The sequence below is a fragment of the Camellia sinensis genome, chromosome 8 (genome assembly GCF_055761805.1).
Source record: "Camellia sinensis isolate YWXY chromosome 8, ASM5576180v1, whole genome shotgun sequence".
NCBI lineage: Eukaryota > Viridiplantae > Streptophyta > Magnoliopsida > Ericales > Theaceae > Camellia > Camellia sinensis.
The window spans coordinates 35,099,944-35,172,032 of NC_138968.1; the positions used below are offsets into that span (position 1 = coordinate 35,099,944).

At 35.7% G+C, this 72,089-nt stretch overlaps 1 long non-coding RNA gene and 2 pseudogenes across 1 annotated transcript; all 3 read left to right on the forward strand.

The window, feature by feature from the left end:
* Positions 1-12,429: 12,429 nt before the first annotated feature.
* Positions 12,430-32,983, forward strand: LOC114303270 (pectinesterase 2-like; annotated as a pseudogene).
* A 2,015-nt stretch (positions 32,984-34,998) lies between these two features.
* LOC114273291 (uncharacterized) lies at positions 34,999-36,447 on the forward strand. Its single transcript, XR_014336974.1, has 4 exons — positions 34,999-35,198; positions 35,548-35,614; positions 35,718-35,767; positions 35,890-36,447. It is a non-coding gene; the product is annotated as an uncharacterized LOC114273291 (long non-coding RNA).
* An 18,271-nt stretch (positions 36,448-54,718) lies between these two features.
* LOC145797687 (pectinesterase 2-like) lies at positions 54,719-60,083 on the forward strand (annotated as a pseudogene).
* The last annotated feature ends 12,006 nt before the right edge of the window (positions 60,084-72,089 follow it).

The following is a 72,089-nucleotide window of genomic DNA, read 5'->3' on the forward strand; positions in this document are numbered from 1 at the left end:
TCCAACTTCGAAACCAGCAACTTCAGGTAATAAAACCTCACTTTCAGACCTCAAGAAGTCCTCCCAAGAACCTCAATCCAATGGTGGTGGTGTATCTCTATGTGTTGTAGTGTAGAAGTGCAAGGAAAATGGACTTCAAGGCACAAATATACAACAAAATATAGAGAGAGAGAGGGATATTTCTTCCCTAAAGAGCTGAACCTCTGCTAAGGAGAGAGGCCCTCTCCTTATATAGAAGAAAATCAATGCAAAGCTTCTTCAAGAAGCTTGGCAAGAGCTCCATCCCTCCGTACACGTGTATGGAGGGCAGATAAAAGGATTCCAGCTGGCTCAAAAGATCTGGGGTAAAACCAGCTGAGACAGGGGTTCTACCGGTCATCACTGTGACTCATTGATGGCCAGCAGGCTCAATCAATGGCCGACAGCAACAAAGAGGGGGGCCGGCAGGCCCAAAAAGGGGCCGGCAGTGCACCAAGAAGCACATTCTGAAAGGACGAAGTCATGGTCCAAGAATGGGATAGAAAGGATACAGGGTTTGGAAAGCTCGAACCTGTGACGTTCCGCCGCAAAAGTCGAATACCCAACGAGCAATCGAACTTGTGTCTGGATGTACCTACAAGCACAACCGAGTCTTGAGGACGGTCAAAAATGAGGTGTCTACACGGTGAAGATCGAGTTTCGACACCGTTGATTTTGGGGGTTTCATCTCATTTCTTCTTCAAAACTTGAGGTAAGGATTTTCTTAGAGTTATATATATGCTTTTGCAAGATCTAGATGATTTTCGAAATCATCCTTTGATTAGCTTTGAGAAATTGATTGTTGATTTCAAGAAGACGAGTGATTTTGAAAAAGCATTTAATTTCTTTTCCTTTTTAAAATAGAAATTGAAGGTTTTGAACCATATTAATTGAAGAAAGATGATTTTGGGGAAATTCTTCTAAATATCTTGGAGATAAATGGTTTTGGTGAGAAAACCTAGAAATTGGATCTTTTCTTTGAAAGACGTTGAAAATCCTTGGAAGATGTTGTCATATTTATTTTGTGTACCAAATAAATGGATGTTTTGAAATTTGTTTATTTATATATAAAGGACAAATTTTTTGAAAAAAAATGAGAAATGTTGTTTATTTTGGAAATTGTTGTCAAAATATTGATTTAGTCTTGAATTGACTAAATTGTTGAGATTGCTCGAAATATGGGAATTACTTTATTCTCTTAAATGAATTGGATATAAAAGTATATATATATATATATATATATATATATATATATATATATATATTCATCTTGTGGAATTGTGTTGAAAAGAGGATTGGGAATTTTGATCACAATGGTATAGTGTGTGAAACAATTGAATATGGAAGTAATGTTGCATTGCATTATTAAGCATACATTGGCATTTCAATTCATTGGACTATGTTAAACTTTGGAAATTTGCATTGAGAAAAGAATGTTGGGAAATGGGTTTTCATGAAATGATTTTAGGATAAATACGGTGGTAAGTCTTGATAGGTGGTGTAGATGAAATTGTTTAAGTTGGCCTGAGTGTCCTTGGTGAAAGACCAGAAAATCGCGCGGATAGGTGTTGAGCCTTCCGGTTAATACCAGTAAAAATGACAATTGGTAGTACTCGTATAGTCTACTTGCAGACACCGACCTAGGGATTACCAGAGTTGTATTTACCGCCCCTTTTAATTAAATTGATAAATTTTGAACAGTTGAAGTTACATAACATCATTGAGCATGATGGTTTTCAAAAGATGAAGATGTGTTTTATTTTAAAAAAGGCAAGGCATGGCATGGCATGTGCATTCATCTCTTAGGACTTGTATAAAATGTATATACTTTGTTAAGGATTTTCTACTGGGCTTTATGCTCACCCTACCAGATTTTTGTACAGGAAAAGATGTGGTGAATCCGCCTAATTGAGGGCGTGGAAATGTGTGTGTTGAGAGCACTAAAGTTCTCATTTTCTGTGATCCTATTTGTAAGCCAAGGGCTATGTATGTGTGGGTTTCAATAACCATTTTGTGTACCAGACTTAAGCCTTGGAAGATTGTAAACCCTTGGGGGTGCTTATATTGTTATTTACTTGTTGTTGAATCAATGTAATATCGCATGAAGAACTATTATTATTATGTAATGCAAGTAGGAGAAGTTATATTTGGTTTTCCTTTAAGAGAGCCACGATTGTTGCATTATCATTTGGGCTAGAAATTTGGGGCGTTACATTGCAATTTGTAAATTAGAATCTAGAAAAATGTAAATATAGTTGGAGTTGGATATTAATTTCAAAAGTGGCTTATAAGTTGGTTTTTTGGCTAATTATGAAAAAAACACAAAAAATAAATACGTGATATAACTCAAGTAAGTCAATTAACCAATAAGTTGACTTATAAGCTTGTTCCCAAAATAGCCCATAATATTTGGCCCTTCTTATCTTGAAATCCTTATTATGTCACTGCTCATTAATCTAAACTGTTCACCTTTTAGGATTTATTGAATTGAGTATTAATGCAAAAATTCAAGATGACTGAATATAGTTAACCATATGATCAATTCGATTTTGTATTAAAAAAAAAAATGAATGATCTATTCTCAAAATTATATTTGCCAACCATTTTTGTAAGATAAATATAATCCAAGCATATAGCTACCAATGTTTGATTAACTTAATTTTTTACATAAATGATCTTCTCAGTAGGCCCCAAAAGATGAACAATTTGGATCATTGAAGTAGGCTCACCAAGCTCAATAGCACCTCTCACGTTCAAATCCCAACATGAGAGAAATCATCTCCTTTTAAGTAATAATTAGTCAAGAAATTAGTTTCTTAAGGCTAATGAAGCAATATTTTCATATTTTATTTGTTATATTAGTTAAAATATAAATTCTTAGGTTTTTGTAATTGACAATCTTATTGAATAAAACTTTATTCAGTTATATTTTTATTCGCTCTATTGCATCTGTGGGTTATGAGAGCTTAGATGCGAATCCAACCCGAGTTGTGCTTATGTAGAGGAGTTTGTACTCACATTCCGTATTTGACTTGAGTATTCTTTGTTTGTCACTTCGCTAACTAAGTACGGGGATCTAGTGTCTTTTATGCACTCGAGCAGTGAAGTGGTTCATCTAATATCTCTGTCTGCATTATAAATTTTTGAGAAATATGTTTTACAACTTGAACGGCAGATGTTGCGCTTGAGCAGTTGGCCTATACGTAAGTACAACCTTTAGTCACACCGCTCAAGTGGTAAGGTGAGTGCTCGAGCAGTGTTCGTGGCTCTGTTTAGTGTAAAGTGTGTTGATTTTTATTTTTAAGGTTTAATCCATCTAGATTCTTGGAAAGGAAGAAAAAACAAAGTGTTTGATATTGGAGGGTGTTTATATATGAGTTTCCTTTATGTATAAAAGGTGATCTATTGATCAACGAATTGCATATTGGCAAACATCAAAGGTTGATTTTGTTATTTTATTTACAAAAAGAGAAATGTGTTCATCAGTGGATTTCGCAGAACTTGGGCTTGAGGTTTTGGTGGATTCCGGAGTGACTCATCATCATGGATTCGACATCGGCGTTATGGATTCAGCGTTGGGCAAAGCAATTTCGAGATACAGACAGTGGTGGAAGAGGCATATTGGGTTCGGTTCAATTTGGACTTGGATTTGCTAAGTGTAGCCCGACTTTCCGCACTCTTTTTGGAATGCGAATAGCCCTACAATTCGGACTCCACTTGTGGTTTTGAATCTGATTTCACAAGTACAATGTGAAATAGTTAAAATACAAAAAGAGTCCAAATCCGACAATTCTTTTTGAAAAATCAATGTTTGAATCAAATGCAAAAAATGGACTGCTTTTCCAAATTATAGAATCATCACCTAAATATTTTTGAAAAATTTAGAAAACCTGAGACTCATGCCAAAGGTCATTAGTTCGTCATCACCAAAGTGTCTCAGCTCGGGAACTTAGGTACAAGTGGGGAAGGTCATGAATTGAGCACCCCACTCGCCCGATCAAATATCGGCCTCTACTAATCATGATGTGTTTTTTATTTACATTTTATGCTATTGTTCTGATTTATTAGCTATTTTTACTATGTGATGCGCACACAATGTATAGACTAGTTTGCATGGAACACTTGATTTCATGTTTTGTTTCGAAATTGTTTTGTGGATTTGCCACTTGAAAAAGTGGGCTAAAATGGACATTAACCTAGCCATCCCAATTCAAGCAACTAGCCTTTATCCATAGGTATTCAAACAATTGTATCATTTAAACAATTAGCCTTATTGTATTCATGTTTTGACATGGCAACACAAACATTCGATGCAACATGCTAAAGCAATAAAAGCTCACCTAGTACTTCGAGCCAAAGCAGGTGAAAGAGTTGGAAAAAATATGCATGTTCCTAACTTATACAATATGACTAATGCAACGCACACATTATGTATTTTATAGGCTCGGCTATGAGCATGACATATGATTGCATTCAAGACATGCGAGAGAGCACCTATTCAAGTAATGAGTTTGAACATTTGATATTGGGTTAATATGATGAGCCGAGCCTTGGATGTATGCAAGACAAATGGATGCGAAACATGGAGTATGCTAAAAAAATGCGATGTTTCTAAACTATCATAAGCAAGTAAGTAAAAAGGAGAAAAACGTGGAGTTAGAAGATATACAACTCATTACAACATTGCCCTCGTGCAAGAGAGTGCGAATCAAAGTTCAAAAAGTCCAAATTAAACTAATTATTACAAAACCGAATGAATAAATAATCGAGGCTAATTAATTAGCTAACTATACTATTACAACAAGGATAACTACAATAAATAAACTCGCTATTTAAACTAATTAACTACAATAATTATAAAGGGACAATAATAATAATTACAACATTAATAATTAATGAGACTAATTACAATAAACAATATTGAATAAATTAATTACAATGATGATCATGATGTAAGCGAGGATGCGCAAGGGTTGGATGCATGCACATGAACAATGTTCAAGAACAGTTCTGTCTGCCCCAGGCTTGCTCTGTTTCACCTCAGCCACTACCCTCTGTTTTCTGCTAAAATACATTGCTGACAAAACATTAAGGACTGACCGGCCCTCAATGAAGCCCAGTCGGGCCTAAAGAAAGTCGGCCATGCCTCAAATTTGTGCAAAACTCTGTTTTGTGTATTAAAGTGAAAACAAAGCAGACAGAGTGTTTTGGATTCTGTTTGTCCCTCTCACATTTCTCTGTTATGGGAAAGCCTTGAGAGAAGGTTAGAATTGTTTCCAAAACCATCAATGAGCAAATTGATTGCTTGATGATTTCAATGCACAATTTTGGACAAAATCAATAAATGAAATGAATAACAACCTCCCATCCCTCTTATCATGGAGTGAACTCAAAGATGGAGGTGGGCACGCTTCAAGATCCATCAAAACATCATGAATTGATGTTAGACAACTCTTGACACAACGGATTCAGCATAACGTTCGGCCGAACTCCAAGCAAGAAAACTCATTTTTTTTATGTGAGTTGGTTCACTTTAAGCCAAATTCATTAGTCTTTACCATCCTTTAATCCATTGAGTCTAAGGTGATTGTTACACCCACTAAAGGTTACGTCCACTAAGTGAGAAATATGTCAAACAGGAGGTGATTCTCAACATGAAAAAGAGACTACACTGTTGGCAATGAACCTCTGCAGAGGTTAAGCCATTAAGCGTAAATCGCTAGTTCACGCTTTGAACATCCATCAACCGATTAAAACAACTCTCAAATGAAAGAGATGAATGACAAGTTGATTATTAAAAAGAGGTTCTTACACATGGAAACGAATTGAAAAAAAGTTAAGAACAATATACTACAAGCTATGTATGCAAACTTATGAGACAACAAACAAGCTAATCAAAGCATGAACTATTTAAATAACTTAGAACAACCCTCAAACAGCCCTCAAGTAATGAAAATCATTGGCTAAAAATGCAAGAAAAGAGCCTAAAAAAGCTAAACAACAAAGAGGGGAAACAAGGCTAGTAAACAAGAACAAGGAGGGGTGGCTAACCCTTCTACTTTTGAAACCTCAAAGCATGGTTTTTAGCCTTTTTAAAACATAGAAAATTAATGTAGAGAACAAAGAAAAAGAGTGTAAAAGTAAGGGTTTGAGCTATAGGTAAAGGTGAAGAAAGAGCAAACTCTCTTTATCTTTTTGGTAGCTCTTCAAACCCAAACTTGGACATTTAAAATAGGATCCAAACAACACAAAACAATAAGAACTAGGTAGCAAATGAAAGAAATGAAAGCAAGAGAGAAGATAACAAGCTTATACCTCTCAAGGGCATAAGCTTTTTATTTGTGATCAAACTAAGCTCCAACACACTCTCAAGCTTGAATTATGGTGTTCAACGCTCAACCAAGGTTACTAGACTAAGGTATGAAGGTGTACATGGTGTATGGATATGAGTTCAAGGCGGTAGGTTAACTCAAAGTGTTGCTTGCACAAGAACAAGGAGAAAAAAAAGCTCTTAAGGTGATATAATGGCTTTCTAAAAATTCTTCAACACTCAAAACAGAGGTATATAGTTGTGTTTTATAGAATTTGATCTAGAAATATCATAAATATCTTAAAAAATGGGCAGCTGGCAGCCTCCCATCCAAAATAGTGTTTCTCGCTACTAAGGCCCGGCTGGCCCTGAATAGCCACGGCCGGCCCTCAATGCATTTCCTTGTTTTTCTATTTCAATCTCAACACAAGGTGTAAAAGTGGATTTCTTGGGTATAATCAATGGGAATATGGAAGGTTTGAGGTTGTTTGGAAGCTTAAACAAGGCTCCTTCGTTAAGACCTCAAACCACGCATAACGCTACTTTTATCATCGAAGCTAGCATAACACGCAACCATACTAACGTTGAGCGGAGCCCAAACTAGCCCTGCCAAGATGTGCGCCCAATTTCACTTGGCCCGTCAAATGAAGATCATTCAGTCCAATCTTGATGGCCACATTAATTGAGGATAACTCAGTTGGCCTAACCTTAGCCTAAGGCCCAATAAGGCTTTGCTCGACCCATTAACACAACCCAGACCAAGTCTGGCTAGTCACACTACGTTTGACCAGCTAAACCTCCTCCGCATGGCCCAAACCATGTAGCCTTCCAATCTGTAGCTCGGCTGACAACAAATGCCTAATTTGTCCCAACCCGGATATTGTGGCACAAATTTTCCTCTCATTTGATATGCAACTTTTAACCAAATGAGTGTATTAAAATTTCTATAAATAGTAATCAGAATTTGTTAAGAAATTTATACAGTCATGTCGAAATTTAATTAATATATTGTAGAATTTATATATAAAATAAATCTAAACCATACATTAATATTAATATTTCTAGTCAAATAAGTAACAATCCTAAAAAGATATGTAGTACAATATCAACTAACATGCAAAATTCTATAATAAACACCTTAAAAAAAATTCCTTACATTTTAGTCGTTGGATTTAAAAAAATTAACTTGAATCATTAACTTTTAAAAAGTATGTTACTTTGTCCTTAGTATTTATTTATTTATTTTTTTTCTAGATTATGTCAATAATTTTTAGTTTCCAAGTCCGTCTAATGCAAAAGGATCTAACAGTAAAAATAAATAAATAAAAATCTAAAAAAAATTAGTGAAGAGAAAAAAAAAATAATAAATAGATAATAAAAAAATAAAAATAAAAGTCCACTGTTTTATTAATCTTTAGTGGCCTTCTTTTCAAATTTTTATATTTTACTTTTCTGGTTTGTTTAGTCTAGTAAAACTTAAAATATAATTTTTAAAATATTTAATTTTTTTTTAACTAAAGATTTAAAAAAAAAAAAGTTCACAAAAGGATTCCCTTTTGTTGAAATATTGTCCTCATAAAATAAATTAATTATTAAATAGAAAGATTGTATTAATAAGTTTTCCAAAAGTATTTGTTAATAAGTTTGAAATTAGTTTACATTATTTATAAAAGTGTGAAACATAAACAATTTATAAATATTTTAAACTTTGTTAATCAATACCCATATATCTTAGATCATTCAATTAAAATTATAGGGTAAATTAAACCAATCTTTCTTGAAATTTGAAGAAAATACATTAAACTTCACAAGTTTAGCATATTTACACTAAATTTTTTTAAAATTTTAATCCACATAACACTTATTTTTTTCAAATCGGTACTATTTTAGTCATATAGAAGAAAAATATTATTATTATTATCACTTTTCCATTAAATATTATTTTGCCTTTATTTATTCCTATGTTTACATAGCATCTCACTTTAAATTTGCTAAAAATACAATCGATGCAATTATATTAAAATTGTAGAAATTTATTATAATTTTTTTAAAATTTTAAGAGTAATCAATGTAATTTATCCAAATTATTATATTAAAATTATAAGTATTTAATGAGTTGTAGCCCAAGTACTTCTATGTTTTGAAAGATTTATTTTTTGGAATAAGATTTTGTGTGGTCTACAAAGTAGATTGAATTATGCTGTTTGAACTCATATGACTTCCTACGCAAGTTTCATCTCAACAATTTGAGTCGTTCATTTTTTAAATCACAACGTATAGATCATTCAATGAAAAAAATTAGGTCGGTCAGATAATCGTAGGCACGTTAGTTTATTCAAAAAATAAATAATCTAACTTTAAAATAATATTTACCATTCATTTTTTTGTTATAAATAAAGGTTATAAATTAACATTATTATTACCATCAAATTAATCTAACTTTTTATATATATATTTATAATGCGATGAGGTTCATATGCCTAAACAGCAGGGCAGCTCGCAGTTCGATTTTAGACGGTTCGGTTTGTGGTTAGGACCCGTCCACATATGTGCGGTTTAGGAAAAATTGAACCCGCAACCGCCCATAGTGTGGATTGCGGTTCGTGCAGATAGGATTCGCGGATTGGACTATTTTCTTTAAAAATTTAGTTTTGGACTTTTTTTTTTCCAGTTTTGTAAATATTTAGTTTGGGCCATTTTCCCCCATTTTCTAAAATGCTCAATATTTATAATTAATAAATTAAAACTTATAAAATTAAAAACATAACAAAATCAGTTTTTAACACAAGAAAATCATTCAAAATCCTAAACTTTTAAATAAAATCATAAACTAACACAAGCATACATTTCAAAATCCTAAACTAAATTATCAAAATCATTCACTACCCAATAATACAATTAAAGTAAAATCATTCAAAATCCTAAACTTACCTAGAAGTAATTATTTATTAACTTTTACATTCATCCAAAATGTAATAATAAAATAATAATAAATTATTGTCAAATTTCATCCAATTCAAACCCATTAAATAAAATAAAAATATTTGCAAACTCGCAAGCTGATTTTTGACTTATAAATTAAGCTTCTCCTCCCCCACTCAAAAAATAAGTTGATTTTTGGTTGACAAAAAGTTATAAGCTGTATTGTTAAGCTGAACCAAACACATCAAAATAGCTTAAATTAAGCTAAAAACTGAAATAAGTTTGAAATAAGCCCTACCAAACAGGGCCATAGCTGTGAACATAAACTAATTTTTGACTTATAAATTAAGTTTCTCCTTCCCTACCCAAAGAATAAGTTGATTTTTTACTTATAAAAAGCTATAAGTTGTATTGTTAAACTAAACTAAACATATCAAAATAGCTTAAATTAAACTAAAAGTTAAAATAAACTTGAAATAAACCCTACCGGACACGACCATTGTTTACTTGTTATTTGTACTTTGTTTACTTGTCATGTTAAACTCAAGCCAACCTGCATGGATGGCTCTACATGGACTCTATGGTTGTTAATTGAATACCTGAATTTGAAATTTTTTTTAGTGCATATGTGATATTCTAAGAGGATGCATTTTGGACACACTGTACACTTTATTATGAACAGCCTTCACGTGTAGTCCAATTTGGTGGTCTTTCACTATTAGGACCCTTAGCTGCTGGTTATATTGATGCATAATAACATATTATTTTTTAGGATAAATTATTAATTACTCTTTATTTTTGGGACTTGTTACTCATTAAATCCTATTGATAAATTTATCAAACGATAAATTTATCAGTCTCTTTTATTTTTATGAATAAATTTACAATGATAAATTTATCAGTCAGGATCGTAAATGATAAATTTAGTGGTCTCTCTTATTTTTATGAATAAATTTACAGTGATAAATTTATCAGTCTCTCTTCTTTTTCTTTCAATAAAACTACAGTGATAAATTTATCAGTCATGACTTATAATTAAATTAAATAATAGGACAAATTGGTAAGTTTCTTTCTTTTTCTTTTTTTTTTTACCCCCAATTGATTTTATTTTTTGTGTAGACGATCTATACAGAGTGGCTAAAAAATGAACAATTGAGATAATCAAAACGGGACCGTGATGGGCTCCACGGGTCCAAACAAGACAACCCAACTCCTTTTAATAGACTGGTGGATGACACACACAATGCATGTGCAATTCAGATAAGTAAACATAAAAGCAAATAATAAAGAAATTAATATTATAATATGTATGTTATCTAAATGGTAAGAATGTTCTTAATAAACTTAAGATATTGGGTTCAAATCTTACTCACATCTTTGAATATTATTTTTTATTTTAGGATAGGAAAATTTGTCACCAGATAAAAAAAAAAGCCACCACACTATTAGATGCCAAGTCATGTGGTCATATATATAATAGTACAGATAGATAGATTGTTACCTTATTGAATTTGAAAAATTAATTTAATTTTTGAATTAAAATAATACTACTCTCCTGATTAAAAATTAATGCAATTTTATCATAAAAATTCGTTAGATTTTATGAATAAGTCGAAAAGTATTCATTGAATTTTATAACTTATGACTTTTAATGACTAATATCCTAACACAAATTCCTAGGGTGGCCAACCTTAGGAATGGCAATGGGGCGGGGCGGGGCCGGGAATCGCCCTCCCCGTCCCCGATCCCCGACGGTGGAAATTCCCCTGGTCCCGACCCTGATCCCCGACGGGGAAGCTATCACCGGCCCTGCCCCCGCCCCCGCCCCCGCCCCCGCCCCCTAACGGGGATCGGGTTTCCCCGACCCCGAAAATTCCCCGACCAAAAAAAAAAAAAAAATCAGTCCCAAATCTGATTCAAATTTCAGTCCCAAAAATTTCAGTCCCAAAAAAATTTCAACCATAGATTCATATTCAACAACAACAAACAAGATCAGATCATCATCATCAACAGATTTAAATTAAAAAAAAATAATCTGAAAACCTAACAGATCTAAATTAAAAAAAATAATCAACAGATTTAAAATAAAAATAAAAAATCTAACAGATCTAACAGATTTGTCATCATAATCTGAGTATAGGGAGAGGCTGCGGCGAGGTCGACTGTGAGAGGCTATGGCGAGGATGAGCCGTCGGTGAGTTGTAGTCGTGATGCTAGTGCTAAAGTGAGGATGAGCCGTCGCCGTCGCCGTTGTATGTGTGAGAGAGAGTGGGACGATCGGCGGTGAGGGAGCACAGCAGCGGTGAGGGAGGAGTGTCGGTGAGAGTGAGAGTTGAGAGTGAGATCGACGGTGGTTGTGCTGTGAGAGACATAGAAGAACGAGAGGCTACTGCTGTGAGAGGGCGAGAGTTGAGAGAGAGAGAGAAGGACGAAAGTGAGAGTGAGAGAGTGACGCACGGTTTAGGGTTTGGTTTATTATATATATATACAAGGGGTATAAAAGTAATTTCATTTCGAGGAAATTCGGGGCCGGGGACGAGGCCGGGCCGGGGCTTGAGCACTGATCACCGTCCCGGGCCCGAAACAGATCGGGAATTGATTTTCAAATACCGTTCCCTCCTCGTCGGGGGTATTTTTCGGGGACAAATTGCTTAAATCGGAGTCGGGATCGGGGATCCCCGTCGGGTCGGTTTCAAATTGCCATCCCTAGCCAACCTGTTACCCATATTTCAACTAGAATAATATTAGGGATCAAAAAAAAAAATACCATGAAATGCTTCATGAAGATTTTTTATCTTTAGATTAATGTGTGGGGTTTTATTGTATGTAAAATCTAACGGTGGAGAATCTTTCATAATTATTTTCATAATATTTTTTTTTATGATCTCTAGCATTAGTCTTTTAACTATATAAAGAGGCAACCTTAACAACCTATAGAACCAAGTTCAAGAAAACAAATCACCCAACAAACAAACCACCCAACAATGGCAATCAAGTTTGAATTATTATTCATAGTCTTTGTATCCTTCTCTTTATTCCTCTCCTCTGCCTCATCATCTGTCGCCTCCGAGGACGTAAACCAGTGGTGCAACAAAACCCCATATCCCGAACCATGCAAATACTTCATGAGCAATGGCTCTCACAATTTTGTACCCAAACAAAAATCTGAGTTCAGAAAGATGGCCACGCAAATAGCCATGGAGAGAGCTCTCAGTGCCGAGATTCACACTAAGTGGGCTCGGGTCCAAATGTCGCAATGAGCCCGAAAAGAATGCATGGTCTGATTGTTTGAAGCTCTATGAGAGGACAATTCTCCAACTCAACAATACACTAGACCCGAACACAAAATGTTCTGATTTTGATGCTCAGACATGGCTCAGCACGGCTTTGACAAATCTTGAGACTTGTCGAGCTGGGCTCATCGAGTTAGGTGTCTCAGACTTGATGTTGCCTCTCATGTCGAACAATGTTTCGAAGCTAATCAGCAACACTTTGGCTATTAACAATGGCTCGACTTAGAAACAAACGTATGAAGAAGGTGACTTGGGTTTCACCTGGAAATCGCAAGTTGTTGCAATCGTCCTCTCCAGCAGCAAATCTCGTGGTGGCTCAAGCTGGAGTGGCAGTGGGAGATTTGTTATACATGTGAAAAGTGGTGTTTATCAGGAAAATATTGATATTGGCGACAACATGAAGAATATTACGCTCCTTGGCGATGGATTGAAAAACACCATTATCACTGGCAGTCGAAGCATGGGAGGAGGTTCCACCACCTTCTGTGTGGGTAAAAATCTGACCACACTGCCCGTTTAGTGATCAGCAGCAAAACACCGGTAGAATAGATGGCTCCAGCAACCTGTAACAGAAAGGAAAAGCTCCGGCGGTGGTTCTTCCACCCGGGGGCACTCCGACGATCAAGTCAGTATGTTTCTCAAGGATAATCAAGTATTAAACTGAATACTCAAAGTATGAATTACATACCTTAGACCCACGGGGGTGCCTCTCTTTAATAATATACTTAATCCAAGTCCAACTAGAAATATGACTTCTATGTACCCCAATCTTAGTACTTACTCTGGACTCTTTAGGAGATAGAGATAAACTCCCTAAGAGGTTTATCCTTATCTTAATTAAGTCCCCTCTTTGCTTCAGGACTCTTGTCCCTTATCTTCGGATTCCGACATCTTCGGAGATGACCTCGGCTTCTCCGAGATTACCTCGGCTTAACTACCAGGGCACGTGGCACCTCGGCTGACACGTCGGCGTCACCATGCCACGTGTTGGTATTCAGAAAATATGTCCCCACAACTGCCCCCTAGGTTCCATTACCTCGGCATTCTGAGGTGATGGAATCTATTCCGAAATTTTGTCACTTCTTTTCTGAGCAATGGCTCAAAAAAACTGTTTTGCCAAGATTATCTTCTTTCAGCCGACGTGTTCTCTTCGGAGAACAAGGCTTCGGTCGTACTCCCCTACGCGCATGAGCTGTCATGCATATCCAACTGTTTCTTTTACGTGTTTCGTCTTTATTGGAGCGTGTCAGTGACGCGCCTGAAGCCGTCTGTTCGTTCGTCTGCGCCGTCTGACGCGTGCGTTGCTCTAGGCGCAATAATTGCCCTATTTTTGCCGCCGTTTCAAATTTTTGACAAAACTCTTTTTTGCCTCTTCTTTTCCTTCACTTTTTCATTCTGTCTTCTCGTTCTCTCTTTTTCTGAAAGCTTTTTCTTCTTCGAATCCGCCATTGCTTCAAACTTTCTTCTGGAACTGCTTTTGATCCTTCATTCTTGCAAAAGCCCTCTTTGTTGTTGCAACTGGTTTCTGGGTTCGGTGAGCACTGCCTTGGCTTCATTTGTTCTGGTAAGACCCTTTCTTTTAATTCTTCAATTCTCTTTATGTGCTTTTGTCTGTCTACTGCCATTACTGATTTTGTTCGAGGTTTGGGATTTATTTGTCTCTTGAATTTGTGGCTATACTTTGAGCTTCTATGCTTTTTCATCATTCTCTTTGCCGCTGTTTCTTGATTTTTTCTGTATTTCTATTGCTTCTGAGAACTATACCTCTGTTCTTGAATCTGAAACTTCGTCTTTGTTTTCTTCTTTTTTGTATCTGTCCCAGATCTGTGCCCTCGATCTTTATCTTCATAGTTCATAGATTTGGGATTTGTCTGTAGAACCCTTAATCTTTAGGGAAACCTGAAAAACGCCCACCTTCTGAAACAGATTCCTCTTAGTTTAAGCCAACATAATGGGTATGTGGAGGCATAGGGTGAATACCCCAACAAAACTTGAATACTTTAGACAAGAATTCTCTATCCCAGCCGATGTTCATCTTAAATTGGCTGGGGATAATGATACCATCATGCCCACAGATCATACAATGCCCTTTCCAATAGTTACTTTTACCGAATGTGGACTTCGGCTTCCACTCGATCCCCTTTTTCGTCAAGTTCTCCATTTCTATAAGCTGAACCCTATGCAACTTACTATCAACTCCTATAGGGTAATTAACGGTATTATTGCCTTAGCTAGGCAAGAAAACCTTAGAATCACCCTAGCCGACCTTCAATATTGTTATACCATGTGTCCTCTCGATCTGAAGGATAGGGGTTTTGTCTATTACCTTAAGCCGAGATCCACTCAGTACAAAATTATAGCCGACCTCCCAGACTCCAACAAGGGGGCTGGAGATGATTTTCTCATTGCTTCTGGAAATTGGGAATTTGGCCCAGATGAAGATGTCCACCTCTACCCTCTTCCTCGAACACTTACAGAGGGCAAGAGTAAGAGCCCTGAGTCAACACTTAGTTGTTTTTACTTAAGATTTTAATACTTTATTTCTGACGTCTGTTTCTTTGCAGATCTTCATCAGCCACCGAAAAATTTTCGCCAATCCTTCTTCCCAGGAACAGATCTGAAAACACTTCTTGGCCTCCCAATCCATAAACGAAAAGCCCCAGTATTACTAAACTTCATCCCTACATACAAATCCACCTTACCCGACGTCCCAAGAAAAAGGAAAAAGAGCCTTTCTCCACCTACAGCCACAACCTTAACTGCTTCTACATCCCGAACGGATCAAGAATCCACATCTGCCCCAGCCGACCTTCCATCAACTTCGGCCCCCTACTTAATACCAATTCCAGAACGTAGACGCCGAAGAAAGCTTGTAAAAACAGCCGAAATGGTTCGTCCAAAGCCTGTCGTCCAAGATCTTCTTGCCGACATTCCAACTGACGCCGAAGCCGCACCAACGCAAACAATGCTTCCACCCAAACCGAAGAGGGTAAAAAAGGCTCAGCCTAAGGCCAAGGCTACAGATGCCGAGGCTGAGGATGCTCTGCCGATTTCGCAGCTGGCTGAAAGCAAAAAATCAGCCTCTACTTCAACCAAAAGGTCTGCTGAGGGCCAACCCTCAGGGTCTGTACAAACAAAGAGGCCAAGGTCATCGTCTACGACGACCTCGGCTTCGAAGAAGTCCGACGTCCCCTGGGCCCCTGATCTATCCCTGGAGGATAGGCCTATCATGGCTAGTGAAAGTGCTGATGATATCAACGTCGCTGTCGCCCTTAGTACTGCTCTTCTTCTACCAAATGACTTGGAGCGAAATGCCAAGTTTAGCGAATATGAAAATTACGCTCTGATGCTCCAACACTCTACTCAAGTGAGTATTTCTATCTGTACTTGTGATTCTTTCTTCCGTTCTTCACTGAGAGTACTGTCTCACATTTCTGTTCTTTTTGCAGGCCATTCAGCATGCCCACTCATTTTCCATGCAAGCCTTTGAAAATCGTCAAAGGTTGGTTGACATGAAGAGGGAAGCATCTTCTATGAAGAGAGAGATCAGGTCTCTTGAAGCAAAAATGAAAAAATTGGAGGATCAAGCCGAGGCTGCAACTAAGGTTCAAACTCTAGCTCTTGAGAAGGCCGAGGCTGCTGAGGCCGTTAAAAAGGTTGCTGAGGCCGAGAAAAGAGAGGCCGAGGTTCAGAAGGCCCAAGCGGAGAAAGAACTACAACAAGTTTTGGCCACCAAAGAGGCCGATGAAAAGGCCTATGCTCAAGGTATGGCCGACGTTGCAGAAGACTACAAGCTTCAAGTCAGGCAGGCATGTAACAGGGGATTTTCCCTTGGTTGGATGTCCTTGATAAAGAAGCTTGACCTTCCTGCTGACTTGCCATTGCGTCAGGCCGATGCTATTCCGTTACCATTTCCTCCACCTCCTCCTGAAGGTGAATCAGAGTCCGAGGCCGAGGAGGAAGATGAAGAAAAAGATGATGGTGAGGCCTTGGTGAGAAAACCCAAGAATGCTGCCGAAGTCAAGTCCCCTCCTCCCGCTGAACTGGTTATGGACTTAACTCAAGATGAGGGGGGTGATGATGCTGAGGAAGTGCCCAGGGAGTCTGTTCAAGGGTATCTACCATCGGACCTCCTTCTGACTGAAAGAAGTCTTGACACAACATTGGCAGAGATAGATGCCGAAATACAAGCGGAGAAAGTGGCCGAGGAGATTCCAGCTGAACCATCCGAGGTTCCAGTTCCTGCTGCTGCTGATGTTCAAGAGTCTTGATTTTCCCTTCTTTCTTTTCTGGATTTTGGACTTTGTTTTTTCTTTTAATTCCCGGACAATGTATATTCCTTCTTATGGCCGATGTGCCTTTTTCAGTATGTAATTGCAACTGTTCTTGCTATGGATATTTCAATCTTATGATGTTCTGTTGTTTGCTTCTGCGTAGTTCTATACTTAGAAATTTTTGCTTGCTTTCTGCTTTCTTTGTGCAATCTTCTCGGGGTTACATACCTCGGGTATAACTGCAAAGCTTTTACTTCGGCAAGATACTGACCTGCAAACCTTGTATAAATTTTGATAAGCACAAAACATATACTACTCAATGTATACTTTTGCCATCTTTTTTTTCAAGTTTTCAACAAGTATTTAAATAATGATTTCGTTCTAATCTATTTGTAAATTGCTACAAATTTCAACAAGTGTCTAAACAATATACTTAACCTTTGCTTCAACCCGTTAATTTTCTGTATTCCTCAGTGGGTGATCATACGTCGGCTTAACATAAACTTGTAAATTGCTACAAATTTGAACAAGTGTTAAGCATCTTCTCTAGGGTTTAAACAACCCATATATTGCTATGAAAACTTAAGCAATAACCTCGGCCTATCTTCAACTTGTAAATTGCTACAAATTTCAACAAGTGAAGATAAGGAATCAGCTTAATTCCAACTTGTAAATTGCTACAAATTTCAACAAGTGAATTAAGGAATAACATCGGCTTATCTTCAACTTGTAAATTGCTACAAATTTCAACAAGTGAAGATAAGGAATCAGCTTGATTCCAACTTGTAAATTGCTACAAATTTCAACAAGTGGATCAAGGAATAACATCGGCTTATCTTTAACTTGTAAATTGCTACAAATTTCAACAAGTGAAGATAAGGAATCAGCTTGATTCCAACTTGTAAATTGCTACAAATTTCAACAAGTGGATCAAGGAATAACATCGGCTTATCTTCAACTTGTAAATTGCTACAAATTTCAACAAGTGAAGATAAGGAATCAGCTTGATTCCAACTTGTAAATTGCTACAAATTTCAACAAGTGGATCAAGGAATAACATCGGCTTATCTTCAACTTGTAAATTGCTACAAATTTCAACAAGTGAAGATAAGGAATCAGCTTGATTCCAACTTGTAAATTGCTACAAATTTCAACAAGTGGATCAAGGAATAACATCGGCTTAACTTCAACTTGTAAATTGCTACAAATTTCAACAAGTGAAGATAAGGAATCAGCTTAATTCCAACTTGTAAATTGCTACAAATTTCAACAAGTGGATTAAGGAATAACATCGGCTTAGTTTGCCTGAGTTTGATATGTCTTCAATAAACATCAATCATACATGTTGAGAGAATTCTGAAAAGACTTTATTGATAATATCGGCCAAACAATGATGTTTTTTTAATGATAGAAGAATTTCAAATTACATGTATTCCAAGGTCTGGGCAATGCTTTGCCCTCATTGTCTTCAAGCCGATATGCTCCATTGCCTAATACTGAAGTAACTCTGTAGGGTCCTTCCCAGTTTGGGCCAAGCTTGCCCTCCCTGGGATCCTTCTTGTTCCTGACGACTTTTCTTAGGACTAAGTCGCCAACTTGAAAATCCCTTGGATTAACTTTCTTGTTGTAAGCTCTGGCAAGTTGTTGCTGGTATACTGCAAGCTGAATTGCAGCCTTCTCTCTTCGTTCTTCTAGTAAATCCAGGTCTCGGGCTAAGAGTATGTCATTGGTGCCATTCTCTACTCCCTGGGTTCTGATCCCTGGGATGCCGATCTCCAATGGGATGACTGCTTCTGTGCCATAGGCCATGGCAAAGGGGGATTCTCCTGTTGATCTTCTCGGCGTAGTCCGATATGCCCAAAGTACGTTGGGCAGCTCGTCCACCCACTTTCCTTTTGCTGCCTGGAGCCTCTTCTTTATTCCATCCAGGATTACTTTGTTGGACGCCTCTGCTTGCCCATTGCTTTGAGGAAAACTTGGGGTTGAGAAATAGTTCTTGATCTTGAATTTTGCACAAAAGTTTTTGATAAGTCTGCTGTCGAACTGTGTTCCGTTGTCGGCAACTATTGCTCTTGGAATCCCAAATCTGGTGATTATGTTTCTCCAGATAAAATTCTTGACATCCACATCTCGGATTTTGGCAAGAGGTTCTGCCTCTATCCATTTTGTGAAGTAGTCTGTTGCTACCAGTAAATATTTTCTTTGCCCAGTTGCTTGGGGAAGTTGTCCAACCAGATCCATGCCCCATTGGGCAAACGACCAAGGGCTGGATACTGGGTTTAGGTCGGCAGCTGGCTGATGTATCAGAGGTGCAAACTTTTGACATTGCTCACACTTCTTTACATAGGCTTCGGCATCCTTTTGCATGTAGGGCCACCAATACCCTTGGGTAATGGCCCTATGGGCTAACGATCTGCCCCCAGTATGGCTTCCACAAATTCCTTCATGAAGCTCATAAAGAAAATCTTCAACCTGTAAAGGGTGTACGCACCTTAAAAGTGGTCCAGTGAAGGACCTCCTGTAGAGATGGCCTTCCGCTGTTAGACTGAATCTGGCCGATTTCAGCCTAATTTTATGTTCTTCTTTATGGTCTGCTGGCAGCTTCCCCTCTTTTAGGAATGCAATGATTGCATCCATCCAACTTGGTCCAAAGCCCACGCACATTGCTTCTTGCTCGATGTTCTGTTTATCTATGCTCGGGGCCGACATGTAGTCGATCATAATTGTCCTTGTTTTTCCAGTTTGAATTGAGCTGGCCAGGTTGGCTAACGCGTCGGCGTGGGTGTTGTCATCTCGGCTTACTTGGAGTAATCTGCAGTTCTGGAATAGGGCCGCCAGTCGGATGACTTCCTTTGCATATGCCGACATTCTTTCGTCTCTGGCTGCAAATTCTCCTGTTGACTGGTTAACAATTAATTGTGAATCACAAAAAACAATTACCTCGTCTGCCTCTGCTGCTGCTGCTAACTTTAGTCCTGCAATTAAGGCCTCATATTCCGCTTCATTATTGGAGGCTTTGAACCCCAGCCGGATGGACTGTTCTACAATTTCTCCATCTGGAGATATCAGCAGTACTCCTGCTCCTGCTCCCTGGCGGTTTGAACTTCCATCGACAAATAGTCTGAACGAATCGCCGATGTAGATGCTGCATGGTCTGAGCTTTTCTTTCTCTTGCTGTTTTGTCTTTGACTGGGTTTCTTTTTGTTTGTCGGGGTGATGCTTATCTCGGCTCGACGGAGCCTGAGATGTGATGGCTTCAGGTGTGAGTTCTGCGACGAAGTCGGCCAAAACTTGGCCTTTTATTGCTGTTCTTGGCCTGAATTCCAGGTCAAACTGGCCCAGTGTTACTGCCCATTTTGCTATCCTTCCTGTTAAGTCTCCTTGATGTAATAAGGACTTCAATGGGTGCTCTGTTAGAATCACAATCTTGTGTGCCTGAAAGTAATGGCTCAATTTCTTTGAGGCCATTACCAAGGCTAGCATTAATTTTTCCAGTGGAAGGTACCTTGTTTCCGCGTTAGCCAAAGTCTTGCTTACATAATAGACAGCCTTCTGCTCCCCTTTTTCCTCTCGGATTAGCACTGCACTGACTGCGTGTTCAGAGACTGCTAAGTATAAAAATAATTCCTCCCCTAGGACTGGGTTAGAAAGGACCGGGGTTGTGGTCAGGTACTTTTTCAGGTCGGCTAAGGCAGCTTCACATTCTTCCGTCCACAGGAAGTCTGTGGCTTTTTTCACCAGGTTGAAGAAGGGTCTGCACTTGTCTGAGCTTCTGCTGATGAATCGGTTCAGGGCTGCGGCCCTTCCAGTGAGCACTTGAACTTGCTTTGCCGATGTTGGACTCTGTAGTTCCAGGATGGCCTTGATTTGGTCTGGGCTGGCTTCAATGCCCTTTCTTGTTACCAGATACCCTAGAAATTTACCTGACCCAACTCCGAAGGCACACTTCGAGGCGTTGAGTCGGAGCCGATATCGTTTGAGTATGTTAAAGACCTCTTTTAGGTCGGCAAGATGACCTTCTGATTTCTTGGTCTTTACGACCATGTCATCGATGTAAACTTCCACCGTTTTGCCAACCAGGTGTTTAAACATCTTTGTCACTAACCTCTGATAGGTTGCTCCAGCGTTTTTCAGCCCGAAAGGCATTACCCTGTAACAGTACAGGCCTTTCGGGGTGATGAACGCGGTTTTCTCCTCATCTGGAGGGTACATAGCAATCTGGTGGTACCCTCTGTATGCATCTAAAAAACTCATCCTTTCATGTCCCGAGGTGGCGTCTACCAGTTGGTCGATTTTGGGCAGAGGAAAGCTGTCTTTTGGGCAAGCCTTGTTGAGGCTGGTAAAATCTACACAAACCCTCCACTTGCCATTCTTCTTTTTTACTACTACTGTGTTGGACAGCCATGTCGGGTACTGAACTTCTCGGATGGCCCTGGCGTCAAGGAGTCTGTCTACCTCCTCTTCCACTGCTTCGACGTGCAATAACGTTGGCCTTCTGGCTCGTTGAATCACTGGTTTTGCCGATTTGTCGACGTTCAGACTGTGGCAAGTGACCTCGGGGTCAATGCCAGGCATTTCATAGGGTGTCCAGGCGAACGCCTCTATGTTTGCCCTTAAAAAATCTTCCAGTTCCTTTTCCTCTTCTCTGGCTAAGCCGGAGCCGAGAAGAAAAAATCGTTCTTCGTCGCCCTCCTGGACGAGGATTTTCTTTAGCACCTCTTCGCTTTTCTCGGCTGGTTCTTTCCCAACATCTTCCAGGACTTCTATGTCCTCATCTTCAACTTCTGCTTTCTTTGGCTCCCGTATACTACAGGTGGACTTTATTGCTGCCATGGAGCAATTTTTGGCTTGTAGTTGATCCCCTCTGACTTCTTCAATCCCATGCTCTGTTGGGAACCGGAGTAGTTGATGCAACGTCGAGGGAACTGCCCCCATTGCATGCAACCACGGTCTTCCAAGGATGATGTTGTATGGTGAGGGTGTGTCAATAACCAGGAATTCTGTCCTGATCTTCTTAGTGCCGGCTTGTACCTCCAAGCTTGTCGCACCCAGTGGCCATGTCGGCGTTCCATTAAAGCCGACCATCGGGCCGCTGGATTGCTCTAGGTCATCGGGGTGAAGCCTAGCTCTTTGTAACATCTGACGTACATGATATCACAGGAGCTGCCTTGGTCTATTAGGATGCGTTTTACTTGGCACTCCCCAACCTGGAGGGATACTACCAAGGCATCATTATGCGGATGTTGGACCAATTCTAGGTCGGCTTCGGTAAAGGCTATCATTGGCCCTTGGCATTCTTCTGGCCGATGTCTCTTGTCCCCAACTTGGTAGATATGCTGTAAATGTCTTACCCTCTGGGTTTCTCCTCTGACTTCGTTTTCGTTGACCCTTGAGTGGATCACATTGACCACCCTTGGTTCTCCTGCCTGTGGTAGCTGTGCTGGGGGAGGGGGTGCTGCTGGTGCTTGAGGCAACCTTGCCTGTTCTTCCCTTGTTCTGGCCTCATCGACCAGGTCCCTCAGGAGGCCTTGCCTTACTAGGTCCTCCAAGTGTGCTTTTAAGGCTCTGCAACCTTGAGTTGGATGCCCTTCTTCATTGTGGTAGGCGCAACGTCTGCCGACGTTTCTTCCCATGAATTCCCCTGGTGCTCTTTCCGGAGCCCTGAAATATGGTTGATTTCGAATCCGATCCAAGATTTTATGGATTGGGATCCGGAATACCGTGGTTACCGCCTGTTTATTTCTTAATTCTATTTCTTGTCTGGTGGGTCCATTGTTGACTCGGCCTCGCTTTGGCGAGCCGTTTCCCTTTTCTTGCTTCACCTCTTTGTTTCCCGACGTATCTTCCTCGGCCCTGGCGTATTTCTCAATTCTTGCCATGAGTTCTTCCATGCTTTTTGGCAATGTTTTTGCCAAAGACTTCCGTAGTGGGCAGTCATCTTTCAGGCCGTTCTTGAAAGACACGACTGCTACTTCCTGGTTGCATTCAGGTATTCGGTTGAACACCTCGTAGTACCTCTTCGCATAGGCCCTAAGGCCTTCTTCCTTGGTTATTCTTAGGGCCATCAAAGCATCAACCCTCAGGGGTTGTAGCTTGTTGGTCACGAACCTGGCCACAAACATCTCGGCCAAGCCTTCCCATGTCTTTATGCTTCCTTTTGGTAACTTATGGAACCAATCAGATGCAATTTCCCCAAAGGATGAGGGGAATACTTTGCAGAGCAACGGCTCGTTCCCGCTATATAATGCCATTGAATTTAGGTACAGCCCGACATGAAAGTTTGGATCTGACTTACCATCATAGATTTGAAACCTCGGCATACTGAATCTTTTGGGTGGTTCGAATTTGTCCAGTTCCACCGAGAAGGCTGTCTTTGGTTTTACCGGAGAGTTTACCTCGGCTTCCGCGTTCTGCTGCCTCCTTTTGAGGTAGTCCCTTAGGTCTTCTTTGCTCCTCCCTGGAGCTCGGCTGTCTCTGGATTTTAATCTTTTTGGCACACTGCTTTCGGCCTCGAGGTGGGTCCGTTTGGGTCTTTCTTCATGGGTTGTGTCAAAGTGGAGTATTTGCCCCTGAACATGTCGATGTTCTTTGGGGTCTGGATTCTTCATGTGTTGCGTCCTTCGGGACTCTTCTTGCCTCGGCTTTTCTCGCCCGACTTCCCTGGAAGGCCGGTGAGAGTGCCTTCCACTCCTGGTATGCTGAGGAACCTCGGGGATTGTTTTTCTTCCGCCCTTTTGGGTATTGGTCGCTGGTATCGGCGTATCTTGCAGTGGGTATGGTGGTTGCATTACATTGTTTTGCATCATGAAGTTGACGACTGACTGAAGGTCTGCCAACTTGTCCGCCAACTCTTTTACTTCCTCATCCCTCCGTAGGCACCTGTCCCTCCATGTCTGGAGGTTATCTTCATTGTAGTACGTTCCTTGGTTTGTTCTTTTTGACGTGTCGCCTTCCAGGTTTACGTCGTTTTCCCTGTGGCCCTGGCCACGGGCTTCTGAATTGTGGTTGTCTCCTTCAATGTCGAGGCCAATTGGTCTGCCACTCCCAGTGGGAGCGTCATCCCCAATATTTTCCTGTTGTCCGTTAGTGGCCATCTATTCTTCCTTCGTTCCCACAGACGGCGCCAAATTGTGTGGGTAAAAATCTGACCACACTGCCCGTTTAGTGATCAGCAGCAAAGCACCGGCAGAATAGATGGCTCCAGCAACCTGTAACAGAAAGGAAAAGCTCCGGCGGTGGTTCTTCCACCCGGGGGCACTCCGACGATCAAGTCAGTATGTTTCTCAAGGATAATCAAGTATTAAACTGAATACTCAAAGTATGAATTACATACCTTAGACCCACGGGGGTGCCTCTCTTTTATAATATACTTAATCCAAGTCCAACTAGAAATATGACTTCTATGTACCCCAATCTTAGTACTTACTCTGGACTCTTTAGGAGATAGAGATAAACTCCCTAAGAGGTTTATCCTTATCTTAATTAAGTCCCCTCTTTGCTTCAGGACTCTTGTCCCTTATCTTCGGATTCTGACATCTTCGGAGATGACCTCGGCTTCTCCGAGATTGCCTCGGCTTAACTACCAGGGCACGTGGCACCTCGGCTGACACGTCGGCGTCACCATGCCACGTGTTGGTATTCAGAAAATATGTCCCCACACCTTCAATTCTGCAACTGTTGGTAAGGATCTCCTCTCTCTTATAATTTTGTAAAAATATTTTTTAACATATTTTTATATTAATAAGTAAAAGCCAAAACAACTGTTATTTTGGCCATACTCACGACAAAGAACACAATCGATCGACATCATAAGTGCATAACAAAATATAATGAAAGCATTTGATTTTATCAGATTTATTACCTTTTTAATATGTCAAAAAGAAATGTTAAAAATATTATTTAGTGTAGTAACAAACGTACATATGGGATCACTTGCCATGGAACGTCTGATTAGTATAGCTATTGATACACTGCGAGATTTGATGAAGAGATATTAGGTGCTAAAGCTTCGTACTTTATTTTGGGTGTTTTTATTCTAGTGTTGTTTTCTTGCCAACTTAGTTTGGCTTGATGCGTGTGCAACTAAGGCCATGTTTGATGGAACTTTTTTTAAGTTAAAAGTTTATAATCAGAAAGCAAAAGTTAAAAGCACCCCTACTCGAGTTTTTAAATAATCAGTTTATTGAAGCTATTTCTGCCTAATAAGTTATAAGCAGAAACTGCACCAAGCAATCTGACATAGACTCTCAAATCAAAATAAGTTATAATCACCCTCAAAAGCTTTAACAAACAATCCCTTAGTTGGTATGTATTTCTTAAGCGATGAGGTTAACCAAAAAGGAGTGATAACCATCTATTGAAGAGAATTTCACTATGAAAATAGCAATTCTTGTTTAAATTTCATATATATAGATTAATTAGTTAAAATAATAATATGAAAATAAAAAATTCTATGCATAAAAAAAAGAAAAAAAGAAGAAGAGAGATTAAAAAGAATTTCTAACATCTGAATTTATGATGTAGATTTAATACTTGTTTTGGTGTGGGCGATGCACAAAATAAATTCAATACTCACATTTCAAATGTTAGGCGATTTTCAAGTTTATGTGTCTATTTATTTATTTTTACTTAGTCTAACATCTAATTTTTTTGCAGAGAAGTACAAAAATTCATGCATAAAATTGATTGTTTACTACTCCCATATTAAATGTAAAGGAAAAAGCATGCTACTTTTCATTATTCTGTTTTTTTCAAAATTAAATTTACTTAATTTGATATTCACTTCAAATTGTCTTGGTAATGTTTTCATAAAAATTGTGACATTCAGCTGTCAGTGGTGAAGGATTCTTAATTTCAACGAAGTACTCAATCACAATGAATAATAAGCCCGAGGAATAACTCCACTTTATTATTAAGTATGTCTGCGGGTAAAGGTGGATGGCAACCGGTGGTCTATGGACGAGGAATGTCTGCGGGTAAAGGAAAGTTGATCAATACCAGGGGAGATGAGATCTATACTGTGTTCGTTGATAATATTCCACGGTCTATGAGCCCGAAGGATCTGCATTCCCTGTTTGGGAAATTTGGAGTTGTTAGAGATGTGTTTATCCCGAATAAGACTAGGAAAGCAACTAAATCAAGGTTTGGATTTGTCAGGTATGGTTGTAGTGTTGCTGCCTCAGTGGCCATTCAAAAGGCCAATGGCTTGTGGTGCGATGACAAAGCCCTTAAGGTGAAGACAGCAGAGTTTGAAAGAAAGGCCCCAGCAGTGGGTAGAGGAACAGAAGGAGCAAGACGGTTAAAGAATTTACTTGACCGAACAACTACAACCAAGCATACAAGGCGCTCGGAGTTGGTAGATATTGGTGTAAAGTCTTATGCTGATGCAGTCCAAGGTGGGCAGTGTCGTGAGGTGGTAAAGCATGAGATTATTGTCACAGAAGCAGGGAATGGTTGGCTTTACGACAGTCTTATTGTAAAGTTGAGAAGTTATCATGTCTTTTCAGAATTTAGGATGGCAGTGTTGGCTAAGGGGTCTGGTGAGGTAATAGTACGGAAAGGGGGTGGGGGAAGACAAGCCATTGTTTCTTTTTCTTCTAGAGCTTATTTGGAGGAAAATCAATTACTACTTCAGGATTGTTGGAAGGAATGGTGTGAATCAGTAGCAGAGTGGAAGAAAGGGGATTATATTGAGCAGGAAAGAGAAGTATGGATATGCTGTTATGGTGTACCTTTTAACCTGTGGAGTGCGGACAATTTTATGAAGATTGGTAGAATCTGGGGGGAGGTTCTTAAGGTAGATGATGAAACAGTGCAATTGTCCTCATTCTCATGTGGTAGAGTTAAAATAGCCACTAAATTCATGGAGTCTATCAATTCAAGTATTTTGGTTTTAAGTGGAGATAGGAGATACCCTGTAAGGGTGTGTGAGGAACAAGTCATGGTGACCAAAGTAGTGCAGGAGGATTGTAAGTGTGCCTTTCATGATTGTCATAGCTCAAACAAGCTCGAGCAGATGGTTGGTGAACATGGAACCTGTGATGAGGAAGATGATGTTGAGGTGGCTGGTGATGTGTCTCATGAAGGGGCTGTTGAAGATGAGGTGGCAGATGATCAACGGAATGAGGTGTCATTTAGTGGGGCTAATGTTAGTGGAGGTCAGAAAGTCGATTCATTTCCATCCATTGTGGTGGAATCGGCTAGTAAATGTGGGGGAAACACAAAGGTGGCTGAGATTCATGAAAAACATGCAGAGGAAGATGGAATGCTGGCGATGCAGAGTGTAAAGGGCAGCAGTGTGGATGACGAGGTAGAAAAGGTTCTTACACCTGGGTATATGAACAGTCTGAGTGGGGATGCTGTTAATAGGCCTGGAATAAATTTAGAGGTTGTGTTGAATAAAGCCCCGTTAAGTTTGGTTTTAAGTAAGTCCATTAACAACCAAGTGAATATGGGCTTAAGTAAGCCCAATAATATTTCTGTGGGGTTGGGTCAGTCCCTTGTTAGTTGTTCAGTGGATCAGGCCCATGACAGAATTTATTCAAACGTAGCTGGGGCTGAATCTGGTGAGCTGTTGTTAAAGAAGGGATCAAAATCTAACAGAATTCAATCCCAAATTAGGGCTCTTGGAGATGCTGGTTCGGGGAAAGAAAAAAGGAGAGGGAGTGCTTGTCAAAAGCAACAGGGTGTGTCAAGAGGTGGTGGATCTTCTTCTAAGGCGAATTGGCACAAGGGCCCGGCTTTTCGAGTTGCAGCAGCTGTTCTGTCACGGCAGAAACCACCTGGACAGGTTTCGGCTATGAGCAATGTCCTCATAGCTGAGGCGTTGGAAACAGTCAAAATGGGTAAAGCTTTGGGGATTGATTTTTTGGGCAAGGAAGAAGAGGTGGTTCGGAAAATTGTTGAGCTTGAAGAGGAAGACGCAAGAAAAGCAGCTCAGGTGGCTGTTGGTGATTGATCACAAGCACCCACTAGGTGATGGTTAGGTGTTTGAATGTTTATAATGAAGTTATTGTCTTGGAATATAAGGGGTATTGGGCGTTCTGAGAAGCGAAGGAAAATTAGAAATATAGTACAGGAGAGGATGGTTGATGTCCTGTTCTTGCAAGAAACAAAAAAGGTCGGAATGTCCGAAGAATTGGTCAAGTCTATTTGGCCATATGATGATTTGGAATATATGTCTGTTGACGCTGATGGTTTCTCTGGTGGCGTGTTATGTGTTTGGAAGGCCAGTGTGTTTTCACTTGCTATGTGTTGCAGCTCAAGAAATTTCTTAATTCTTTCAGGTACGATCCTTCCTTGTTTCAATTGTGTTTTCGTCAATGTTTATGCTCCAAATGATGTAACTCGAAGGGGTGCTGTCTGGAATACACTGCGGAACTTAAAGGCTCAGTATGTAGATCCTTGGTGTGTAGGGGGGGATTTTAATGAGGTTAGAAGTATGGGGGAAAGGAAGGGGTGTTTGAGGAGAGACAAAGGGATGAGGGAGTTTAATGAATTTATTGAAGGTGTTGAACTATATGATGTGCCCATGCAGGGTAGACAATTTACTTGGAGTAACTCAAGTGTGAGGGGCAGCTGGAGTAGGATTGATAGAATTCTACTTTCTTCAGAGTGGCTGGAAAAGTTTAACTTTACATTATGGGGTCTTCCTAGAGGGCTTTCTGATCATTGCCCTCTTCTTCTCATGGAAGATAGCAAGGATTGGGGTCCTAGACCGTTTCGGTTTGTTAATGCGTGGATTTTGCATCCTCAGTTCTTGTCTATAATTAAGTCTTCTTGGGTAGATCCAGAAATTTGTGGATGGGCTGGTTTTGTTATTCAGGAGAAGCTTAAAAATCTTCGTCGGGTGCTAAAGAGTTGGAATCTTGAAGTGTTTGGGAATGTGGCACACTTAGTGAAGGCTACTGAATCTGAGTTACATAATCTGGATTTATTGGCTGAGTCTAGGGAGTTATCTAATGTGGAAGTAGATCGGAGAAGGCAGCTCAGAAAAGAAGTTTGGTCGTTGAATAAGAAACAAGAATGGCTGTGGCTTCAAAAGTCAAGGATGAACTGGAGTCTGTTGGGGGACAGGAATACGAGATTTTTTCATATTGTGGCGTCTAGGAGAAAAAGCAGGAACTTGCTAAATTCTATATCTGTGGGTGGGGTGTTGTATGAGGACCCGCATAGAGTGAAGTCTGAAGTCTTTACTCATTTCAAGCACGTGTTCTCTGAACAATGGAGGTTTAGGCCTAAGCTGGTTGGTCAGTTTAAATCTATTGGTAGTGATGGTGATGCTGAAGGTCTTGAAGCAAGATTCACAGAGGAGGAGGTGTGGGCTGCTGTTAAGAACTGTGATGGGAATAAAGCGCCTGGTCCTGATGGTTTTAACCTTCTGTGTTTTCAAAAGTGCTGGAAGGTCCTTAAGTCTGATGTGTTGAGGTTTTTCAATGAATTTCATGAGAATGGAAAATTGGCTGGTGGTATTAACAGCTCTTTTGTCACTCTTATTCCAAAAGTTGAGGATCCAGTTAGCATATCGGAGTATAGGCCAATTAGTCTAATTGGCTCTATGTATAAAATTCTTGCTAAAGTCCTTTCTAATAGGTTGAGGCAAGTGATTTCTAGGGTTATTGGGGAGGCTCAATCCGCTTTCCTGGGGGGGAGGAATATTTTGGATGGGGTCTTGATCGCAAATGAAGTAGTTGATTGGTGGAAAAGAAGTTGTCAGTCTGGTTTGATTTTGAAATTAGATTTCGAAAAAGCATATGACTCTGTGAATTGGGATTGCCTTCTGTATATGATGTGTAGGTTTGGATTTGGAGTCAGATGGAGAAAATGGATTCAGGAGTGTGTGTGTACTCCTAAAGTTTCTGTACTAGTTAATGGGTCTCCTACGGCGGAATTTAGCCCTGAAAAAGGCCTCAGGCAGGGTGATCCCTTGTCACCTTTCCTTTTTAACCTGGTTGCAGAGGGTTTAAATATGTTGATTAAAAGGGCAGGTGAATCTGGTATTATCACAGGTGTTGTTATTGGTCAGGAGGGGGCAAGCACAACTGTTTCACATTTACAGTTCGCCGACGACACTATAATTTTTTGCAGGGCTGATGTGGGGGAGGTTGTAGCATTAAAACGAATTTTGAGATGTTTCCAATTAGTGTCAAGGCTGAAAATAAATTTCCATAAAAGCTATGTTTGTGGAATTGGTGTGAATGTGCAGCTGGTTAAGGACTGTGCTGGTGTGCTTAATTGCCAAAATCAAAGTCTTCCTCTAGCTTATCTTGGGTTGCCTCTTGGTGCTAGCCCTAGATTAAAGAAAACTTGGAAACCAGTAATCGATAAAATCAGGGCCAAATTAGCATCTTGGAAAAGGAAACTTCTTTCTTTTGGGGGTCGTCTGAGTCTCATCAAGTCTGTTCTTTCCAGCTTACCGGTGTACTACTTATCCATCTTTAAGATGCCCCATTCCGTGACTAAGACAATTGAGAGTTTGAGGGCAGCTTTCTTGTGGGGAGGGTCTGAATTAAGACGGAAGATTCATCTGGTTAAATGGGAGGAGATTACTAAAAAAAGGGACCAAGGTGGACTGGGAATTAGAAGGATCCAGGATGTGAATGACTATCTGCTAGCGAAATGGTGGTGGAGATTTGGTGTTGAAGATAAATCCTTATGGAAAAGGGTTTTGTGCAGTAGATACCCGTATAATGGTGGGAAATGGTTGCCTTTTCTTAGCTCTGATGAATAACTATCTAAGGTATGGGGCGGGATATTAAGGGTTGCCCAATCAAACCCTCAATTGAAGAGTACCTTTCTTGATAACGTTAAGCTGGTTGTGGGAAATGGGGGCAGGATTCAGGTTTGGGTGGATCACTGGAGTGGGCATCAGTGTTTCATGGAATTATTCCCTAGGCTGTTTCGACTATCAACAGAAAAAGATATAACTTTAAGTGCATTGTTGGAAAGGAAAAGATTATTGGGGGTATGGAATTTTAAGTTTCGCAGAATGTTGTTTGCGTGGGAGGCTGAGGAGTTGGAAAGGTTAGTTACCTTAGTCAATCAAGCAGAGTTGGGGGCTGGGGACAATGAAGATTGTTTGAAGTGGCTGGCTTGTTCATCAGAACAATTCTCTATATCCTCCCTTTCAAAGGTTTGTGCAGATAGTCCTTCAATTCTGTGCACTGGGCTGTTATGGTATAATTTGGCCCCTCCGAAAGTTCAGTTCCTTGGTTGGTTAGCGTGGAGAGGTAGATTGAAAACAACCATGTTTCTGCAAAAGATTGGCGTTCTCAACCAAAGTGCTTCCATTGATTGTGTTCTTTGCAGGAATGGTGCTGAAACAGTTAATCATGTTCTTCTTTGGTGCCCTTTTGTTTGGCAAGTTTGGTCTACAGTGCTAAACTGGTGGGGGATTCAGTGGGCTGTGCCTGGCAATGTTGAAGGGTTATTCCATTGGTGGATGGGATTTAAGTGGAGAAAGTTTGAAGATAGAATTTGGAAAGTTATTCCTTTGGCTGTCATGTGGTCTACTTGGAAACTCAGAAATGAAGTAGTTTTCTCTGGGAAGCAGCTTTGCCTTGCAGAATTCTGTGAGTTGATTTTGGCTAGAGTGGCTTTCTGGGTCAAAGCTCATTCAAAAGGGTGTTCTTATTCAGTCCAGGACATCATTCGGAGGTTGCAACAAATCAGGTATGTCTCTTTGTCTTAATATCATCGGTGGTGTTGGGTGCTTCTATTATACTGTAGTTTGGTGGAAGTGGGGGGTGATAGGGTCATAGTGGTGGTTCTGTTAGTTTTTATTTGTTTGGTGTGTGGCTGTTTTGTTTTTCTAGGTGGAGAGTAGTTTTGTTGTTTTTGTTGCTTTTGCTTGATTGTATTCTGGATGGTACCTCACCATCCTTTGGTGTGTTTCATCCTTCTTTGTTGATGGTTTCATCTGTATTTGTTGAATCTTCATCAATAAAGTTGATCTTTCTTTGCTGATCAAAAAAAAAAAAAAAGTGGTGAAGGATTCTTTGTTGATGGCATTTCATTCCACAGTTGATTGCATAGATGAATATATAATCAATTTATAATGCCGGCTATATGTTTTGAACAAATCTTTTATATATATACATATTATAAAGTCTAGAGTTCTTCATTGTCAATTTAAAGTTTCCATCATTATGAAAAATAAATTAGTGAATTAATTAAATTTTTTTATTTACAGTGTGAAAGTTCAGCCGCTGTAGAAGCATAAGCTTTTATTAGCTTAATTTGAAAGGACAATTAGAGATCACAACATTACTTTGTTTATAGATAACATTTCAAACCATGGAGTAAACAATTACTAATTATTGATAACATATTTTCTTTGTAGCTGTAGAAGCATAAGCTTTTATTAGCTTAATTTGAAAGGACAATTAGAGATCACAACATTACTTTGTTTATAGATAACATTTCAAACCATGGAGTAAACAATTACTAATTATTGATAACATATTTTATTTGTAGCGGTTATTGGCGGAGGATTCATTGCTCGTGATATAACATTCCGTAACACAGTTGGGCCACAAAACCACCTAGCTGTAGCACTCCGATTTGGCTGTGATCTCTCAATTTTCTGCCGTTGTGGTTTTAAAGGATACCAAGATACACTCTATGTTCATTCTCAACAACAATTTTACAAAGGATTCCATATTTATGGCACGGTAGATTTCATATTTGGAAATGCAGTGGTAGTTCTCCAAAATTGCATGATATATGCTAGAAAACCAATGAGTGGGCAACAAAATACTGTAACAGCACAAGGGCGAACTGATCCTAACCAAAATACTGGCATTTCAATTCATAATTCTCAAGTCATGGCTTCATCCGACCTAAAACCGGTACTTAGCTCATTCAAGACATATCTAGGAAGGCCTTGGATGGAATATTCGCATACTGTTTATCTACAAACTTACCTTGACACATTGGTTGATCCAACAGGCTAGTTAGAATGGGATGGTAACTTTGCTCTAAATACTCTGTATTATGGAGAATATAAAAACTCTGACCTTGGTTCTTCGACTAGTGAAAGAGTAAAATGGGGTGGTTATCGAGTCATATCTAGCGCAATTGAAGCATCACAGTTTAGTGTTGCAAATTTTATAGCTGGTCAGTCATGGTTGCCTTCTACCAGTGTGCCATTTATTTCTGGCCTGTAATTGTGTTGTATTTGATCAATTCATATGTTTGTTATTGTTTTATTATTTAGCCTTTCCATACTACACAGAACTTAGGGGATCTCACAAAGTGTGTTTTTAAAATCTTAATAAAAAATAAATTGATTTTTTTTTTTTTTTTTTTGGTTTCTTTCAGTGCAACACAACATTTTCTTGTGACGACTTTCTCTCAATTTTATCACTGATAGTAGAATTTCAACTCTTGAAGCCTATTATTTGTAGCACCCTCTCTCACAATGTTTAAAAAAGTAAAAATAATAAAAATTATGTGAGAAATGGCCGCAAGAATATATTTTTTTACAGCGAATTTAAAAACCTTATTGAACTAATCAAAAAACATGTGTAATTACATGGCTTCTCTAGGACCTATGCAAATCGTATCACTTTTAGAGCATAAGCAAGATCAACAAATTTTGTGTTAAATTACAATTCAAAAACTATTTCCTGTTTTATATAGCAATCTTCTTGAATATACTATCCATATTAGAGTCTCGATTTTAATCTATTTTATTAAAAATTCTTTTTTGGCCCATTGTCTTAATGAGCATAACTTATGAAAAGCCAAAATAGCGAAATCAAATTTATGAAAAATAATAAACTAATTTTTTTTAGAGTGGGGAAAAAATAACAAACTATTAAGTAGTCAATAATCTATACCTCAATAAATATGTTATGATATTGTAACAATTATAAATAAGGTTTGGATTCTCCCCGGATGTTCATCCAACTAGCACTAGAGGAAAATACACCTTTGGCAACCAAAAATGTTGATTAAAATAATTTAGTTGCCGAAGGTATATATTTTAGCTACTAAAAATAATTTGATTGACAAAGGTATACACCCAGGCTCGGCCTTGAGATTTCTGGGGCTCAAAGCCGATAATCAACTGATAAATTTATGAGGTCCTTCACATTTTTTTTTCATTGAATGAATTTTTTTTTTTTTTGAAGGTTAAGAACAAAAGATTTGTGTCAAAATTACAAAAAAATACTTAGTATTACATTAGAATAACTAATAAGTATCGTTTGATTTTCGCCCTTCTTACATTTTAAAAGCAAATAACTCAATCATACTTGCATAATCTAATTTTTTTGCAAAATCATTTTTAATGGATAACAATGCTATTATTTTAAATGGGCTTTTCAATTTTTTTAATGATTCAATTTATTTTAAATTAGTTTGAACATTCCTTAATTTTTTTTGGACTTAAAACATAACTAATATATTACACTAAACTATAATAGGATGAGGGCCTTTTTTTGGGTCTATTGTCCATGGATAATAATGCTAATTTTTTGGAATGGGCCCTTCAATTTTTGAATGAGTCAATTTATTTTAAGTTAGTTTGGGCATTCTTTAATTTTTTTTGGATTTAAAACATACATAATATATTACACTAAATTATAATAGGAGGGGCCCTTTTTTGGGTCTATTTTGAGGGGGCCTAGGCCATGGCCTGGTGGGCCTATGCCCAGGGCCGGCCCTGTACACACTTTAGCTAGTAAAAAATATTTGATCGGCAAATGTATAATAATTAGCTACAAAAAATAATTAGTCGGTATTTATTTTACTTTTGGCGACTGATTGAGTGTTAGTCATTGAAAATAGGGTTTTTGGGAGACTAATAAAAAATATGGTCCCAAAATATGCAATCTTTAGCTACTAAAAAATAATCTTGTCGGTATTTATTTTATTTTTTTGACAACTAATTGAGTTTTAGCCGTTGAAAATAACATTTTGGGCAACTTAAAAAAATTGGTCCTTAAATGTGCAATCTTTAGCTACTACAAAAAATTTAATTGGTATTTATTTAACTTTTAACTACTAAATTTTAGTCCACAATTATAATTTAAAGTTTTGGATGTTGGAATTCAAATTTTGGAGGGATTTCTAATTTAATTCGCTACTAAACTATTTGATTGGAAAAGAAATATTTGGTTATTGGCAACTAAAAAAAGTTAGTTGGGAAAAAAAAAATACTAATGAGTTAGGACTTAAAAACGTGTCTGTCTCTCTCACTCTACGACTCTCTCTGTCTCTCACATCTGCCCTCCTCCGATTCTCTCTCTCGCTTTTGTCTCCATCATCGTCGGTACAGGAGCACCATCGACGTCAACACCCGTCGCACACGAGGACCATCGTAAACTAGCAGCCTATATCGTCTTATCTCGCAGTCACGATCCACCATTGGAGTACGTATGTCCTCTCGATTTCTCTCTCTCTCTCTCTCTCTCTCTCTATATATATATATATCTTTGTTCCCCTAATTTCGGCCTCTAGGGTTTTCTTCTTCTATCCGTATACTTTCTTCACACAAACCTACCCCCCGGTCAACCCAGCTACCGCCATTCATATAGTGGGCAAATGGTTTGCTCCACTCTTCCCATCTTCACCTTTATATCTGCGAAATCCTTTTTTGAAACCCCTTCTCAAACCTTTCTTTCCAAGACAATCAAAAGCACCAAGTATTTATTTTAAATGTGGTATAAAAAGTATGATCTGAGATTAAACATTTTGATTTAATTACCTTGGTATTTGTATGAAGTTGGGTTTGCTCTGAAATGTCCATAAACTGACCATTTCGTAAAGAGAATAAGATCAAAATTGTCAAGGTAAGTTCTGCCTCTATGTTGACAACTTTATTCTTTAATTCTTGCTCTTTGGAAAACTAATCACATTTAAAATGTTTTTTTCACTGTTCGATTTTATTCCCAGTAATGTGGTTGCTAACTTGCTCTGCATTTTGAGTTGGGCTTATCAACAAGGTAACATTTTAGGAGATTATTCTATCTATTTTGGATTATCACAATTTTGTTAATGTCTGCATCTTATTCCCCTATGATAGATAGCGAGGGCTTTTTGCTTATTGTAACTTTCTAACATTCAGGCACTCAAGGGATGTTTCTGGGTTTGAATTTGCACTTGGGGCTTTGGGTTCATTGCTATCTTATGCAGAACTACTAGCTGATGAGTGCAATTATGGAAGTTATAGTATTTGACAGTACAATCTTCACAGCTACCTGAGGTTAGATTCTACTACCATGAGGGCTCTAAATGTTATGGAGAGCAAAACCGATGCTAACAAAGCCATCTTTTGTTTGCTATTTTCCTGGGTAAGCTACCTCTTTTGTTGTAGTTTATGAATATACACTTAATCAGACAATTAAAGTCTGACACGTGCATCATATAGAGGAAAAAGACATGAATTTCTTATTTTAGCTGATTTTGGTTTAGTTTTGTAATTGCTTCTTCACTTGCCTTAACTTGTTTTGGGCAGAGTATAATTGGACTTGTTTTGGCTTGAGTGCTTTATTTAATTACAGAAGAGTTGTATTGAGGTGTAATTTGTAGCATCTGTTCAAGTGAATTTCCTTTGGAATCATATGTGAACTTCTGGACTAAGATGATGTATGACTTTTGAACTTTATGGGACAATTTTTTAACACTCCTTTACTTGTCTTATTAATTGCTTGATCTTGTGTTGTTAATTACGATTGGGCGAGCTCCTCAGTGCCAACTTAGTTGGAATCGTTGTGTTTTGAAAAAGGGCGTTTGGGGGGGCGAAGATGAATCAATCTATTATATAGAAAGAAACACTTGTTAATCTATAGAAAGAATAGATAATTTTCAAGTTATATATATTTTGTTTTCAGCATTAATTTGTTATTATGTCCATATTTTTTTTTTAGTATACATATTTTTTCTTTAATACTTCTGTCATCCTATAGTTAGAAAGAAAGAACAAATTCTATCTTGTAGTTATGGTATTTGCCCTTGGCTCTGAAGTTATAATGTTGCTGATGGAATTTCTTGATTATTAAGTATTACATTTACTTTTGAATTCATTATTCTTTTTCAAATACAAGAATAAATTTTACGACACAAGTATTAATTAGTCATTTATTGATTGCTCTAGGAAGTAGGAACTGTGGGTAGTAAACAAATTTGATCATTTGAATCCAAAGTTTATATTTGACGGAAATTATTAAGAATTGGACCAATAATTAATAACTTAATGGGGGCCATGAACACACTCAAAAAACTTGTGAACTGAAGAACATAAAATCTATCCCTTGCACTGCCATCAAGGGTAGGCAAAGCCAAGAGAACTATACTTTAAGAAATATTGCAACACAACTACTATCACTACTCAGGCACATGAAGCAGCCTGCTTTAACAACTTCCCGATCGAGCCATAAAATAGCAAACTTATACCCATGAAGAGGGCACTTAGAGTCGAAAATGTTTTAAAGTTAGTTGAAAAAGGGCGTTGCAGGGGTGAAAATGCAAAATAGCCCTCATTCCACTCTTGCAATGTAATGGACAGCTTTCCCATGCCAAATATGACCATGGGGATAGATGGTATGTAAATAGGACATGTAGGTTGGGAGTTAGAGTCGAAAATGCCTTAAACTTAGTCCAAAAAAGGCGTTCACGGGTGAAAATGCAAAACAGTCCCCCAACCACTGTTGTGATATAACGGGTAGCTTCCTTGTGCCAAATATGACATGTAGGGACAGACGGTACGTAAATAGGACATGTTGGTTGGGAGTTAGAGTCGAAAATGTCTTAAACTTAGTCAAAAAAAGGAGTTCGGGGCCCAAAATTTTTTTTATTAATTATGTACAATGATTACTTGTAAAATATTACTAGTTGCCTAATATATGCATTTGAGTTTTGCATATTTTTCTTTTATTTATATTCGAGTATACAAAACTAATAATTAATTTGAAAAAGATTAATTAAATTCGAGTTTTATATATATATATTTTTTATAATTTTAAATATGTCAATATTTAGTCAATACTATGATTAATTTTATTTTTACCGATAGTTTTTGGCGTGGAATTGTGGATACGATTTTTTTTGACAAGTACGGAAGACATTGTTTTTAATCTACAGATTAGAATTGTTCATATAAATTACTTTTTTGGTGTGGTACATATCGAAATTTCGGCGAGGTACAAATTAACTTTTGACATGGTACAAATTAATTTTTGGTGCGGTACGGATTAATTTTTTGTAGTGCAAATTACTCTTTTGGCATGGTACAAATTACCTTTTAGATATTAAATTTGGTTAATCCTCTGTTATGTATAGAATTATATTTTTGAGGTTGGATTATACTTGGTTAGTATGGAATTTCTATTACATTTAGAATTTGACGTTAAATATGAAATTTTTTAATGGTTGAAAGTGAAATGTATGCATGGTGTAAAATAGTTGCTAATATAATAAGTATTTAAGGATTATTTTGTTTATATACAGGGTTCAGGTTGCACTAATAATGGAATAAATACAGGTGGTCGAGAAATTAATTTTAAAAAAAAAATAAATTATAAAGTTTTTGGCGACTAAATATTTTGGTAGCCAAAAATACAAGTAAAGGTTTTTGGTGTCTAAATATTTAGTCGTAAAAAGAAACAAAAGGCTACCTTTGGTGACTAAAAGTTGAATTCATTTTTATGTGAAAACTTTCAACGATTAATATTTTAGTTGCCAAAAGGCTACCTATGGCTACTAAAAAAAATTTAGTAGCCAAAAGTTGTAAATTAGTTACCAAACAAATTTTAGTCACCAATACTATTGCTGACAAAGTATACCCCACTAACTGGGAGACTAAAATTTTTAGTCGCCATTGACTTTCGGTGACCAAAAACGAGGCTTTGGCAACTAATCTTTTAGTAACCGAATGTGTATTTTCTTGTAGTGTAGAGAGACACTATTGGACTTGATGGTCCCAGTTTGCGACTCATTTCAGTGTTATGATCCTTATATATTTTAGAATTCATTGTGCAGAGTATTTATTTAAAAAATCAAGATGATTGAACGTTATTAATTACATTATCCAATCACATTTAAAAAAAATAATAATAGATGGTCTTTTCTGAAAATTATAATTGTTGTCCGTTTTTTAAGTTTAAATATGATCTGAACTTATAGTTACAAATATTTGATCATTGAAAGGGGCTCCAATGTGGGTCACCAAGCCCCATAATACATCTATAGTTCAGAGAAATTGTGGATGGTAAAATCTAAGCTTACATCTAGTTTGGCCATTTGCAATTCGCAACACATATGGCAAAATTCCTGAGATAAGCTTAGTGGTCGAGTTGACCAGTAGGTCAATCGAGCTAACCTAAATAGAGGGTGGACCAAGTTAATGAAATTTCCACTTTGCATGGGAACAAACTTATCCATTCTTAGAGTATTGTGAACGCGGGATATGATCTCATATAGAGCGGAATAACATGGTGAAAATGTTATGCATCTCTTAACTGAGTATTGCGATCAGTGGAAATGCTACTAATAAGAAAAAGTAAGTGAACTAAACATGGTACACAATAAGGTATGCACTTATACATTGTCTCATCATTGACATTCTTGAGAGCTCTTACTAATTTAGACATCGGAGAGTCCCTGACAAACTATCATAGTTTGTCAATGCTTCTCAAATTCTTAAGCAGAGAGTTTGTGTTCAAGTTCATAATAGTTGATAGAGCAAATTTCATTTTACCCCTTATGGTTTTGCTCATGTGCAGATTACCCTATCTCATTTGGAAATAACCGCATAATCTCCTTATGATTTGTAGACTAAAATGCACCGTTAAGCATTCTATCGAACTTAACAATAAGTTTCAAACATGTGCTAAACAGGAGGTTATATGCTTATTTTTGAATTTCAAATGAGTGAATTGCACATGGAATAAACAATAAAGAGTTAAAATACATTATGCTTTCCAAACAAATGACAAAAATATGCGTAATTCACACACTTAGGTTACTTGTATACAATGGTATTTTAGTCTTTTTTATTAAATTGTAAATGGGCCTAACAATGCATTTCAGTTCATAAACCACAAGAAGGTTGTGTTTCCAAATGAGATGGGGTAAAGTGCAATTTTTCCTAGTCGATATACACTTTATGAACTCACTACCACTACCATCACCACCGCCACTATCATTACCACTACTACCTTCTCCTTCATAACTATTGTCATTATTACCATTATTTCATTGCCACCACCATAGTCGCCACTACCATGCCTGCAAACTGCTTTAACAACTACTACAACCTTTCATATTCACAACCATTGCCACTGTTACCATAACGACACCATCATTCCATCACCACAATAACCACCATTATTACACCACCGCCACCACTCAATTTTATTTCCACAACATTACCCTTCCAACTATCACTACAATCACTGTTCCTTTATCTTTACCACCATTGCCATTGTCGTTGTAGCTAATAGCGCTGCCTCCTCTACCACCATTTATTTTTCATTTCTTAATTTTCAGTTTGCAGCTTTATCAAACACCACCATAGTTGTTAGTTTATAGTTCTTGGTAGGGTTGGGAAAGCGTACACCCAGTCTGTGAAAATTGAATGGCTCGAACCAATCCGCCACATAATGGACAATTTCAATGTGACGAGCGGACGGATGCGGATGTATTTTTCCCAATCAACCTAAGCTCGAACAAATGACCACTGGGAGGTCAACCATCCCAATTTGATCCGCTAACACTTTTAAGAATATGATGTCATGCTTTTACACTTTTGTGTTATAGAAAAAGATATATTATTTAGTAATTATATTTGCTGTTTATGAAATACAAAAGTTGGGACTGATTTTTATTATAAAAAAATGAATAATCAAAAAATTTGGGGGAAAAGTATTAAAAAATAGTTTGAAAAAATGCTTAAAACAATAAAGCTCAACTGTCAAACCAATTCATATCTATCCACCAACCTACATGGCCCTATTTAATCCACGTTCGCTAATTAAGGGAATAGATGTGGATTGATTTTTCTCATTTCATCTAAATTCAAACGGATGGCGGATGGGAGACCTCCCAATCCAACTCGATTTGCGAACACCCCAGCCATAACATATTAACATGAATTGTTGGGAAGGTCCATATTAATTAGCATAGGGTGACCCATTTTTGTTGTAATGGGTATTGACTGGCAATAGGTTTGACCCATTTAAGAGTCAGGAATATTATCTTCAATACAACATACAATTCCATATTCTATATAAGAAAATTAAATATATATGATTCCAAAAATGCATAAAGTTTTTTTCCCCTTATATATATACTTGCTGCATGCTTGAATAAAAAATATTAAATCCATAGCCAATCTTATTTGAAGCACCCTCTCTCAGAATATTAAAAACAACAAAATCAAGTGAGAAATGTTCTTTAGGTAATATTCAGGCCTCGTTTGGGAACAAGCTAATTTAGTAACTTTTTGGCTATTTGGCTAAAATATGAGCTAAAAAAAACTAGTACGTTGGGATGACTTTTTAGCTTTTTACGAAAAGATGTGCAAAAAGTAGAGAGAAAAGAGAATCTTTGACTTTTTGGTATGAGTTGTTGGCTTTTTGGCTAATTTAATAACTTTTTGACTTTTTGGCTAAAATGGAGGGTTCCCAAACGAAATATCACTTAGAGTGTCGGCAAGCTCAACAAATTTTGTATCAAATTATAATTTAATAATTATTTTTATATTTTATGTAGTTCTTTTTTAAAACACACCATTCACTAGACTCTCTCTTCTAGCTCGATTTTATTTAATAGTCTTTTGTTGTCCACTCTGTCTAATACAGTATTAAAAAAAAAAAAGTCAAAAAACAATAGGATCAAATCTTTTGAAAAATGATATGCTATTGAATAGCCAATATGAGCCATAACCTTAACAAATTTGTTGTGGTGCTATGGCAATTGTAAATAAGGTTTGAATTTTTTCCGATTGCCTATCCTACTAAAGAGTAGGGCTGCAAATGCACTGAATTTTTCCTGAGCTGGCTTGACTCGACTCGACTCGACTCGTTAAGGGTTCAGCTCGGCTCGACTTGACTCGACTCATTTAGTAAATGAGTCAAGTTTGAACTCGAATAAGCTCGGCTCGTTTATCTTTATTTAAATTATATAATAAATATATTATTTATGTATAAAATAATAGAAATAATAAATAAAAAAAATCTTATTGAGCCAAGCCAAACCGAACTTGTGTTCGAGCTCAATAAACAAGCTAGATAAGCATATGAGCCGAGTTCAAACTCAACAAAGCTCGACTAGGTTTGGTTCATTTGCAACCCTACTAAAGAGACACTATTGAGCTTGGTAGGATTGCTTCAGGGTCGACCTCAATGATAGGGACGGAGCCAACCAATGACCAAAAGAGGCCATGTGGAGCCTGTGTTTATTAGAACCTATGTGTATATGTTTAAGGGAGAGGCATCCTATATATAAGATATCGGCCCCGCTAAATTTTTAAGACAACTTTTTTAGTACCCAATATAATTATTTCTACAACAAATGTCAAATCACTATCTTTCTTTACAATTATTCTAAATTTAATAAAATATTATTTACATTGACTAAATAAATATAAAGTAAGTGATAAGATTAGATAGCATTATCGCATATATATTGAAAAGGAAATTACTAAAAAAATTAGTACGGATTCAATCATATTTGAATTTTGTGATAGAAAAGAAACCCAAGTTCAATTTTAATGATGACTAAGTGGGTAGGTAATTGAAGAAAATTTAGTTTTGATTTGTCAAATTTTGCTTTTTAATTTTTATTTATTTTAAATATCTTTATTTGATATATTTTGATATGTTGCAATTTGCAAATTAGAATCTAGAAAAATGTAAATGTAGTTGGAGTTGGATATTATTTTGGAAAATGGCTTACTATAAGTTGGTTTTTTTGGTTTATTATGAAAAAAGTACAAAAAGTAGATAGGTGATGTAACCCAAATAAATCAAAATCAATTAGCTAATAAATTTGTTAGGAATTTGACCCTTCTTAACCAAGATCAGTGAGACACAAAATAACAAAAAAGGAAAAAAAAAAAGAATCAAACAAATCACACACACAAGAACACAAGGATTTACATGGTTCACCCCAAAATAGGGCTATGTCCACGACTACTGCGGTTTTTCACTATGATCAGAAAAATACAACTCTCTTTTAACCTAAAGGAGGCGCCCCCATATCTATTTATAAGTATAGAATTAAAGTTACACAGAAGCACATGAGAATTACGAAAGTACTCAAAAATTTCGGTGCCGGGGGGGGGGGGGGGTGTAAACCCCATTCCCCTTGGGAGGAGACTTCCCTAAAACCCCCATTGTACCCAGTGTTTGAGTGAACAGTAGGGTTGAGTGAACAGTACTTATGAGGATCTACCGACCCAACAATCTCCCACTTAGAACCTGATAATACAAGGTCTCCATCATCTTCATCACATAGAGGAACACCGCAACAACTCAATCTTCCTTCATTAATCTTGAAGGCCAATTGAAGTTGCACACAACTTCAATTTGTCAATGGTGACTGTCTTGGTCAACATGTTTGCTGGATTCTTACTACCTTAGATCTTCTCAAAAGACAAGACTCCATCATCTACAAATGAACAAATGAAATTGTATCGTAGCTGAATGTGTTTCGTCCTAGAATGAAAAGCTAGATTCTTTGCAAGATGAAAAGCACTCTGACTGTCACTATGCAAAATACTCATCTCTTGCGTCTTACCCAACTCTGCTAGGAAATTCTGTAACCAAGTCATCTCTTTCCCAGCTTCAGTGATAGCAACATACTCAGCTTCTGTTGTAGAAAGGGCCACAATCTTCTATAACTGTGAAATCCAACTCACTGTTGTACCACCCAATGTGTAAACATGACCAGTAGTACTCTTTCTGTTATCCATATCACCAGCCAAGTCTGCATCAGCATAACCATGTAACCCGATGCCAGTTCGTCTAAAACAAAGTGCCATGCATGTAGTACCACTCAAGTATCTAAGAATCCATTTCACTGCCTTCCAATGCTGCTTGTCTGGATTACTCATGTACCTACTAACTATTCCCACTGCATGTGTAATGTCTGGTCTAGTACAAACCATAGCATAGATTATGCTACCGATAGCTGAAGTATATGGAACACGTTCCATGTAAGCCTGCTCTTCTTCAGTCTTCGGAGACTACTCTTTGGCAAGTCTGAAATGGCTACCCAATGGAGTGTTCACTGGTTTTGCACCATCCATGCTAAACCTCTTGAGAACTTTCTTGACATACTCAGCCTGTGACAACTTTAAATTAACATTTGCCTTGTCCCTGTGAATCTTCATACCAAGGATTTGTTTACAACTCCAAGATCCTTCATCTCAAATTGGTTGGACAAAAGTTTCTTCAATATTTTTATCTCTTCAATGCTAGATCCTGCGTTAAGCATATCATCAACATATAAGAGTAAAATAATATAACTTTTGTCAAACCTCTTGAAATAACAGCAATGATCTGCTTGACATCTTGTAAAACCATTGCTACACATAAACCCATTAAACTTCTTGTACCACTGCCTTGGGGCCTATTTCAAACCATACAATCTTTTTCGAAGTTTGCATACAAACTCCTCTTTGCCACGTGCCAAGAAACCTTGTGGTTGTTTCATGTAAATTTCCTTATTCAAATCACCATGGAGAAAAGTCGTCTTCACATTCATCTGCTCATGATACAAATCTTCAGCAGCCACAATTCCTAGCACCAATCTGATAGTGGTCAACTTCACAACTGGAGAGAAAATTTCAGTGTAGTCAACCCCTTCCTTTTATTGAAATCCCTTTGCAACCAATCTAGCCTTGTAGCGTTTACTCCCATCATGTTCCTGTTTGACCTTGTAAACCCACTTGTTGTGCAAAGCTTTCTTACCCACTGGTAATTCAGTCAACTCCCATGTCTGGTTTGCCATGAGTGAATCCATTTCATCCTACATAGCTGACTCCCACTTGATTGAATCATCAACCTGCAAAGCCTCATCATAACTTTCGGGTTCACTCCCATCAGACAATAACAAATAATATAAAGATGGAGACCAATGCTGTGTAGGTTTAGACTCTCTTTCTGACCATCTCAACTTAGGAGTAAGAGTATGTGGCTCAGTTTGTGGAATAAGATTTTCAGGATTATTCTAAATCCTACTTGTTAGGTTTTATTTCTTGGCAATCCCGTTTGACAAAACTCCTTTGAGTTGTAATTTTATTCGCATTTTTATTTCAGTGAGGCTATGAGTTGTTAGATGCGAATCCAACCCGAATCAAGCATTTCAGAGAAGTTTGTGATGATAAAGCTTTCAAGATTGCCACTTCGCTGATTATGACGGGGATCGAGCTGCCCGGTCAGCTCGCGGGGGTCCAGGGGGCAGCGTCCCTTGGCGGGTCCGGGGCAGCGCCACGGCGGGGTTGAGGGGCAGCGCCCCTGAAGCAAAATGCAAAAATGCATTCAAAGTTGCCTGTCCGAGCATGTTATTTTTTTTTCCAGTTTTTCCATTTTTGGCCTTCCCGCTCGAGCGGGGAAAGTGACGCTCGAGCGAGGATTGGAAGCTCTCAGCAACTCTGCAGTCGCCTGTAAAAATACTGGAATGTGTGATTTTACGCTCGAGCGGATTCTCCTACGCTCGAGCGCATCTCAGTTTGTTCGCACGCAGTTTTTGGTCAGTCCGCTCGAGCGGGCTGTGTTGAGCTCGAGCGGAGATCGCGGGACAGATTCTATAAATTCGTGTGTTGGGTCAGATTTTAGGATAACTTCTCCAGATCTTCTTTTTGGTTTCTAGGGTTTATATCTGGGGATACTTTGGGAGTTTTCTTTGATGTTTTTATTGAGTATTCAACTCATGATCTAAAGAGAGTACATCAAAGGTTTGTTTGTTATACACAAAAGAGAGAGTTATTCTTCAGTTGTGGATTCTGAAGAATTCGAGCCTGAAGCTTTGGTGGAATCCGGAGTGGCTCATCAGAAAGACAATTCCGTGGTGAAGATGGGGTTGGAAGAGGCACATAAAGGTTGGTTCAATTAGGCGTTGTGGATTCGCTAGGTAATTGAGAGTATACCTGTGCAGTTCCTTTAATTCTTCTTAGTGGATTGTCTTGTGGCTGTTGCCCGTGGTTTTTTGATCACAGTTGGAGGTGTCCAATTGTGGTTTTTTCCACGTTAAATCGTTGTGTCTCTTTGTCTTGATTGTTTGATTGGGATTGTTATATTTTGCTTAAAATTGATACATAATCACAAATCAACATCTAGGGGATTTCTAGATTTTTCACTACTATTCTCCTCTAACTCAACATGCTCATGACAAGTAATAGATTCAGATTCAGATGCAGACTTATCCCTATCCTTACACATTACTTTCTCATTAAATATGACATCTCTACTTATGATTATTTTTTAATTTTTATCATTCCAAAACCGATAACTAAGTTGATCAATGTTATACCCAATAAAAGTACATTTAACAGATTTTGGATCAAGTTTACTTCTATCAGCAGAATCTATATGCACATATGAAACACAGCCAAATACCTTCAAAAAAGAAAGATTTACCTCTTTACCATTCCAAGCTTCTTCTGATAGCTCTCCATTCAATGGAACAGATAGACCACTGTTAATCAGATATGCTGCAGTGTTAACTGCATCTGCCTAAAACATCTTTGGTAATCTGGCATGTATCCTTATACTTCTAGCACGTTCATTCAAAGTTCTATTCACGCGTTCTGTAATGCCATTCTGTTGAGGTGTCTTTCGAACAGTCTTCTCCATTCTAATTTCACTTTCTGCACAATATTTCTTGAACTCATTGTCTTCATATTCCCCTTTATTATCTGATCTCAAACACTTAATTTTCAAACCTGTTTCAGTCTCCACCAAGGCTTTTCACTTCTTAAAAGTAATATAAACTTCAGATTTATGTTTCAGAAAATAAATCCATACCTTTCTCGTTGAGTCGTCGATAAAGGTAACATAGTATGATGATCCTCCAAGAGATGAAACTGGTGCAAGTCCCCACACAGTTGTATGAACTAACTCCAACTTTTCTGACTTCGGTTTCTTGCCATCCTTTGAAAAACTAACCCTCTTTTATTTGCCGAAGATACAATCCTCACAAAAGTCAATGTTCGCTGATTTCAAATATGATAGTTTCCCCTTAGATACAAGTACCCTTCATTCTTTTTTGACTCATATGCCAAAGTCTTTGGTGCCACAGATTTGAGTATTCCTTCTCACCAGCAACCGCTACTGCATCCTTATTGTTTGTAGTCATATAAAGGGTGCCTTCTTTTTTACCACGAGCAAGAACCATGGCTCTTTTGGTGGTTTCCACAAACCACACATGAAGGTTACAACATGACCTTCACTATCAAGTTGCCCAACAGAAATCAAGTTTCTTTTCAAACCAAGCACATATCTGACATTCTGTATCTTCTAAATAGATCCGTTTGGCAACTTGATTGTTACATCCCTTTTACTCACAATCTTTAAAGGTTCATCATTAGCCAAATAAACCTTCCTGAAATCACCACCAATGTAATTGTCCATGATTTCCCTTTGTGAAGTAGAATGGAATGATGCCTCAGAATCTAAAATCCAAGATTCAAGAGGGCTGCCAATACTCAAGATCAAAGCATCATAAATTTCCTCCGTTGCAGTATTAACAGACTTCTGATTTTGATCACCTTTGTTCTTATTCAATGTCGAGCAATCTCTTTTTAGATGTCCCTTTTTTCCACAATTCCAACAACTTCGTTCCTCTCCAGTTCTTGAATTGCTTCTGTGTTTGGATTTTGATCTGTTGCGATTCGGGTTTTTTTTTTTCCTATTGATCTTCCTCTAGCTTCTGTATTCAGGGCAGATTCTGATGTTTTCGCTAATTCCCTCTTGCGAATTTCTTCACTTAGAATTAAATCTCGAATATCATTGTAATTCAACTTTTCTTTTTCCGAAGAATTACTTACTGTCGTTACAGTACCATAACAGTACCATTCCAATTTTCTGACAAACTAGATAGAAGAATGAAAACCCTAACCTCATCATCAAATTCGATAGATACAGAACTAAATTGTGTTACCACAATATTGAATTCATTCAGATGCTTAGCCACCGAAGCACCTTTTATCATCCTCAAATTAAACAATCTACGCATCAAATAAACTTTATTTGAGGCAGATGGTTTTTCGTACATGCTTGAGAGTGCCGTCATGAGACCCGCTGTAGTCTTCTCCTTCACTATGTGTAACGCAACATTACTAGACAACGTTAGCCGAATAACTCCTAACACTTGGTGATCATGAAGAGTCTGCTCATCATCTTTCATATTTTTTGGTTTTGTCCCTAAAAGGGGTTCATACAGTTTTTTTTTTTTTTTTTTTTTATATAGATAGTCTTCAATCTACATCTTCTAAAATCCGAAATTTGTGCCATTGAAGTTATCGATTCTAACATTTTCGTCTGTGACCATCGCTCCCACTCGAACCAATGCTTTGATACCAGTTGTTAGGAGTTTGACCCTTCCTAACCAAGATCAGTGAGACACGAAATAACAAACAAAGAAGAAAAATGAATCAAACAAATCACACACACAAGAATGCAAGGATTTATGTGGTGCACCCCAGAATAGGGCTACGTCCACAGCTACTACGGTTTTTCACTATAATCAGAAAAATATAACTCTCTCTTAACCTAAAAGAGGCGCCCCCTCGTCTATTTATAAGTATAGAATTAGAGTTACATGGAAGCACATAGGAATTACGAAAGTACCCAAAAATTTTCGCCTCGGGGTGGGGGGGGTAAAACTCCTAGACCCCCTCCCCCTTAGGGAGAGGCCCTCCCAAACTCCCCATTGTACCCAGTGTTTGAGTGAACAGTACTTATCAGGATCTACAGACCCAACAAAGTCGACTTATAAGCTTGTTCCCAAAATGGTCCATAATACTTGGCACTTCCTATCTTGAAATCCTTATTCTGTTGTTGCTCAATAATCTAAACTGTTTACCTTTTAAGATTTATTGAATAGAGTATTAATGCAAAAATTCAAGATGATTGAATAGAGTTAACCATATGATCAATTCAATTTTGTATTAAAAAAATTAACGATTTATTCTCAAAATTATATTTGCCAACCATTTTTGTAAGATAATTTTTTATTTTTTATTTTTTTTTATTTATTTTTTTTTTTTTTACGTAATTGATCTTCTCAGTAAGTCCTAAAAGATGAACTATAAATCATTGAGGTAGGCTCACCAAGCCCAATAGCACCTCTCCCGTTCGAATCCCAACATGAGAGAAGTCATCTCCTTTTAAGTAATAGTTAGTCAAGTAATTAGTTTGTTGATGCTAATGAAGCAATATTTTTATATTTTATTTGCTATATTTAGTTAAAACATAAATTCTTAGGTTTTTGTAATTGGCAATTTTGTTGGACAAAACTTTACTCAGTTGTATTTTGTTCACTCTATTGTATCTGTGAGTTAAGCATAGTTTGGGAAGTTGGTTTTGGTGGGTTAGGGGCTAAAATAGTCACAAAAAACAAAATAGGCTATTTTAGCCACAAAAAACAAAATATCAAATCCAACACATAATCATTACACTCCTCTCTCACAAAAAAAGTCAAAAAAGCCAAAAAGCCAAAAAGTCCTTCCCAAACTAGGCTTTTTAGCCCCAGGCTAAAATAGCTAAAAAGCCAACCCACTTCCCAAACGGAGGCTTTTGAGAGCTTAGATGTGAATCCAAGCCGAGCTGTACTTATATAGAAGAGTTTGTGCTGACATTCCATATCTTGACTTGAGTATTCTTTGTTTGCCACTTTGCTGACTAAGTACGGGGATCTAGCGGTCTTTTGTGCTCTCAAGAGGTGAAGTGGTTCATCCAGTATCTCTACTTGCATTATGAACTTTTGAGAAATATGTTTTACCACTCGAACGGTAGATGTTGCGCTCAAGCGGTTGGCCTATATGTGAGCACCTCCTTTAGTCACACCGCTCAAGTGATAAAGTGAGTGCTCGAGCAGTCTTCGCGGTTCTGTTTATTATAAAGTGCGTTTTTTGTTATATTTAGGGTTTAATCCATCTAGATTTTTAGAAAGGAAGAAAAAACAAAGTGTTCGATATTGGAAGGTGTTTATATATGAGTTTCCTTGATGTATAAAAGGTGATCCATTGATCAATGAATTACATATTGACAAATATTAAGGGTTGGTTTTGTTCTTTTATTCGCAAAAAGAGAGATGTGTTCAATGGTGGATTCTGCAAAAACTTGGGCCTGAAGTTTTGGTGGATTCCAAAGTGGCTCATCATCATAGATTCGACATTAGCTTTGTGGATTCAACATTGGGCAAAACAATTCCAAGGTGAAGATAGTGGTGAAAGAGGCACATCGGGTTCGGTTTAATTCGTGCGTGGACTTGCTAAGTAATTGAGAGTTCTCGTGTATATTTTATTTTATTTATTTATTTATTTATTTATTTTGTAGATTGTTTTGTGATTTTGGCCTGTTATTTTTTTCATGTTAAATTGTTGCACCGATTTGTTATTAATTTTTTGATGGAGATTGTTATTCGTTATTTAAAATTAAATCCACAATGCCGCATGGAGCACCGCACAAAGCTAGCGCAGCATGCAGCCATACTAACGTTGAGCAGAGCCCAATTTCACTTGGCCGGTCAAATGAATATAACCCGGTCCAATCTTGATTGCCACATTAATTGAGGACAACTCATCTGGCCTAATCTTAGCCTAAGGCCCAATGAGGCTTTGCTCGGCCCATTAACACAACCTAGACAAAGCCTGACTAGTCAAACCACACACCCACACACTACGTTTGACCAGCTAAACCTCCTTTGCATGGCCCAAACCATGTAGCCTTCCAATCTATAGCCCGGCTGACAACAAAGGCTTGATTTAGCGGTTATTTGGGATGTTCTAAATAAGTATATTTTTTGAATTTTTATAAAAAGATGTGTAAAAAAGTAGAGAGGAGATATTGATTGATGTGACCCAAAAAAGATAAAAAGATAAAAAGTGTAAACTTATTTAGTCTACTCAAATTTGGCCTTAGCCTGACCCAGATATCTCGGTACAAATTTCCCTCTCATTTGATATGTAACTTTAATCAAATGAGTACATTAAAATTTCTGCAAATAGTAATCAAAATTTGTAAAGAAATTTACACAGTCATGTTGAAATTTAATTGATATATTGTAGAAATTATATATAAAATCTGATTATAAACCACACATTAATATTAATATTTCTGATTATATCTAAGTAACAATCTTAGAAAGATATGTAGTACAATATCAACTAACATGCAAAATTCTATAATAAACACCTTAAAAAAAATTCTTTACCTTTTAGTAGTTGAATTTAAAAAAATTAACATGAATCATTAATTTTTAAAAGGTATGTTACTTTTATCTTTAGGTATTTTTATTTTTATTTTTTTTCTAGATTATGCCAATAATTTTTAGTTTTCAAGTCTGTCTAATGTAAAATGATCTAAAAGTAAAAATAAATAAATAAAATTCTAAAAAAGTTTAGTAAAGACAAAAAAAAAAAAAGGCCAACTGTTTTTTTAATCTTTGGTGGACTTCTTTTAAAATTTTTATTTTTACTTTTCTGATCAGTTTAGTCTGGTATAACTTAGAATATAATTTTTTAAATATTTAATTTTTATTTTACTAAAGATAAAGAAAAAAGTTCACAAAAAGATTCCCTTTCGTTGAAATAGATTACTTGTCCTCATAAAATAAATTCATTATTAAATAGAAAGATTTTATTAATAAGTTTGAAATTATTTTACATTATTTATAAAAGTGTGAAACATAAACAATTTATAAATATTTTAAACTTTGTTAATCAATACCCATATATCTTAGATCATTCACTTAAAATTATTAGGGTAAATTAAGCCAACCTTTCTAAAAATTTGAAAAAAATACATTAAACTTCACAAGTTTAGCATATTTACACCAAACTTCTTTAAAATTTTAATTTACATAACACTTATTTTTTCAAATCCGTACTCTTTTAGTCATACAGAAGAAAAATATTATTATTATCACTTTCACATTAAATATTATTTGACCTTTATTTATTCTTACATTTACATACTATCTCACTTTAAATTTGCTAAAAATAAAATCGATGCAATTATATTAAAATTGTAGAAATTTATTATAATTTTTTTAAAATTTTAAGAGTAATCAATGTAATTTATCCAAGTTATTATATTAAAATTATAAATATTTAAAGAGTTGTTGTCCAAGTACTTGTGTGTTTTGAAGGATTTACTTTTTGGAATAGGATTTTGTCCGGTTTACAAAGTAGACTGAATTATGTTGTTTGAACTCGTAGGGCTTCCTATGAGTTTCACCTCGATAATTTGCATCGTTCATTTTTTAAATCACAACATGTAGATCATTTAATGCAAAAAATTTGGTCGATCAAATAACCGTAGACACTTTAATTTATTATATTTATTTCTCAAAAAATAAATAATTTAATTTTTAAATAATATTTATTCTTCAATTTTTGTTATAAGTAAATGTTATAAACTAACATTATTATGACTATCAAATTAATCAAATTTTTATAAAAATATTTATAAAATATTATTTAAAAATAAATAATTCAAATTATCAAATTCATATGCCTAAAAAACAGCATAAGCCCGTCACAGTCAGAGAATATGGGTCCTTATTTTGTTGGTAGAAACTTGCGTGTTTTGATTGGGCGCTAAATGGCACCAAGGCATTTTAAACCCAGTGTTCATTTAAATATATAATAAAAATTAATTTAATAAAATAAATAAATAAATATGTAAAAAAATTATTAAATTTATATAATTTTATCTTTAGTAAGTATAAATAATTTTTAAAAATTCAAAGATATTTTTTTGACATTTATTTTTATTAAAATTATTTATATTTTATTAAATTAACGATTTTATTTTCAAAATTGAGTAATGATATCTGAAATTATTTTTATTTAAAATAAGATTCAAAATTTAAAATCAAATATATCATAATTAAAATATTAAATATTAAAATAATACAAATTCTAAATTATAGAGACTATTAATATAATTTGCTCATAAATTATGCATGTCATTGTTTTTTTGATACTTTGTTGGGCGAAAAGGAGAACAGAGTTGGATTTTGACTATTCCTAATAGTTAGTTGTTGTTTTTGTCTTTTTAAAGTCTAATCCGAATGGTTGATTCTTCATAGTATTTGATGTTGGAGTAATCGAAATTAGGAGAATCTGTTAAAGATATAATGCTTATCATGTTTTTTAACACAATAAATAAATAAATTACATTAACTGTCCTTATAATTTGTGCCTGTATTACTTCGATTCTTAACTTTTTAACTATGACACATTTAATCTTAAATTTTAAATTTTATTCAAAATAATGACAATTGAAGATATCATTACTCAATTTCACGGATATAGTCGTCAATTTGATAAAATAAAAATTAATTTAATAAAAATAAATGTCAAAAAAATATTTTTGAATTTTTAAAAATAATTTCTACACCAAAGATAAAATTATATAAAATTGATAAATCTTTTAAACGTTTATTTATTTATTTTACTAAATTAATTTTTGTTATGTGTTTGGATAATAATTATATAATAGGTGGTTGTTAAGCTTTTAATGTGTAATCGATATATTTAATTAATGAAATGTTTTTAATTTTGAATTTTTTAATTTAATTGTTTGGTTTGATAATGATATCAAAGTTGTCTCCGTATTTGACTTTTAGAAAAATATAAACTAATTTAATGAAAGTAAAAATAACCACCCATTACAAGATCATCATCCAAACACATAATAAAAATTAATTTTGTAAAAATATAAATAAATAAATGTCTAAAAAACTTATCAATTTTACATAATTTTATTTTCAGTGCGTGGAAATAATTTTTAAAAATTCAAACATATTTTTTTGATATTTATTTTTGTCAAATTATTTTATATTTTATCGAATTGACGACTTTGCCCTTAAAATTAAGCAATAGTATCTTCAATTGTCCTTATTTTGATCAAGATTTAAAATTCAAAGTTAAATGTGTCATAATTGAAAAGTTAAGGGCTAAAATGATAAAAGACTCAAAGTATGGGACCATTCATGTAATTCAAAAAAAAAAAAAAAAGGTTGCACCACATAATTTTATAAATATTTATGATCAAATAGACTGAATTTTAATTTTCTCTTAAAATGATTGTGGTATGAAGAGCTTATCTCTGTCCCATTCTATATATTGTTGTTTGTCAAAAATATTTTTAACACTCCAACAAATAAGAGTTTTATAGATTAAAATTATTTCCAAAAGTAAAAATTTTGTTATAAGCAAATTTAGGACCCAATCCGATCGCAGTGAGTATAGTCACTAAAATAGTGTCAAAAAGTAAAAATAAAAGATTAGTGACAATTTTGAAAATGTCGCTAATAAATGCAGGAACAAAATAATTTAATCCCATAGATTTATTTTTTGAGACAAAAACTTTGGTCTAGATGGTAATTTATATCTAAATATCCAATTTGTCTCTAAAAATACAATAATGACACTTTTAACGACAAAAATATTTCATCTCTAAAAAATAATATTATTTTTTAATTTTTACTTCTAAAATTTTAATTTGTTATAGTATAACTTTTAATTTCGATCACCTAACCATATGAGATAGAATATAAAATAAGACCAAACGTGACAGATAATTTGTGCTCCAAACGTGACATTTGTGCTCCTTTATCTCTTTATGTGGAACCCATATGAAAAATCCTCACCATTTTTGTATAATTATTCAAACTAGGAAAAAAATAGAAAACAAACAAGAAAACATATTTAGAAGAAAATGTCCATATTGACTCATGTGGATAAAGTATGATTTTAAAAAAAAAAGAAAGGAAATTTCTTCCATTAATATTTTTCCAAACTTAAACACTTTTTAATGAAAAATTTATATATAAATCTCATCTTAAGGAATGGTAATTCGATTAGTCCTAATAGTCCCATTAATTTTGAAAATGTAAATTTAATATATTATTTAAAAATTAGATTTATGGTTATACCTTTATTTCTAATGTTTTCTTTAATTTTTTTTTTCTTTTGTGTTAGAAAGGTAAGATACATAACAACTGAGAATAAAATTTGGGATAAATTTTTATAAGAAAATCTTTTTTATTTGTAATGACTTAAAATGTAAGATTTTTTAAATATTTCAAAAGGAGTACAAAAATGACTTGAAATATGAGATTCTTCAAATATTTCAAAAGGAGTATAAAAACTCCTTAGTAAGTTTTAAGAAAATGTATAATTTCAATATGTAATAGTTCAGTGTAACACTCAAAAAAAATCTTTATTATGCTTTTTCCAAACGTAACGCTCCAAAAAAAAAAACTCTTTAGTGTAATACTCCAATGTAACCAAAAAATAAAAAATAAAAAAATTAGCTTACTTTTCCCAAACGTAATATTCTATGTAAGACTCAAAAAAAAAAAAATGTGGTATTCTTCAAATTATTGCAAAAGGGTGTGGAATTCTTCAAACCATTCCAAAAAGAATGCATAAATTCCTTAGTAAGTTTTGGGTAAATATGTAATTTCAAACTGAGTGTTATATTTGGAAAAAGTGCACTAAGTAGTTTTTTTGGTATTTTTGTGTGTATTAAATTGAAGTGTTACTTTTGAGATTACATTGATTGGAGTGTTACGTTTGAGAAAAGTACACTAAGCAGTTTTTTTGTGGGTTACATTGGAGTGTTATGTTTGGAAAAAATTTGGAATGTTACATTGTTACCTTTAGAAAAAGTACACTAATACTGTGTTTTACTGGAGGATTTTGGAAAGGGATTTAGAAAATGAAAGAAAAAAGATAAGTAAAATGTGAATAAAATATACTTAGATTTCGCCTAATTTCACACACCTTTTCCTTTTCACTTTCCAAATCCTTTCCAAAATCCCCAACCAAACATAGTGTAAAGAGTTTTTTAGTGTGTTACATTGGAGTGTTACGTTATTGGAGTATTACATTGGAGTGTTACGTTCTTATTCGTAATGTAAGATTTGTTCTAAAATGAGAAAAAATCGAAAACCTCTATAGTGTAGATTACCCAAATATATAATTTCATATTTAGAGAAACTCACTTTTTATCTCTAAAAAATTAAACCCAAACTTATGAGTGACTATCATTTTATACAATTTTTATTTTAACGGAATCTTTACATTCATGAGAAAAAAAAAAGTATTAAATAATTCATAAGATCACATTTTAAAATTTATTAATATTTTTTTTTTTATATAAAATTTTGCAAATTTCTTAAACCATTGTAGATAAAGGAAACCTTGTGCCAGCTCAATAGCCATTGGTTTCTATGTGAACATAACACGTTCAAATACAATTAACCAAATTAGCTTAGGATAACCTATCACTAGGTCTTGATAGGTATACTTAATTCTCATAAAATTTTATTAAAAATATATTGTAATAAAATAGTTATTAAAAATAATTTTTTGTGATAATTTTTACATGTCGTTAAAAATTAATAATTAGTGATTTTTTTTTTCTCACAAAAAATTTACAATTAGTAACTTTTTTTTATAACAAATTTTTTAAACTATTGCTTAGCGTTGAAAATTAGTGACTTTTTGTGACAATTTTTGTAAACTGGAGCTAAATTTATAATTAGTAATAGTTTTTGTAACAAAATTTTTAAACTATCACTAAAAATTGATAATTAATAAAATTTTAATAATATTTGATAAAAAAAAACACTATTAATTCTTATAAAATTTATTAAATAATAAATTTACCTATTAAAATCTACGCATAAATTTCCCATTACGTTATTGACTATAAAGAAGAAAATGTCTACATTGACCCAAGTGGATAAAGGAAACCTTGTGCCAGCTCAATAACCGTCGGTTTCTATGTGAACATAAACGAAGTTAGATTCTCTCCGGTCCACTAAAAATGGTATTATTAAGTTGGGAGGTTTATCATAGGTTTTATTCTAATAAAATTAAATTTTTATGAATATTGCATCAATCTAAATTATTTTATGAATGATATGCATACAAAATCCAAAAAAAAAAAAAAAAAGTTTAAATTGTTAGACCATTCGTCAAAATTTCAAGGTAGTTTCTTCAAAACTAAAAATCTCATTTGTAAGAGACGAGGTTAAACAAAAAGGAGTGATAACCATTTAATGAAGAGAATTTCACTATAAAAATAGCAATTCTTGTTTAAATTTCATATATATAGACTAATTAGTTAAAATAATAATATGAAAATCAGAAATTCCGTGCATAATAAAAAATAAAAATAAAAAGAGATTAAATTTTTTTTTCCAACATTTGAATTTGCGATGTAGATTTGATACTAGTTTTGGTGTGGGCGATGCTCAGAATAAATTCAATACTCACATTTCAAATGTTAGGCGATTTTCTGGTTTATTTGTCTATTTATTTATTTTTGTGTGGTCTAACATATAATTTTTTTAAAGAGAAGTACCAAAAGTCATGACATAAAATTGATTGTTAACTATTCCTATATTAAATGTAAAGGAAAGATCATGCTACTTTTCATTATTCTGTTTTTTTTTTAAAAAAAATTAAATTTACTTAATTTGATATTCAATTTCAAATTGTCTTGGTAAAATTTTCATGAAAATTGTGACATTCAGCTGTCAATGGTGAAGGATTCTTTGCTGATGGCATTTCATTCCAAAGTTGATTGATATAATCAATTTACAATGCCGGCTATTCTTTTTGAACAAATTAAATATCTTTTTTTAATAAAGTCTAGAGTTCTTCATTGTCAATTTAAAGTTTCCATCATTATGAAAGATAAATTCCTGAATTAATTCAATTTTTTTATTTATAGTATGAAAATTCAACCTTTGTAGAAGCATACATTACAACATATAAGAGTTTTAGAAACCAAATTTTTTAGTCTCTAAAAGTGAAAATTTTGTTGCAAAAAACATTTAGAGACCAATTTCTATCGTCATGAGAATAGTCGCTAAAAGGTCGTCTTAAAAAGTCAAAACAAAGCTTTTAGCGACAAAATTTTGAAAATACACTAATAAATAGACTTTTAGGGACAAAATAATTTGGTCTCAAAATGATTTATTTTTTGAGACAAAAAATTTGGTCCCAAAAGGATAATAATTCATGACTAATGTTTAATTTTCGTTGCTAAAAATATAATAACAATACTTTTTACAACAAAAATATTTTAGGCGCTAAAAAATAATTTTGTCCTTAAGTTTTATTTCTAAAATTTTAATTTCTGTAGTGATAAGCTTTTATTAAATTAATTTGAAAGGAAAATTAGAGATCACAACATTACTAAACCATGGAGTAAACAATTACTAATTATTGATAACATATTTTATTTGCAGCGGTTATCGGTGGAGGATTCATTGCTCGTGATATAACATTCCGTAACACAGCTGGGCCACAAAATCACCAAGCTATAGCACTTAGATCTAGCTTTGATCTCTCCGTTTTCTACTGTTGTGGTTTTGAAGGATACCAAGATGCACTCATCGTTCATTCTCAACAATAATTTTACAAAGAATATGATATTTATGGCACGGTAGATTTCATATTTGGAAATGCAGCAGTAATTCTCCAAAATTCACTACAACAAAAAGCACCAATGGCGACTAAAAAAATGATTTTCGTCGCTGAAAGTTGCACAAATGGCGACTAAAATGGATTTAGTCGCCAAAATTGATGACTTTTGCCGACTAAAGGAGTTTAGTCACCGAATATAGGGGTTTTAGCGACTACAAAAATTTTAGTAGCTAAAAGGCACGGTTTTTGGCGACTAAAAGCATTTAGTAGCCAAAACTATAGGTTTTGGCGACTAAAAAATACTTTAGTCGCCGAATAAAGGTGTTTTACCGACAAACAAATTTTTTGTAGCCAAAAGTAAAGGTTTTTGGCTACAAAAAACATTTAATAGCTAAAAGTGGACAATTTGGCGACTAAAACTGAGTTTAGTCGGCAAAAGTGCAGGTTTTGGCGACAAAAAGTAAGTTTGGTCGCCGGAAGTAGTTTTTTGGGGCGGAAATTAATGTTTTTAGCGACAACGCAGCATTTAGTAGCCAAAAAGCATAGAATGCCAAAAGTGCTCTCATATTTTTTTTTTAAGTAAATACTTTATTTTTTTACATAAAATACATTAAATAAAAATAATTATTTATATATATAGTTTTGTATTAATACCGGCAAATATAGTATATAAATAATATATGTTGCATTAGTATTCGCGTGAGGTTGTAGTGGCGTAGTGGGGGAGAGAGTGTTGGTAAATGTTGAGAATGTTGGGAAGTTGGTGGTCATAGGTTCGAAACTTGGTAACAGCGGAGGCAAAATTTTTTTTTTTTCTGAAAATACTTTCAGCGACTAAAGTCAGTGGTCACCGAAAGCTGGGCTATTGGCGACGAAAGGTTTAGTCGGGAAATGTATAAATAAAAAAAAAAATTAACTATTGGCGACTAAATGTTAGTCGCCAAAGGTATAATTTCCAAAAATGGAATTGACTATTGGCGACAAATTATTTAGTCGCTGAAGACCTGTCTATTGGCGACTAACAGTTTTTTAGTCGCCAAAGGTATGCGCGACCGCGTATTGGCGACAAAACCGGCGACTAAAATATTTAGTCGGGGAAAGTGAAAATTCGATATTTGGCGACTAAAAAAGGACTTTTGGCGACTAAAAATTTAGTCGCAAAAAGTGTATTTTCTTGTAGTGATTGCATGATATATGCCAAAAAACCAATGAGTGGGCAACAAAATACTATAACAACACAAGGGTGAACTGACCCTAACCAAAATACTGGTATTTCAATTTATAATTCTCAAGTCGTGGCTTCATCTGACCTAAAATCGGTACTTAGCTCATTCAAGACATATCTAGGAAGGCGTTGGATGGAATATTTGTGCACTGTTTATCCACAAACTTACCTTGATACCTTGGTTGATCTAGCAGGCTGGTTAGAATGGGATGGTAACTTTGCTCTAAATACTCTGTATTATGGAGAATATAAAAACTCCAGCCCTAGTTTTTCGACTAGTGGAAGAATAAAGTGGGGTGGTTATCAAGTGATATCTAGCACAACTGAAACATCACAGTTTAGCGTTACAAATTTTATAACTAGTCAGTCATGGTTGCCTTCTACCATTGTGCCATTTACTTCTGACCTCTAATTATGTTGTATTTGATCAATTCATATGTTTGTTATTGCTTTGTTATTTGGGTTTTCCATACTATACACAACATAGGGTATTGAACAAAGTGTATTTTTAAGATCTCAATAAAGAATAAAATGAAATTTTTTTGTTTCATTCAATGCAATACAACATTTTCTTGTGACTACTTTCTCTCTATCTTATCGCTGATAATAGAATTTCAACTCTTGAAGCCTATTATTGTTGTGAGAACTCTTAATTGGGTTGTCATTTTGAACCAGCCTCGTAGAAATGAACAGCTATATTTGTGCTTTAAGATAATATTATAATTGAAAAACCAACAAACTCCTAAAATTGTCCTAGAAAGTGAAGTGTATGAGATACATTCAAATTTAATATGATATGAATTATATTCAAAATAAATTTGATCCATAAATTTAAATGTTTAGGCATTTATCTATAAATTTTAAATATTTTTTTATAATTTTTATTTTGAGTATGCAACAATAATTATAGTGCTCTCCTACTGGGTACGTAAGAGGTTAAGAGTAGTCTTGGTTAGTGGCCGAAATTGATTCGCATGGGCAGCCCATTTATATTGTAATTGGTCTTGCAACAGGTTTGACCCATCGATGAGCCTTGAATATTATCTTCAAATTCAATAGTACATAACAAAATTTGAAAATATGATTCCAAAACTTGCATATGGTTGTTTTTTCTTAAATACATAGTATATGTACACATTCTACATGCTTGAATAATATTAAATCTTCAGCCAATATTATTTGTAGCACTCTCTCTCACTAGGTTTAAAAAAGTAAAAATAATAAAAATCATGTGATAAATGGCTGCAAGTATTTGTATCACTTTTAGAGCATTAGCATGATCAAATTTTGTGTTAAATTATAATCTAAAAATTATTTTCTGTTTTATATAGCAATCTTCTTAAATATACTATCCGTTAGAGTCTCCATTTTACTCTATTTTATTAAAAATTCTTTTTTGACCCATTGTCTTAATGAACATAAAGAATGAAAAGTCAAAATAGCGAGATCAAAATTATGAAAAAATAATAAACTATTTTTTTTTTTGGTTGCTAGATCGAGGGAAAAATAATAAACTATTAAGTAGTCAATAAACTATATCTCAATAAATTTGTTATGAACAATAATAAATAAGGCTTGGATTCTCTCCAGTTGTCTGTCCAACTAGGGAGACACTATTGGACTTGATAGACTCATTTTAGTGTTCTGAACCTTTTATATTTTATAATTCATTGAGTAGAGTATTTATGTAAAAAATCAAAATGATCGAATATTAGTAATTACATTATCAAATCACATTTGTATTAAAAAAAAAAATTATAAATGATCTTTTCTCAAAATTATAATTGTTGTCCATTCTTGTACGTGGTGTCTGGTTGGAGGATTTTGGAAGTGATTTGGAAAGGGAAAGAGAAAATGTAGGTAAAATGAGAATAAAATATACCAACATTTCATCTAATTTGACACACCTTTTCCCTTTTCATTTCCAAATTCCTTCTCAAATCTCCCAACCAAACACAACATTAGTTTAAATATGATCTGAATATAGAGTTACCAATATCTGATCACCGAGAGGGGCTGCAATGTGTGCTCACCAAGCCCAACAACACATCTCTAGTTTAGAGAAATTGTGAAAAGTAAAATCCGAGCTTACATCCAATTTGGCCATTTGCGATTAGCAGCAAATATAGTGAAATTCCTGAGATAAACTTAGTGGTCGAGTTGACCAATAGGTCAATCGAGCTAGCTTGAATAGACGGTGGACCAAGTTAACGAAAAGTCCACTTTGTATAGGAACAGACTTGTTCATGCTTAGAATATCGTGAACGCAGGATATGATCCCATATAAAGCAGAATATGGTGAAAATGTCGTGCATCTTTTAACCGAGTATAACAGTCAGTGGAGGTGCCACTAATAAGAATAGGTAAGTGCCCTAAACATGATACACAATAACGTACGCATTCATACAATGTTTCATCATTGACATTCTTGAGAGCTCTTACTAATTTAAATATCGAAGAGTTCCTAACAAACTATCCTAGTCAGAGTGATTTCAGTGCTTTTTAAATTCTTAAGTAGAGCGTTCGTGTTCAAGTTTATAATAGTTGATAGGACAAATTTCACTTTACCTCTTATGGTTTTGCTCATGTGCAGATTACCCTTTCTCATTTAGAAATAACCGCATAATCTTCTTGTTATTTATGGATTAAAATGCACCGTTAAACATTGTATTTAACTTAACAATAAGTGTCAAACACATGCCAAATAGGAGATTATATGCTCATTTTTAAATTTCAAGGGGTAAATCACATATGGAATGAACAATAAAGGGTTAAAATACATTTTGCTTTCCAAACAAATGACAAAAATATTCATAGTTCACACACTTAGATTACTTGTATACAATGGTATTTTAGTCTTTTTTATTAAATTGTTAACGGATCTAACGATGTATTTCAGTCCATAAACCACAAGGAGGCTATGTTTCCAAATGAGATGAGGTAAAGTGAAATTTGTCCTAGTCAATAGACACTATTATAAACTTGCTACCGCTGCCATCGCCACTACCACTACTACAACCACCACCATCGCTGTTACCACCGGTACCACCACCACTACTACCACTACTACCTTCTCCTTCATTACTATTGTCATTATTTTTTGTACAAATGATGTATTTAAAAAAAATTAAATAGATTCATATTTAATTAAATTGATTTACAGAATAAGAAATCATAGGGCTAAGCCATACAACTCGATGAACAGAAATATTCAACAAAATAAAATGGTAAAAAAGAGTAAATCGAAGCCTATGTGATACCACACTCTCCTTAAAACAAATTTGCCGCCTCATCGTGGATGTTGGAAGCATGTCAGCATTTGTCTCCCAAAATATGACGGTTAGAACCTACTAACGTAGAAGCACCTTCTGTTTAGTTCCGGCAAACTGACAATGGTAGCACTTTCTCACACAAAAAGAATAGTATAGAAGCAGATTGACTATATAGTATGAGATCCAAAAATTCTATGTAGAAAACCAAAGAGATTGGTCTCCTTTTATATACAATGGGGGAGAAAGAAAGAGCCTTCCAGCCATGAAGGTTGGCAACAAATGCGGCCACAACTGCCCAATTACTCCTGCAAAACTAATGGAGTAATGCACCAAAATTGATAGGTAATAAGCCCCATCTTAAGTGTAGATGTTACACATAATATACACATGTGTGTATATCTATATCTGCAGCCACCTAATAGACTTAGCCCAAAAAGATTAGGTTGATAGGTCACCAATCCGGCCCAACCCATTCTAATAAGCCTCAAGCCTAAGTCTCAAGGACCACGGTCTGGGCGGGTGGGCGGTGCATGCGCGTGTGGCAATTTTTGCATAACTAACTTGGACCATAGTTTTCGCCAAAGCCCATCCTTGAAGCATCCATAACTCCATTTTTTGAAAAATTTGGATGCTCCAAAGAGCTCATGTCCTTATCCAAAACTTGAGATTTAAATACCCATCAATACTTTCCTCTACAATCACTGTGAGATAGATGATAATACACTATTCCCAATACATCATTCATGAGGACAACTTTATGAGACAATTTTTCATTCAATTCTCAATGGTTATTGGTCATTCTTTTTGTAGTGTAAAGATCTTGTTACAAAGAATCTAAATCCATTTGATCTCACCTCAACTGGTGGTTGGGACCTTCTTTAATTGTACATTAAAGTCACCACAAAATTATTTTTCCTAACATTAACCACACCAATATTCCACCACCACAATAACCACCATTGTTACACCGCCGCCGCCGCCGCCTCCACCCCAGTTTATTTCCATGACATTACCCTCCCAACCATCACCACAATCACTATTCATCTATCTTTACCACCATTGCCATTGTCGTTGTAGCTAATATCGTCGCCTCCTCTACCACCACAACAAACACACAATCACAATATAAAAATTTTAATATATACAATTTGAAAATAATTAATTCTAAATTTGATTTTATACATATAAAAAACTTGTTTGAGTTACGTACTAAAATTTTTATCCAACAGTTTTTTAGTTTATTAAATTCAACATTCAGTTTTTAGTTCTTAATTTTCAATTTTCTGTTTTATTAAACACCACCGTAGTTGTTAGGCCTAGGCAAGCATCCACCCAATTTGCCAAAATCGGATGGTCCAAACCAATCTGCCACATAATAGACAGTTTCAATGAGACGAGCGGACGGAAGCAGATGTATTTTTTTTCAATCCGCCTAAGTTCGGACAGATGATCGATGGGAGGCCAACTGACCTAACTTGATCCACTAACACTCCTAAGAATATGGTGTTATAGTTTTATGCTTTGTGTGCTAAAAAAAAAGACCTTTTATTTAATAATTATATTTGCTATTTATGAAATATAAAAGTTGGGACTTTATTTTTATTATAAAAAATGAACAATCAAAAAATTTGGGGGCAAAATAGCAAAAAATTATTGAAAAATAGTTCAAAAAAATACATAAAACAATAAAGTTCAGTTGTCAAATCAATCCATATATACCCGCTTGCATGGTCCATTTAATCTGCGTTCGCTAATTAAGTGAAAGGATGCAGATTTATTTTTCTCATTCTGTCTAAGTTCAAACAAATGGCGGATGAGAGACCACTTAACCCAACTCGATCTACAAGCATCCCCAGTCATAGCATATCGATATGAATTGTTGTTAGGGAAAGCCCATATTAATTCGTGTGGGGCAGCCCATTTCTGTTGCAATGGGTATCGACTGACAACTGGTTTGACCCATATAAGAGTCAGAAATATTATCTTCGATATAATTCCATATTCTATATAAGAAAAATTATATAATTCCAAAAATGCATAAAGTTTTTTCCCCCTTAAATATATACTTGCTACATGCTTGAATAAAAGGTATTAAATCCACAGCCAATCTTATTTAAAGCACCCACTGTCATAATATTTAAAAATAAAAAAAATAAAAAAAATCAAGTCAGAAATGTTTTTTAGGAAATATTCAAACAATATCACTTAGAGTGTCGATAGGCTCAACAAATTTTGTATCAAATTATAATTTAAGAATTATTTTTCTATTTTATGTAGTTCTTTTTAAAACACACCATTCTCTAGACTCTTTCTTCTAACTCTATTTTATTTAATAGTCTTTTGTTGTTGAGTCTTTGTAACACAGTATAAATTTTTTTTTAAAAAAAAAAAGTCATAAAAATAATAGGATCCAATCTTTTAAAAAACGATAAACTATTAAATAGCCAATATGAGCCATAGCCTCAACAAATTTGTTGTGGTGCCATAGCAATTATAAATAGGGTTTGAATTTTTTATGGTTGCCCATCCTACGAAAGAGTAGGACTGCAAATGAACTGAACTTTCACGAACTACCTCGACTCAACTCGTTAAGGACTCAGCTCGGCTTGACTCGTTTAGTAAACGAGTTTGAGCTCAATAAGTTGGGCTCATTTATCTTTATTTAAATTATATAATAAATATATTATTTATATATTAAATAATACATATATATTAAATAATACATAAATACATTATTTATGTATTAAATAATATAAACACAAAATTTATGTATTAAATAACATAAATAATAATAATAAAAATCTTGTTGAATCGAGCTGAGCCGAACTAAGTTTGATAAACAAACGAACCAAATTCAAACTCAGCAAAACTCGACTCGGTTTAATTCGTTTGCAAGCCTCTAAAGAAACACTATTGGGCCTGGTAGGACTACTTCGAGGTCTACCTCAGTGACGGGGACAGAGCCACCCAATAACCAAAGGTGGCCATGGTTCCCCTTACGTTAATTACAACCTATGTGTATATGTTTAAAGGTGAGGCATCCTACATATAATATATTGGTTCCCACTAAATTTTTAAGACAACTTTTTCGGTACCCAATATAATTATTTCTACAACAAAATGTCAAACCACAATCTTTCTTTACAATGATTATAAATTTAATAAAATATTATTTATTTTGACCAAATAAATATAAAATAAGCGATAAGATTAGATTCCAGTAAAGAATTCTTTTATTGTGTACATTAAAAAAGAAATTACTAAAAAAATTATTATGGATTTAATCATAGATGAATTTTGTGATAAAAAAGAACGTCAAGTTCAATTATGATAGATGATTAAGTGGGTAGGTAATTGAATTTATCAATTTTTGCCTTTTTTTGTTTTTTTTTTGTTTTTAAGTATCTTTGTGTGATTTGATATATTTTGATATGTTGCAATTTGCAAATTAGAATCTAGAAAAATGTAAATGTAGTTGGGGTTGGATATTATTTTTAGAAGTGGCTTATAAGTTGTTTTTTTGGCTTATTATGAAACAAGTGCAAAAAGTGGGGATGTAATATGATCCAAATAAGCCAATAAGTTGGCTTAAGCTTGTTCCCAAAATCACCCATAATCTTTGGCCCTTCCTATCTTGAAATCCTTATTTCATCACTGCTTAGTAATCATGAAAAACCAAAAATTCCGAGATATTGATTTGTGATTATGTTTCAATTTTAAACAATAAACAAGAATCTCAATCAAACAATCAAAGATAAATCGACATGATGATTTAACATGGAAAAACTACAATTGAAATGTCTCCAATTATGACAAAAAAGTCACGGGCCAAAACTATAAAACAATCCGCTAAGAAGACAAAAAGAAATTACACATGTGTATCCTCAATTACCTAGCGAATCCACGCCTGAGTATAATCGACCCCAATGCGCCTCTTCCACCATCGTCTTCACCTCGGTATTGTCTTTCCCAATGTTGAATCCACAATGCTGATGTTGAATCCACAACGATGAGCTACTTCGAAATCCACCAAAGCTTCAGCCCCAAATTTGTCGAAACCCACCAAGTAACAACTTTAATAAAAGTAAACAAACAAACCCTTGATGATGTTGATATGAAATTCACGGATCCATTGATCACTCTTAAATCATCAAGGAAACAATCATAAACCGCACTCTAATATAAATCACTTTGTTTTTTCCTTCTCTTTGAAAATCTGGACGGCCCAAATCCTAAAACGAGCAAATAGCACACTTTATAGTAAACTGGATTGCGAATACCGCTCAAGCGCATACTTCACCGCTTAAGCAGTGTGAGTAAAGGTAGTGCAAAACATATAGACTAACCGCTCAAGTGCAACTTTCACCGCTCGAGCGGTAAAACTTTATTCCCAGAAGTTCAGACACTCTACAAAAATACTAGACAATCATTTTCTTTACTCATGCGCACAAATGACAGCTTGAGCGATCAAACAACTTTGATTGCATTTTTGCTTTTTGCTTATTTAGTGAAGTGACAAACATGAAAGCCTTAATTCGGGTTGGATTCGCATCTAAACACTCACATCCTCATTGAAACATAAGAGTGAATAAAATTACAATTGAAAGGAGTTTTGTCAAATGAGATTGCCAATTACGAAAACCTAATAATTTTCACCTTTGGCAATTCTGTGACAAAACGCACCTAACAAATAAAATTCTAATCACCCTAACTATAGACACCCCATTTTTGACGGTCCTCAAGACTTAGACATCATCGCTTGTGCACTCGATGATTATGACTGCATGTGCTCATTTTAGTGCCCGAAGTCCTCGGCCTAATGCCCTGTCGTTGAGCCTTTAAACCTTATTCATTCTATGCCTTGTTTTGGACTAAAACCTTAGTGCTTCAAACCTCAAGACCCAGGGACCTGCAGGCCTCCTCTAATGGGCTGTCGGCCACCTTCTATAGGTTGTCGGCCACCCTTGTGCCTTGTAGGGTAATGGTGTGGCCTGCTGGCCATCAGTGTCTTTTTTCAAATATTTTGTTGACGGTTGTGCCAACTGTTGGCACAATAGGGTGCATCTCCCTACCCGTGTATGGAGGGATATATCTCAGCCAAATGCATGTTTTTGTATATATATGGGGTCTCCTCCCCCATTTTTTAGGGTTAGAATTTTTAGAGCAAAAATTATCTCTTTCTTTCTACATTTCTCTCTCTCTCTTGCAAGTTTGTGCATAGTAGCTTAGATACACCACACTTTTGCCTACACCTCCTTAACCAAAGTGGTTCATCTTTGAGTTGAGGTTCCTCGAGGCCTTCTTGGAGCTCTAGGAGGTGGTTTTGGCTTGAATTGTTGCCTAGAGTTGGTCTTCCCTTCAAGAGGTATAACACTTGTTTTACATACTTGTTTTTCTTATCTTTTCCCATTGATTTGAGCTATTTTTGGGTAGTGAAAAACTCTGTTTTTATGGTTTGAAATTGGTGGTTTTAGGCCGTTTAAAGCTAGGTGGTGGTCCACCCTTCTTTCTTCCTTGTTTGTAAGGCCTTTCCACCTTTGTTTCCCACTTTCAGACCATTTTTTTTGGGCTTTTGAATACTGAATTTCAGAGTATTTTCAGCAATGAAAATCATGCTTTGAAGTCCAAATTTGGAAGGGTTAGCCTCCCCTCCTTGGCTTTGTTTGCTAGTCTAGTTAGCTCTATGTGTTAGCTTAATTTTCTAGCCTTTTATAGCTTAATTTCGACATGTTTCAATCTCTGTTTTGGACTGTTTTGTCTCTGTTTTTGGCTGGTTGTTGCATTTGAGTCTTGTTTTACATGGTTGTAGTGTAAGCGTCCTCACAAGCTTGGTTTTCTAGGCCTTTAGACACTACTTGTTTGAGTTGATTACATTGTTTTAATGTTTTTCTCACTTAATTTCAGCAAGCACAATCTCTACAACCTCCTTCATTTCTTGATTCTTTGTTTGCTTTGAGGGTTATTTTAACCTTAGGATTGTTTAAGCTTGAGATTGAGGTCCATGCTTAATGGTTTAATCCTCTTTTGGGGGTTCATTATCAACGGCATGACACCTCTCTCTTGCCTTAAACTACTCCTTGTTTGACACTTCTTCTCTTTAAAGGACTTCTCACCAATGGACTTAATTGGTTAAAGAATGGATGGTAAGTTAAAATGAGTAACTAAAGTTGGAACTAAAATTGTGCAAATATAAGAATTTGATTGTGTTTCGGTGTGTTCAATTGGACGTTAATTAAACATAACGAAAATTGGGCATTTCAACATAACGAAAATTGGGCATTTCATACTTAAAGTGATGAAATGTGCCAAGTTTCCTAGATCTCCATTGCCCTTGATCATGCATGATAGGGTGAAGGTTTTTAGTCTTGTTTGTGCATTGATTAATCTTGTACACCTTGGTTTTTTAGCCATCATGCAATGAAATTGCTTAATTGATGGTTTTTGAACCAAGTGTATCACTCATTTGAGTTTGTTTTGATGATAAGGAGGGATGGACAGTACAAACAACTTGTGAGAATACCCTCTCTTTGCTCTGTTTGCTCTCTGTTACAGCAAGAAATGGTACGTCATTAGTGGTCGGCCAGCCACTACTCCTAGCCTGCAGGCCATCAATGTTGGACGGCAACCCCTTATTGGTGGCCGGCCGGCCGGCCACCACTCTTGGCCTGTCGGCCACTAGTGAATTTTGAGCAAAATGCTTATGAAGCAGAGCAGAGTTGATCTGGAAGAGGAAAACTAGTGAAAGGGTTGTGCAACAGAGGCTTTCGGGAGCAAACATCAGATGTTCTTCCGGTGGAAACCGAGCATGCATGGGCCTCCTTCACTTCCCGGACTAGTTAATTAGTTTAAATTAGTCATTTGTCATTAGGTTATTTGGTTAATTAATTCATGTTGTAATTAATTAGTTAGCTAGTTTAATTAGTTGCTTTGTAATTAATTAGTTAATGTAGTTAACTAATTATCTTTGTATTGTACTTATTTAATTAGCTTAAAGTAGTTAATTAAATTAGTTCGTCATTGTTATAATAATTAATTAGCTTAGCATAATTAATTATTTACTTCTTGTAATAATTAATTAGCTTAGATAGTTAGCTTATTTATTCAAGTTTTGTAATAAATAGTTAAGTAGTTTAACTTAGCTAGTTTATTTATTCGGACCCTCCTGCGCGAGATCAATGTTGTAATAATGTGCATGTCTTCCAACCACACGTCTTTCTCCTTTTTATTTATCTGCTTTTGATGGTTAGATTAGGGGCACGTTTCAATTAGCATATCACATGATTGCATTCATTCATTTGTCTTACATACACTGAGGCTGTGTTCATCATTCAAACTTGCATTGTCGTTTATTCCCACATTGAATATGTGTTTAAACGCATGCTATGAAATTGTTACAAATAGCATGTTAAGTAGCTGAGCCTATTTTAGTTGCATTATTGCATGCGTTGCATTAGCCATCTTGTATAGTTCGGTATCATACATATTTTTTCTAACTTTTTTGTTTTATCTTAGCTTGGAGTACTAGGTGAGTTTTTAGCGCTTTAGCATACTTCCATAAGTGTGAGTGATTGCCATGACTAGCATGCTTGCCATGAGGCTAAGTGCTTACTCATTAAACTGTTTGAGTGCTTGTGGATGAAGGCTTGTTGCTTGAATTGGAATGATTCAATGAATGTACGTCTAAGCCCACTTTGTCAAGTGGCAAATTCACAAACTTTAGGCCCACTTTGTTAAGTGGAAAAATCAAACCCTTTTCAAAAAACAAACATGAAATTGAATTGTTCCGATTCTTGCAAACTAGTCTATACCTTGTGTGCGCGCATCACATAGTAAATGATAGCCTAATAAACCGGAACAAGATCATATAATGTACATAAGATTCATACCATGATTAGTAGAGGCCGATATTTGATCGGGCGAACGGGGGTGCTCAATTCATGACTTTCCCCTCTTGTACCTAAGTTTCGGAGCCGAGACAATCTTGGTAATGATGGACACGTGGCCTTTGACACGAGTCATGGGTTTCCTAAATTTTCCAAAATAAAAATATTTAGGTTACGACTCTGTGTCTGGCAAAACAGTCCAATTTTGGTGTTTTTAATTCAAAATCAATTTTCTAAAAGATTTGCCGGATTTGGACTCTTTGGTGTTTATCAATTTCACATTGCAATTGTGAGATTAGATTCAGAACGCCGGAGTCCGAGCTATAGGGCTTATATTTCGAGCTTCCAAAAGGGGGCGCGAAAAAGTCGAGCTATAGTTTTTGGTGACTCCGCTGGGGATTTAGAGAGCTTGACTCGAACTCATGATATGATATTTTATCACACTTATATGTTTCTTTGCATTGCATTTGCATTGGTGCATTTAATCACTGTGTTTTCCATCTGCTATTCCCGGACGGTTTGCCGGAGGCTTGCTTGAAAAGCTTGCCAAAAGGCTGACCGGTCACGGGCTCTGCCATGATGGGAACACAACCCTTGGATCTGGATTACTGCTGTACCGTTTGATCCGCCTTTCATTTTTCAGTGTTAGGTGCGAAAGGTATATTAGGTAGTCTTGCTGAGGCACCCTTTAGACCATTTGGCCTAGTTGCATATCGAAAGCCATAGAGACTATTCCAAACTAGGATAGGATGCTTACCCGAATTCAGGATTGCGTGAAACCGTTTTGTTTTGAACAGTGAACCCTAGTTCCTGACAAAACTAGGACAAGGCAACCCTACCCCCTCATATGGGTGTTTTGGTTCTCACCTATCTGGTATGTGCTTTACAGTGAAACTGTATAGGAACGTGCGTATCAGTTGCAAGTTGGGTATTAGTTTTGGGGGTAGAATTCTGTATTTAGTACAGTCCTACAGCTTTGATTACATCTATGTATGGTTAATATCTGAGCTGAGGTGCTGTGCAGTTTCTGATTTTTGTTTTCCTTTTGCTTTATTTCTTTTTTGCTAGGTAGTTTATCATAATTGTTTTGGACAGTATGGATATCCCCCAAGCGCTCTGGACTTGTGTCAGGAGGCTTTACAGATCTAGAGATCTTGTTAGGGGACAACCTGTGCTTGCTTCGCTAGACGGAGAAGAGTTAGGCATAACTCACCAATTCAGTAGTCACCCTTCATTTCACCTGCATCTAGTCAGACTTAGTTT